Source organism: Zingiber officinale, chromosome 2B (assembly GCF_018446385.1).
Source record: "Zingiber officinale cultivar Zhangliang chromosome 2B, Zo_v1.1, whole genome shotgun sequence".
Lineage (NCBI taxonomy): Eukaryota > Viridiplantae > Streptophyta > Magnoliopsida > Zingiberales > Zingiberaceae > Zingiber > Zingiber officinale.
Window position 1 is genome coordinate 92235883 of NC_055989.1, and position 65492 is coordinate 92301374.

The 65492-nt window shown below is 37.4% G+C and overlaps 3 protein-coding genes and 7 non-coding genes across 10 annotated transcripts; 2 read left to right on the plus strand and 8 right to left on the minus strand.

Moving 5' to 3' along the window:
• The first annotated feature begins 15556 nt into the window (after positions 1–15556).
• Positions 15557–17291, plus strand: LOC122046366. Its single transcript, XM_042607023.1, has one exon. The coding sequence runs from the start codon at positions 15651–15653 to the stop codon at positions 17145–17147; it is 1497 nt and encodes a 498-aa protein (XP_042462957.1). The 5' UTR covers positions 15557–15650; the 3' UTR covers positions 17148–17291.
• Positions 17245–24679, minus strand: LOC122046365 (external alternative NAD(P)H-ubiquinone oxidoreductase B3, mitochondrial-like). Its single transcript, XM_042607022.1, has 10 exons — positions 24468–24679; positions 24023–24287; positions 23499–23705; positions 23002–23252; positions 22384–22600; positions 22174–22278; positions 21396–21668; positions 18363–18484; positions 17653–17772; positions 17245–17561 (listed from the first exon to the last, which is right to left on the minus strand). Exons 1-10 carry the CDS (start codon positions 24557–24559, stop codon positions 17474–17476), a joined length of 1740 nt encoding a protein of 579 aa, XP_042462956.1. The 5' UTR covers positions 24560–24679; the 3' UTR covers positions 17245–17473.
• Positions 24680–25492: 813 nt separating this feature from the next.
• Positions 25493–25634, minus strand: LOC122050025. Its single transcript, XR_006131245.1, has one exon. It is a non-coding gene; the product is annotated as a small nucleolar RNA snoR134 (small nucleolar RNA).
• A 306-nt stretch (positions 25635–25940) lies between these two features.
• Positions 25941–26042, minus strand: LOC122050009. The gene has a single exon (XR_006131234.1). It is a non-coding gene; the product is annotated as a small nucleolar RNA snoR97 (small nucleolar RNA).
• A 974-nt stretch (positions 26043–27016) lies between these two features.
• On the minus strand, positions 27017–27132 carry LOC122049998. The gene has a single exon (XR_006131223.1). It is a non-coding gene; the product is annotated as a small nucleolar RNA Z278 (small nucleolar RNA).
• Positions 27133–27288: 156 nt separating this feature from the next.
• Positions 27289–27426, minus strand: LOC122050024. Its single transcript, XR_006131244.1, has one exon. It is a non-coding gene; the product is annotated as a small nucleolar RNA snoR134 (small nucleolar RNA).
• A 257-nt stretch (positions 27427–27683) lies between these two features.
• On the minus strand, positions 27684–27786 carry LOC122050008. The gene has a single exon (XR_006131233.1). It is a non-coding gene; the product is annotated as a small nucleolar RNA snoR97 (small nucleolar RNA).
• A 934-nt stretch (positions 27787–28720) lies between these two features.
• LOC122049997 lies at positions 28721–28835 on the minus strand. Its single transcript, XR_006131222.1, has one exon. It is a non-coding gene; the product is annotated as a small nucleolar RNA Z278 (small nucleolar RNA).
• Positions 28836–28979: 144 nt separating this feature from the next.
• On the minus strand, positions 28980–29121 carry LOC122050023. The gene has a single exon (XR_006131243.1). It is a non-coding gene; the product is annotated as a small nucleolar RNA snoR134 (small nucleolar RNA).
• Positions 29122–50433: 21312 nt separating this feature from the next.
• Positions 50434–57755, plus strand: LOC122046367 (protein MAEA homolog). Its single transcript, XM_042607024.1, has 7 exons — positions 50434–50973; positions 51054–51251; positions 55054–55176; positions 55975–56160; positions 56870–57003; positions 57167–57353; positions 57456–57755. The coding sequence occupies exons 1-7, from the start codon at positions 50647–50649 to the stop codon at positions 57555–57557; spliced, it is 1257 nt and encodes a 418-aa protein (XP_042462958.1). The 5' UTR covers positions 50434–50646; the 3' UTR covers positions 57558–57755.
• Positions 57756–65492: the final 7737 nt, after the last annotated feature.

Below are 65492 nucleotides of genomic sequence, written 5' to 3' on the forward strand. Positions count from 1 at the left end.
AAATTAATGGAAAATGAATTTGAAATGAGTTTAGTAGGGGAACTCAATTTTTTCTTAAGCTTACAAATTAAACAAACCAAAGATGGAATCTATATTTATCAAACTAAATATGCTAAGGAACTAATTAAAAAATTTGGCATGAAAAATTCAAAAATTATAAATATACCAATGACAACTAATATCAACATTGATTCCGACCCTGAAGGAAAACCAGTAGATCCAAAACACTATAGAAGTGTTATAGGTAGTGATCATGTTCGAGCGCTGAGTCGACGGACGCTGGGGACGTGGCACGCTCCGCTGTCTCCGACTGGTGGCGTAGATCTCCGGCGAACCTGCAAATAAGCCGAGCCGGGAGGGGTTTCCAGGCGACGACCCTCCAACGCTCAAGTCAGGCAACGAGAGAGGCAGCGTAATGTGGCTACAGTAAAGATTTGTGCATACCTTCGTCGACGTCTAGGGGTCCTTATATAGGACCCCGGGGAAGTGCGGGCATGCTTCTCGATTATGCACGCCTCCCCAAACATATCTTAATGAACTTGTGTCAGAAAAGTACCCCTGACACCATTCCGCAATCGTCTGAGCATATCCCGGATGTGACGGTGGAAGCTTCCGCCGTATGATCCTGTGTACGGCTTGACCGCCAACTCTGCTGCTTGTCGGCGGCAAATGTCTCGAGGATGATGTTATCCCCTGTCTCCTTTGTCCTCTTGCATTCCCTGTCTGTTCTAGGGCCGAGCGGGTCGGCCGCTCGGCAGGCGTATTACTTCTGTCGCCGGTTGTAGATATTGGTCCGACCGGGAGGACTCCTGGCTGTATGCTCGGATGAAATTGCTCCTGCCTCTGTTGCCTGGTGCCCCGGCCGAACGGACATCCCGCTCGGCCTTGAAACCTTTTTACCTTTGAGCATCGGAAACCCGACCCCTAGTCGGGTTATCCTCATTCGGTTCGGGGGATTCACGGTCGGTCGGCCTGCATCGCCCAGACGGTCGGCCCTGTAACGACCACCCTTCTTACTACTACTACTCTCTAAGGATGACCGTTACTTATCTACTAACTCTACTTAACCGGTATAATTAAAATCCTCGAAGAAACCCTACCAAAAAATTTCGGCAGATTCTCCCCTGTACCGGTGACCATAATCATTAATACATGACATAATATACACAGCCACAAGCGGCTGGAACACATATCAATCAACCACGCAGTTTATATATCAAAAAGAAGCACAATACCAAGGAAAAATCAACTCTAACAAATACACGACAAAACAAACCAAATAATAACAAGCACAAGTTCTAAATACGTTAAACACTTAAACCAAAACATTCTAAATAAATTCTGGTTCAATCTCTTAGTCTACTCCATAGTCCAAACATCACACACCATCCGCGCCACTTTGTCGCCTTCCTTGCTATATCTTTTCCTTTCCTATATCTGCAGTAAGAGGAAGTGTAGTCTATAAGCAAAATTTGCTTAGTAAGCGCTATCTAACTCATAAAAACTCGATATGCATGTATGTAAATAAAAACATGCTAAAACTGAATGCTAACATGTAAAGCTACTCATGCTCATAAATAGCAAATAATAGTAAGCTAACTCATGCTCTTCTAATATACTGAAAGGCTAAACATGTAAGACAAGTCTATACTATCATGCTAGCATAAAGAATTTAACTTACTGAATTCTAAACACTTTCTGATTCTTATTAAACTTACTTAAAAACTTATTCTTTTATTTCACTTATTTAAAACTTATTCTTTAATACTTGTAAACTTTTGTAAACACATTGTTTTATTAGTTCAAAAGCTTATACTCATAATACTTTAAAATAATAATCAACTTCTTCTTGGGCCCAGGCGTAGTACCATCTTATGCGCGTTCCCTAATAGGTTGGGGTAGCGAGCCACCAATCCTAAAAGAGCAGACCTCGGTCTACCAGGGCCAAGACCTCGGAATTGGGCACCTGGATTTGTTTAACGACAACCTCGGAAGTCGGGTACTAGCCTCTTCTTAAAAGTAAAATACTTATAATCTTAATTACTTCTTCTTTAAATGCCTTGGCATTTTAACGAGACACCTTGTGTGCCAAAAATCCCTAAAGTCTTGACTTTGGGATCTACTTAAGGCCTTGGCCTTTTTCTTTCTTTTCTTTATCTTTTTTACTCTTATCTTTTGGTAATTTAGTAGGAAACCACAACTAAAGCCGAAATAAATCTGTCCATGCTAAATGAGGTAGTAATGAAACAACAAGATCTACTAACTGGAATTTAAACTTGCTGAAATTGAAGCATAACACAAAACTAGACTTGCTGAACTTAACATAAACTGTTCATGCTCATAATTTGAGTTCACATGCTTCAATTAAGGAATTAACAAGGAGAAACCAACCTTAAAACTAATCATGTGCATAGAATTAGCAAGGAAAAACTAAGCTACAATGAAAAATTCTGCATACATAACCAATACAAAAGAAACCAGAAACTGATTGCTTTAAAGGAATGCCACTCATGCACATTTAATTACATAAGGAACTAGAACTCTAAATCTACTCATGCTCAAACCTATAGCAACGAAATAGAAAATGAAATCTAATCATGCATATTCAATAGCAAATGGGAAAGTCCAAACAGCATGCTAGAATAAACCAAAAAAAAATCTGAAATGCTAATCTACAATGCTAACCATTCAAAATCTGCTATGCTAGACAATCAAAAATCTGCAATGCAAGCTCTAAAGCTAGGATAGGTTTAATGGGATGTTCTTCTTCAACTTATAGCACAAAAGGAATGGGCTGTTCTTCACAATTTCATAAAGATAGGACTGCAATTCAAGTAATGCGGGGTTAACTTAACAAAGCATACTATTCTGCCGTAAGCTACAAAACAAACCTACCTTCCTAGCAAACCCCAAACAATCCGAATTGAATTCACAATAGTTAGCCTCAAGAACATACTTCTTACAGTATGCTTCGGAAGGACATCAGGAAGGAAACAAAATCCAAAACCTCATAGGAACACGAAACGAATCAAGATCATCACAGAATCTCTCAATCGAAAACAAGAACCTCACGGCACATTCACAAAACAAGAAAACTCTAATCAAAAGGCTCGAAACTATCTTACCGCAGATGAGTGAGCAACTTACCTTCGTGTTCTTGGGCTTACAACCGAAGAAGAGAGATCTAGGGTTTGCGACGAAACTTGAGTTTCCCGGCCGCTTCCTCGTGCCTACGAGCCCTCCTGCCGAGGTGGTCTCGATTGGTGAAGATCCGCCGGAAGGGAACCTTCGCCGGCCACCGGAGTTGAGCCCTAGCTCCGTCGGCTTCGTCTTCCTCGAGCCGAAACACCGTCGCGCGCAAAAGGGGAAATCACGAGCGAGAGGGGGGAGAAGAAAGGATTCGGGAGAAATTAGGGCTCGGGCAATTCTCAAGCCCTAAGTTCCTTTTATAACTCTGGTATCTCTGTTAACTTAAGGTTATTTCGCTGCCAACTCTTTCGTGAAATATCCGCGGAACAGTTGGTTGGCTGGGTTTTGACCGAGCCAAAAGCCCCGGGTTTAATTCTCGGCTGCTACCCCTTTTCCTTCCTTTTATTTCTTTGTTATTAATTCCTATTACTTAAATAAATCTTTTCCTTTATTTGTTCAAATAACAGTTGGTTAGCCGAATTTTGCTCGGGTTCAAGGTCTCGGGTTCGAATCTCTCTATATTTTTTTTCCCAACTTCTTCCTTTTGGTAAAAATATCAAACGAACTCCAAAAATTACATAAAAATACTCTATAAATTCCTAAAAATCTCTAGAATTTTTCTAAAGTATTCTTAAATATTTTTAAGAACTTTTAGAACTCCTAATGAGGAAAATTGGGTCGTTACAGGCCCGCTTCGTCCGGTCGGCCTGTCTCAGGGTTGAATTTCTTGACCTTTGACTTCCACGTGACATTGACCTTCCGTCAACGAGGATCCCCCGTCCTTATCACCGGATCAGGTAGCTTACTCTACCTAACTGCAAGTCGATCTGATATACTATTTGCAGTAGGTATGTGCGCAAGATACCAATCATATGCAAAAGAGTCACATCTAACATATGCTAAAAGAATACTTAGGTACATTAAGGGCACCCTAAATGTAGGACTCTGATACCCTAGAACTTGCACCTTTGACCTTTTTGGCTATTCTGATTCAAACTATGCTGGGTGCAAACTAGATAGAAAAAGCACAAGTGGAAGCTGCCAAATTCTAGGTCAGTGCCTAGTAAGTTGGTCAAGCAGAATTCAACACTGTGTTGCCTTATCCACTACTGAAGCTGAATACATAGCCCTAGGAGAATGTACTTCTCAACTTTTGTGGATGATGCACACACTAAAAAACTATCAACTAGAATATAAAAATACAAACATTTTAATTGATAATATAAGTTCAAAAATCCAATTCACCACTCTAGGACTAAACACATAGAGGTAAAACGCCATTTTGTAAGGGATCATGTAGCTAGAGGTGAAATTGTACTTAACCATGTTGAGTCCAAATCAAACCTAGCTGACATTTTCACAAAACCCTTACCTGAACTCGAGTTCAGTACACTTAGAAGACAAATAGGAATGTGTTGGGTAGAATAGATCTTGATTTTCAAACAAATTTCCTACATCTAATTTTACAAATTTTTTCTTTGATCTTCAAAATAGCTTAACCTTAAAATTATCTTTTAAAATTCTAGAAAAAATAATGTTTTTAAAATCCCAATCTTATTAGTTTTTCAAAATTTGGACTTAGCCTAGGATTTTCCCCCTAGAAATCATGTTCCCCTAGTTTCAGCCAGAGCATCTCACAAACACACTAGGCATAGCTTGCTTGTATTTTGAAAGAAACTTAGAATGGCGTGAGATGCATAGGGTACAGCCTGAACTCCAGAATGCTTATTTCTGTGCATCATAGTGAGTCTGGGCGTTAAAACTAACTTTACATTAATCAAGTTAAATGATCCAGCCATAGTCAAATCTAACTGGATTACTAACTTAACTTGACTAACCAAGTGAAAATTGTTGCCCTCTAGTTATTCAGCCAGTAACTAAAGGTTAGACAATTGGTTAAGGATATTAAAATTTCAAGTTGACTCATGCTTGCACTTTAGGGCTCTGATACCTCACTAAAGGAAATTGGTTAATTTGAAATCCATTTAACTTGACTCATGCTTGGACATTAGGTTCTTAATTAATTGCTCCTCCTTGGTCGTTAATTTAAAATTCTTTATTACGACTTCCATAGTCATCTTTTAACTAAGTCAAATCAAAAGACTTTTTTCCTCCAACTTAACTAACAATTTTCAAAAATATTCTGTTCAAGCATTTTACAAAAAGTCTCAGTTTACTTTCTTAAAATTTTAAAAATTATTCGAAAAAGCTTTGTGAAAGTAATGTTTTTTAAAAAAACGGCTTTAAATTTTTTTTTATTTTTTAACGAAATATTTTTCAACAAAGCCTTACGAAACTAGCTAAGTCATTTTTTATTGCAAAACTTAAGCTTACTATTTCTCAAAACTTGCCTTTCGAAAATCATTTGTTTTAATTTTTCCTAAATTTGCACAAAATTTAGTTAAGTTAAAGGAGTTGTTCAAAACAGTAGTCTTAATTTAGCTATGTTTCAATTCAAAGAAAAATCTTTTTAGCTAAATTAGTTACTAAACTCAGTTTTCTTAAAACCAACTTTCTTAAGCTTTAATTTGTTTCAAAGACAAGTTTTCCCTTAGCAAATTTCACTTACAAGAAATATTGCTTTAAAGTGTTTTAAAATATAACTTCTTAAGCTGAAAATGTAAGTTGTCAAAAAACTTAATCCTTTCATGTTGTCTTTTTACTAACTTTTCCATACAAAAGTTTTTGATATATGACAAAGGGGGAGAGTAAGATAAATTCAAATTATTCAAAATTCAAAGAAAGGATAAGAGAAAGAGAGCTCTTATTAAGGGGGAGCCTTATACATTTAGCTTGCTTACGTTCTTACTTGAACTTTTTACTTAAAAAGCTTGCTTATGTGTATTGATATATTCGTTTACTTATGCTTATTTTACTTAACTTTGAATTTAAGTTGTCATAATCAAAAAGGGGGAGATTATTAGTGCGGAAAGCATCCGACGATCAAACCAGTGTTTTGATAATGACAAAGGATTCAAAGTTAAGGTTATGTTGTGATCTAACAAGTTTGAATGAGCTTGCAGGAGAAGTCCTAAGTGTACTTAAGCAAAAGTCCTAACTGAGGTTAGGCAAGTGGAAAACCCTAGGGGGTGGTAACCCTAGGTCATAGGGAGTGGTAACCCTATGCGGAAAGTCTTGGCGGGTCAAGGGCTTCAGGCAAAAGTCCTAGGGGGTGGTAACCCTAGTTGAAAAGTCCTGGTGTCGCAAACCAGGTGGAAGACTGGACGGGTTGGGGAGCGGGCGTCCAGCAGAAAGTCCGAAAGCATCGAGCACCGAGCAAAAGTCCAGTTGATCTGGAAGATCGCACTGGCAACAGGTAACTCTCCTGAGAGGAGTAGGTGAGGGCGCGTTCCCCGCAGAGGGAACAGTAGGCGTCGGGTCGACCTAGGATTTCCGATTGGAAATCCGAAGTCAGACCTAGGATAGTCCGGAGACTATCAATATTTTATTTATCATGTCTATTGTGTGCTAACTTTGGACTAACACATTTTGCAGGAACAAAGAAGCAACTTTCAACTCGGATGAACAGTGTCCGAGGCGCCTTCATGGAGCTTAGAGGCGCCTCGGGTGCAAGCCAAAGCCAACTGTCCAGAGGAGCTGGAGGCGCCTTCATGGGGACTGAAGGCGCCTTGGATCACTGCTCGAAGGCGCCTTGGATCACTGCTCGAAGGCGCCTTGGAGCGGCATTGAAGGCGCATTCAGGTGGATAATGAGCAGCGGTCAAAGCTTGATCGACAGCGATCGAAGCGGGATAAAACTTAGGTTCTAAGGCATCTTGGAGCTTGATGGAGGCGCCTTGAACACCCTTTATAAGGGAGTCTCGACCAGCAACCCAGAACAACACCTTCTGAGCAATCCTTACGCTACAAGCTGCTAACGAGACGATCCTGAAGTGCAGCAACATCATCCTGACAACCTGGATCTTCAGTTTTCAGTATTCTGTTGTCGGTATTAATTTAATTACTGTTTCTCTCTGTACTTAGATTGTAATAATTTTCGAGCTTATAGTTGTTGCACACCGGAAGCGATCAACGATCACGGTCCTTGGAGTAGGAGTCGTCATAGGCTCCGAACCAAGTAACTCCTCGTGTCTTTGTGTGTGATTGTTTTCTTTTAATTTCCGCTTCGTTTATTACTCGAGTTTTACGATTCTGAAACGAAATAGCCACGAGCGCTATTCACCCCCCCTACCCCCACTCTAGCACTTCTCGATCCAACAAAAACATGTGGTCCCAGCCAAGCACCAATTTAGAAATGTCAACCACAATTTTCAAATAGATAGCACTCTAATTAAAGCCAAAATTATTTGCAATTAATGAATCCAGGACTTTCCTTCAATTGTAAGTTGACCGGAGGATTCACCATATATTCAACTCATTGAAAAATCAAGGAAAATCTATCGGTAGGTGCAATGGAATTTTAGCTGATCAAAATCCTTCCTCTAGGAACTAAGATGGAGGAGGAAGGAAAAGCCAAAGAAAATAGAAGGGAAAATCACGAAAAAAGGGGGGAGAGGAAGAGGTTTATCGAAAAGATAAATGGTATCATCAGTGAAAAGACAACCCCTATGTCGGAGAAGAACATTCGAATATAACCAGTAGGATATCTTCTCTGCACCCTTCAATTTCACCCAAGAACCATCAGAGAGAGGTCGTCCACCATAGGGGGACGACCGCCACCAAGAATGCCCTCCTTGAGATGCTAATGGAGAAGAAAGGTTCACCCAAGTCCACCGGAGGAGTCCAACGCCCCTACCAACTTCCGACCACCCTCTCTCCATAAATTCTAGGGAGAAGGGAGAGCTTCTCTCTCTAGGCCGAAAGGAAGAGACATTACTACTAGTTTTTAAATTGGATAGGAATGTTGTAGGAATTAGATTATTCCTTGTTTTCAAATGGACCATGAATAGATGTTTCAGATTGGAGTTTTGTATTTGCAATATAAATGTATGGTATTGTACTGAATTGTAAGTCCTTGTTCATTTTGGGTCTAATATATGACTTCTATTTGGGCAAATGTTAAGAATGTAAAATTGTTTATTAGTTTTAGTAACTTTTGCTTGGGTGAGATAACTGAAAATTCTTTCAACAAATGCCAATGAAGAGTTGTAAAGCTCTTTAGTACCACATGCCAAAAAAGTAAAGCTCTCAAGGAAACCAAATCATTGATAGAAAAATAGAACATTGGAATTCAATAAGAATAAAGCAAACCATTCACTGAGTTTTCATAAAATCAGCAAAATGCTAAATGTATTACGTACAATCTCCAAAAATCTGTTTACATAATATATAAATCAAGCAGACAAAAGCATACAATATAAAGTGCATCACCACCTTAAAGATAAATTCACTGAGTTTCTTATAAACAAAAAAAAACATCCAACATATATATGTATTGCAACACCAAAAGTTTACACATCTATCCTAAAAAACATATTGGTGCAATGAGTCTTGTGTTATCTTCTATTTGTTCTTTCTTTATTTCGGAGTTGTGAATGAGCCTCTTGTAATTTTGACGCACTTGGATAGTTCATCATCAGACAATTTGTGCCCTTGAACTTCCAAATATTTGTGTAAGTTGTGATCCCACGTCCTTGTGTGATGCCTATGTTTGCTGTGCACTTTGAGATGCCTGTTTAATAAAAATTTTTGTTAGTAAAAATGTGCACTACATATATTGTAATTTTTTCCAATATAAGAAACATTTTTAACCTGCATTATTTGCTGTGAGGATGATTGTTGGACTCCGATAGGGTGACTTTGACCTCGGGCAACATTGCTAGATGTTGGTCCACCAGTTTCAACCTTGAAGTAAAAAATAAAGAAAATTGTTAGTCCTATGTAATTCAATAAATGACATCTTAATAATCTAAGTGACTACTAGAAGTTTATGACCTGAATTTTGGCTTTCTTTTTGCTTCGTCTCATGGTAGCTGATGCATCCATTTTAGATTGTGATGACTGTGTTATGGGTGTATTTTGAGTCGGGACAGTATTGAAAGGGGGTTGAGATATATAATTACAAAGCTTATGTTAGTGAAGAGATGCAGTAAAGCTATTATACATTTTTTTCTCCTAAGTAAAAAAAATATTTAAATATTGATCTCCTGAATTACTTTTTGTTGATGTTGTGATTGTTATCCTTTTTTAGGCTGACTCTGTGTTGGGATAGTATTGCTAGATTCAACAACGGCAGTCTCAGCCTTGAAGGAAAAGAATTAAATTTCATAAAGATGTTAGTACATATATAGAGCAACTCTATAATTAAAAAAAGTTTATAACCTGATTTCTGGACTTCTTTTTGCTCTATCTTTTGGCAGCTGGTGTTCAACCTACCCAAGTCATTTTATTATGGCCAAATTGCAAGCACTGAGTACGTCTCAAAGTTCTAGACTTCTTATCCCAAAACTGGTACCCCCCCCCCCCCCTCACTTTTATGCCTTGCTTTTTTAGGTGGTCCAATTCTTCTTCGAAGTTATAGGGGTGTACATCAGGCACTTAAGTAGAAACAAACTCTTGCCAAAAAGATGGATCTGGAATTAATTGTATCAGATAACCCTAAACCCTTAAATAAGTATCCTAGGATAAACTGGGATCACAGTAGTCAGCCAATATTTGGCGCCTATCAATGAGCACAACACATGCATACTTGCAAGGAATGCCTGTGAGATTTCACTCTTTGTAGTCACACGACCTATTGGTAGTATCAACTATAAATTTCTTACTTTTTTCTTGGACCTCGCACATTGTACCACTTGTATATGTAAATGTCAAAGTCCTACAACTTTGTGTATTCTCATTCAACTTCATCATGACACTAGGAACCATTAGGAAATTCCAAGAGCAAGTAGTCTCAAATCGTTTATGAAATTTATTTATTATTTTGGTTCGCAATAAATCAACTAGGGCAATAATTAGTTTTTCTCTTAGATCACCTATCCAACTGTTGAAAGACTCATAAGAGTTATTTGTGATATGGTCCATTTTGACACCTTGAGGAAATATGTATTGGCCCATAACACATCCCCTATACGATCCAACAACTCATATACATAGGGATGGATTTAGGCGAGGACTGGAGTGGATTGAAGCCCTCACCAAGATTCAGCGGAGGAGGAGCCATGGAGGTTGCGGTTAGGCTAACTCTCTCAGAAAACACAAATCAACAGAATAATATTCTATAACAACAAAACAAAGCAAACTTAACCAGCAAAGTCGACTATAGCCTAAACCTAAATCCAAAACCAGAATGATAAAATCAAGAACACAAGCGGAATACAACGAAAATGAAGCATAAATGCAATGAAATAACCTTCGACCGCTAGATCTTGTGCTAAATCTTGACCATCGAGAACACTAATCGCAGCCGGTGAGGAAAAATTAAGAGAAAGGCCTTATGGAAGGTGGATAATGGCACCGGAGGCAAGAGAAAGACCTTGGAGCTAGAGAGAATATGACCAGTGATGGAAGAAGGATGGAGAAGGGCACCCATCAAATACTATGTATGGCTGACAACCAGATAGCAAATATTTTTCCATTGCATCAAAACCCAAAAAAAACCTCTTAATTGAAGGGATTGTTGAACCAAGACTGATATGATAATCTATTCTTGTCACACTACTAGAATTGTTACTCATAACCATGCATGAGACAGTATTTAGACAACAATTTGCATGACTCTCCATAATTCCCATCAATCATCTCTAGTGCTTTTTTGCTTAACCCTATACAACTGCATATTTGTAGGCTGGATACCAAACTTAAATTGTTCATCCTGAAGCACTACCCTCTTAACATGCATATTTGCCCTAATAATAGCCACTATCTTTTCAACTATCTAATGTGTCGAGGCCTTAAGGTTCTCAGTAACCTTGAAATTGTGGTTTATATATAGTGCAAATCTTTATCATACATGTAATCCCATCTTGTATAACTGATGCATGACCCTCTGAAGACACTTAGTATCAGCACACTTGACCGTAACCCTTTATCATTTTTTTCTATTTAAAGTAATACTCCATAAAAGTGAGTATTCATACAATACTTTCCTAAATGCGTCCAGATTCTCAAACATCATACCTTGAAGTAACTTAAATTTCTCACCCTCAAGAATTGTAAACCCTTTATCATTTAGGCATGATCCCATGAGATCATCTTCAGACTCACTATCAGATTTATTTTCTATTGATGCAAAATCATCTGGTAATTAGAAATATCACTCACACTGTGACTCTAATCTTCTGGCCCCCTACCACATAGTTGCTAAACAACTCATCATCATATCATAACAATCAGAACTTGACTTCCCCTTTTTTTTTTTTATTTATTTATATTGACATGTCTGCTACACTTAGCCTTGCTCTTTATCTTTTGGGGTATCTTTTTATTTTTTTTTGTCAACCTTTTAAGATGATCAATTTCAGCTTCATCAATCACTGTATACTTCTCTTCACTATTTAAACAAACTGTAGTTGTATTTTCAACTTCAATTATGGATCAATTAATTTCTCCTATAGAATTGCCACCAACAGTGTTGTTGCCCCCCAATGGTGCCCTTCATCCCCACACCCATAGGCCATTGCTCCTATGTTGCTGCCCCCAATGGTGCCTAAATAAATCATTGACCCATTAATTCCACAACCAGCATTGCTCCTAAATATACTATTGTTGCCCTCGGTGTTGCTTAACTTAGTCATTGACATATAAGCCCCACCTCTATCATTACTTGCAAATCTACTAACTGGTACACTAACTTGCACCTTAATCAAATACTTACCACCCTGAAGTCTATAAGCATTTTCTAATTCCCCATCAGATCTAACAACAAACAAATTAGGTCTCTCCGGTATTTCAACAACAACGACAACAACAAAATTACTTTCTTTCCATTTATTAGGATTCTTTCATATTTTTTCAGATATATCCGATAGGAGAACTATATATGAGTACTCTTCTAGATCAACATTAGCAATATATTACACCATTTTTTCAAACGTTACCTCAATTGCAACTTTTCTAGAATGAACACTGCCAACTTGACCCTAAAATTCAATAAGCATATAATGACAGCATAACCAAATAACAACTTAATTACAGTTTTCTTTACATGTCAAAACAAAAAGTTATCTCATCATTACATGTATATCAAACTTCTTACACATTCAAACTGACTAATTACAGTCTGTACAAAATTTCTAAAATAAAAGCCTAACCCTCTCTATTTCTGAAATATTAATTCAGTAACAAACCACACTCATAGTCAATTCACCACATGTTAATATGTATGATATTTCATAAAATAAGGGGAAAACCCTTCAAATTCCCCAAAAGTATTACACTAAGAAGCATCGATACACAGACAATCAAAACAAATGATCAAATAAATGAAAAAATCTGGTTGGATACAAGCTTTTTCAAACTATTAAGATAGATGTGTGGATAGGTAGTGCATGAAGTTCCGTTATTACTTACTGATCCGGCGATGACATAGGGGGGCCGATCGCTAACATTAGAGGATGGCATCCGATCGGCCTCGGTACAAGAATGGAGGCCGGCCAGCATCTATCGGCCTCCGTTATTACTTACTCCCGTTATTACTTACTGATCTGATCGGCCAGCCAGCATGGAGGCAGCGAGCAAGTAAGCAGGAGTATTCTTGTACCGATGCAACGAGGGTTGAGGACCCAGTGAAAGTTGCCAAGTGGTTTGGAAGAAAGGTCGATCGGGGAAGTGTATATAAAAGAAGTATTCTCTCCAATGCTTATTGGAGGATGACATCCTATCATAAAAGACCAAGCTCGGTCGGGCTTGTAAGAGGAAAGTGTCTGGCTGATCGGATAGCTTGGGGTAATAGAAAAAGTGGAAGATCGAAGGGGTTAGGGGAATGCGATGTAGGCGGAATAAGATAATTACCCCGCATAGGAGGCGAAATGAGTTAGGGATTAGCTGAGAAAGGGATAGACCGAAGTATCTACAAACATCAAGGATGAAGGGATGAAGAGGAAGTCGCAGACCGGCAGTAAATTGGTCGCGGAAGAAGCAGACACAGCCGGTCGACGGAGCAGAAGGACGATCGGTGGCCAGTGGGACATGTATCTCGTAGCCAGGAGGGAGTTCAAAGGTATTGGCTAGGGTTCGGGCATCATCCTCATCAAACCGCAATTCCATAGTCTCATACCATGGACCCGAAGAAGAGGAAGGCTGCGATGTACTAGCCATGATAAAAGGGAGAGAACGAGAAGAGTCGGGGGAAAGGGCAAAAAGAAAAAGAAGGCAGAAGTAAGAACAAGAGCCCACCAGAAAATCACAAAAGACCGAGCAGTAAGAGGTTATAGAAGAAGACAATGGACTCACCCGGAATAGGAATGACAGGAAGCAGAAGGATTTACTGAAGAACACAAGAAGTTCGCCGGAGAGCACGGGAAAAATCACGGAAGAGCATGAACACAGTCGCCAGAAACAAAGGCAAGAAAGAAAGAAGACGGCGGCGATAAGCTTATTAAAATCAAGAGACTTCGCTCAGCTGTTCGATCAATAGCACAGACACCTAGAAGCAGATCCAGCCGTTTAAAATTCAAATAACCCCAGAGGTCGCATCCCAGCCTGTCGCCTCAAACGTGCGCCGGCAGGGAGGGACGCGTGGCATGCATCGATAGGGCAGTTGTCAGGATAATTAAAGAAGCATGCGGCACATTAATGCACCAGAATGATACGGTTTTCAAGAGAATTCACGGAGATTACCCAGGCAACGGCTCCATAAGCCGATCAAACAAGTTATGCAGCTCGGGCAGTCCTCCGTCCTTTCCGATCGGCTGGCCGAGAGCACCCCGTTGAAAGGAAAATCAAGGCCAGATAACCGTGCGCTAGCCAAGAGGCATAGTCGACCCGACAAAAGAGGTCTTTTCGCACCAATTGGTCCAGTCAGTCGGACTTTTAGCCTCCTTCGACTAGACTTAAAGGGGAGGCATGTGATCCGACGATGACATAGGGGGGCCCACTGCGAAGGAAGTTCAACGATCGGATGGTCGTCAAAGCCAAGGGACGGTCAGCTAAGAGACGAGCTGATCGGCAGGCCCCATGGGTCAAGCGGCGACGAAGCTCGTGATGGTAAGGTCGAGCCCATAACCTGACCAGGCTAAAAAGTTCAAAGAAGTTGGGCTGAACCTAAGATGAGCCAAGAGAAAGAGGCCCTAGCCGATCGCAATATATATATATCCGTAGAGTGCCAAAGAGTGGGTCGGCCGGATAGATCAAAGGAAGTATCATCAGATTAGCCGCTGACATTTAAGAAGGGAAGGGAAATATGTTTTAACATCCTTTTGAAAGTCAATGCCGCCGGCTGACGGCGCGAATGGACAGGAAATCATACGGAAGAAGATTGCGCCGCCTTGGCGTAAATGCGTCCGCCCCGTTAAGGTAAGGTGTCAGGGATCCTTTCTCGATGTTAGCTATTGAGGAAAACTTGGGAAGTCACGTCTGCCCGGGAAGTGTGCAGTCAACCTATCGAAGCTCTATATAAGAAGAGGAGTAGTCACCCGCGGAGGTACGCGCAGATACACCTCTGAGCACTACCATTCACTTCTTCATTTTCCTTCATCTCTCTCCCTACCGTTGTGTGACTTGAGCGTCGGAGGGCCGTCGTCGGGAACCCCTCCCCGGCTTGGCACTAACGACTTGTGATTGCAAGAGCAAGGCGTTTCCACCGCGCACGGAGATCCACATCAGCGATATTTTCCGACAACCGTTCGCTCAGCTTCGGGGCAGGATCACTTACCATTTTTTGTCTTCCTCTACAATAACAATGATTCCCGGCCTTTGATATTTACCGGTTAAGGACCTTCAATTGTTGTGAGGAGACGAACAATAGCTTTCTAAGTCTCCATATACCATATTTCAGCCAGGATCCATAGCTATCTCAATGAGCAACTTGGTTGTTGTGTATGAGGATTTTTATTTTCTCCTTAGCGTTAGTTGGAGCGATCAAGACAAAAAGTCAGCAATTTTCTTTCTAAAAGTATGAGAATTGGAATATATTTTCTCCAAACTATAGGCTACCGGGTAATTCCCTCAAATTTTAAAAAATGGATGTTTTTTAAAATATACCTTTTGATTTTTTTAATAATTTTTTAAAATTTTTCTAAAAGGTTAAGAAGCATTATTATGCACGCGCTTGATTACTACAACGGTGGGCTCCCCAGAAATGGCTCCAGGAGCACCCCATCGTTAATTGTTGAATAAAGTCATATCGGAGCGTCAGCAGTCGTTCCGCTCCTAATCCAACGGCCTCCGTTCCATCTCCGTCCTCCAACGTCTACTTTCCCTCTGGTCTTCCCTCCTCCAACGGTCGGAAAATCGCTCTCTCTTAAACTTCGCTGCTTTCTCCTCTTGACGTCTCACACAATTTCTACCCATCGAACACCTTTTGCATCGAAACGAACGAACGAACGAAGGAAGAAGAAGAAGATGAGCCTTCAGATATGGGACAACGCCGCCTTCGACGACGGAGGCTCCGCTTCCAAGGTCTCGTCGGTTCCTGCTCCTCCTCCACCGCTCCGGGAGGTTTCGACGAACGCTTCCGGTCCGCAGGATCTCGACCCTTGCAAGGAGAACCGCGGCCCCGAGGCCATCGACCTCCTCCTCGACGCCGCACTGCCCAAGAAGGCAGCCTCCCGCGTTGCTTTCGCCGAGGTCGAGGAGATCTCGCTCGATGACGAGATCGTGAGGATCGAGGAGATGATCGCACGGCTGAGTTCCAGGCTGGAGGCGCTCCGGGTCAAGAAGGCGGATCGGGACGCGCGGGGGCGGCCGCGCGGGAGGATCGTGCCGGCCAAGTTCATGGATCCGTGTACGCCCGCTTTGAAGAGGATGGATCGGGAGATGGAGGCAACGCCGGCGAGTGCCAGGAACCGGCGCAGAGCGGTGAGCTTGGGGCCCTTGGAGATCCTTGCTACACCAGCGAGGTCTATGAACCCGAGACCGAGCCCAGCGAAGAACATCTGGCCCTCGGCCTTGAAGAAGAAGACCGAGGAGCCGATTGCGAAGGCCGATCGAAGAGGCGACAGCTTCAAATTGATTCAATTAGGTAAGGCTACTGGAACCCTACTGGATCTAGGGAAGCTGGAGAACATCGAAGAAGATAAGGAAACGAAAAGGGCAATCAACACGAACCCTAAATCTCAGCAGCCGGCCACCGCCAGAAAGATGATACCTGATGCAAAGAAGACGGTGGCGACGCCCGGTAATCCTAGCAACAGGCGAAGGGCTGTCAGTCTCGGGCCTGCTGAGATAGTCGCCAGTGCCCGGTCTCGCCGGCAGAATAATCAACAAGAACACACGGCGGAGAAGGCTGTCAAATTGGATAACCAACCAAAACGCAGTTCAAGCATCGGTCCTGCATCTCCGAAGCCATCCGTGAGTGCCAAGAAGGCAGTAACAATGGGAGCTAGCAAAGCAGCAATTAGGCCTAAAGCTCCGTTCCAAGATAACAAGAACTCTACTTCTTGTAATAGGCCATCAAAGGCTGCTAAAGCGAGAGTTGTTCCCAGCCGCTACAATTCAGCCGGCACCAGGACGACCGGAGAGAAACAAGGAAACAAGCGTGGGAAATGGTCGTTACCTGAATTAAGCAGGGGGACAGGATCTTCTTCTAGGTTGACGCCGGCGAATAAGAGAAGCCAGGGATCTGAATTGGAGGACCAAATGAAGTTGGATTCGCAAATATCAGATGATTTGGAGGACCACACTTCTCCTGAATCAATCATGAAGCTTGCTGCAATTCTTCCAAAGATCAAAGCTTCGAGATGCAACACTGAGAGCCCTCGTGATTCTGGATGTGCAAAGAGAGCTTCAGAACTGGTAGGGAGGAAGCCATTTTTTTCTGCGTCGGAGGATGATGTACTAAATTCTCCTGGCCAAGCTCTTACAGTTCTTGAAGATTTGTTTGCAGAGCAGCAGCCATGACCACTTCTTCCTGCAATCTGAATGCAAATTGCAATTTAGTAGTTCATGATAATTCTTGTACATTGGAATAACAGTTCTCAGGAATTTGGTAACTGTGTGAGCATTGTAATATTTCAAGAGCAATTCTTTATTTGAATTGTGTAATAGTTTTCCGGAATGCAGTGATGCGAGCGATTCTCTTGCTCTATTACAAGATCAAAACAGAGAACTTTCCACACTCATTTCACCAATCAACGACACAGTGCACTAAATCATAACAGGAGAGAGATGTGAAAATAATCGATCGATAATACACAAACTCTGTTCGTGTCAAACAAATCGCTAGGCTATATGCGGCAGGAGTCCCTCCCAAATACAAATCGCCTTGCCCAGTCAGATATCACCAACGTCCTAGTGCGCCAACTTACTTGCTTGCTGTTCATAGACCCGAAGAACAAATTATTTAACAGTCCAACGGAGACGATCACTTGTGCTAGAAGATAGAAAGAAAAAGGAAGAATAATACCTTGCGTAAACAGAGTACCATAACCATTGTGTGCTGTGTCCAATGGAGATCCAGTCGCCCGGGAGTTCTGCAGCTGTTTGCTCTCCACCCAACGGTGCAAATTGCCCAAAATGCTTATACCTTCAATAAGCGATATATTAGAACAAAAGAGCTGCAAAGTAAATGAAGAAAACAATAGAGTTGCATACATGTTAAGCATTCTAATTAATATAAATAAATTCTAATATTTTTAATATTGAATGTGATGGTTCACTACACAGTTGATCGATCACATACGGCCTACATTCGCTTTTCAAAGCCTCCATAAGAATTTAAACCAGTGCCAAAATTAGAAAATTTATCCCCTTGATGAGTTTTTAACCTACCTTAGCAGAAGCATGACAATTAATCTAAATGCAGATTTTCAGATATTCATCTGGGCAATGGCTTCACATGTCATCATCCATAGGGAAGTTGTGATTCCTCAATAAGTTTGACACCTAAAGAGGGAAAACTTTCTACCACGATATAAAAGGCTAAGAAGTGTAACAGTCACCACAACCTATAACAAGCTGAAGGATTTTGTTACATGGTTAATGAGCCAAACAAAAATATTGAATTTAACTTCAAGAAATGTCAATGAATGTGAAAGACGTCGAAGTATATTGTGAGCATTAGCCTTTGCAAGAAAAGATGTAGGATATGACAACAACAGAAAATAAATCACTTACCTAAAGGGAAAAAAGTGATGTCTTCCCGCTTCCTTGATCCTCTGTGGACCTTCAGGATTTTCTTCACAGTCCTTCCTTTTGTTAAAGCATCTAGCAAGGTATATCCCTTGTTGTGCAGCTACCTAATATACAATTGAATAAGAATAAGAAAAGCTATCGTTAATCCATGACATGCCATGGTTGAGCCAATCAGGAGTCCATGACGCAAGCCTTAATTATTGATCCACTTCATTTCGTACCATGTCTGGCTTGCCAGAACTAAATGTTGGCCATGGTCTTTGAACCCAAGTTTAGCATGGCCTTTGTGTCGTGTTGAGCATGGGTTGTGATTGTGCTACCCTACTAGGCCATCTTATATAATAATAAAAAATTTACTTTCTATCAACTGTTATGAGTTTGAAACTATATAACGACACTAAGAAGAGAAATTTAATCTTGTCACTTCTACTTCGAATGAGGAATCATCTCATATCTAATATGGCACGGGGACTCTTCATAATCAAAATACCAAATTTTGCCTTTTTAATGCTAATTTAGAGATAAAGAGGCTATTTGCTTATTAACTATTCAATAAGGCTCGTCGAACATGCATATCCTATCCATGGGTCAAGCACAACTCTTGTCAGGTGAAGCATGACACAAACAAAAAAATTTAAGGAAAAAAATATTGTTTTCTAAAATTGTAAAGAAAAGGGTAATTTTTCCCTTTACAACTATACTATGCTTTGAGAAATTTCATGTTGAGCCAAGGAAAAGCCATAGCTAAGAAATCTTTTATGGACATAGACCTACATAACCATGTGTTATGGTCCCAAGTGCATGATCGAGTCACAAATCGAGATCCGGATCCATACTTGGTCATGCGACACGTAAGGGGGAAGGGAGGGGGAAAGACTCGTCCTAAATAGAGTCCAAATTACTTAGGGGGAAAGACTTGTCCTAGATCCAAATTACTCAATTTTTCTTCCTCTCTTTATTAATAATAACACTCTTTATATAAGGAGTCAAACATGACTCGATTCAGGAAAGACCAACCCATAAAGGAAACAAGGAATCAAAAATAGGAAAGTTAATTAGATCATTATTTGTTTCTACTATAGCAGTAGTTAAATTAGGCCGTTATTTATTTTCTACTAATTAAGCAATAGTTAATTTATTTCTACTATAGCAGTAGCTAATTAGGCAGTAACTAATTTGCTTCCAACTGTAGCAATGTCCAATAAAGACATCCACCTCGGTGTCTACATCATCACTCCCCTCCTCGATGCTAAACTTGTCCTCAAGCTTGAAAGCGAGGTATAACGCCACTGATAGCATGGAGGAAAATTTCCGAATCCACTTCCCCCTCTTCCTCACTTTCCCTGTCATCATCAGGCACTTCAATCCAAAACAAGCGTTTACACTTGTGACCCGTGGAGTAGCACTCATCACAGTTAAAACAGAGGCCCTTGGTTCTCCGTTTTGCATCTTGGCGAAGATCAGACGCTTAAAGAATGAAGCAGGTGGAGTCTCCTTACTGATGTCCCCCGTTGTCTTGGTTTTCGCCAAAGGAGGGCATCCACTGTTAGTGTTGAGCTTGGTTGTGGTCCCGCCCCAATTCGTGTGCAGCAACCCCTGCCTTGATGGAAGCACTGCTTCCGTTCTAATGCCCTAGTCATATTCATTGCAATGCCTAAGTTTTCAGGCTTCTACAGTTCAATGTTGATACGGAGATCATTGACTAGCCCTACAGTGAACAAGTCAACCAGTTGTTGTAGTCAAAGGTTCGAGGTGGGACTAGAACTACCACTGGTAGTCTTCTACCGAGCCTGTCTGCTTCAGATTTGCTAGCTCTCACAGAGGGTTGTTGCTCGTAGGCGGCCCAAAGCGAATATGACAATGGTTTTTGAATTGCTTCCAAGTCTATATGACTCTTCCTGTTCCATTCGATCAAACCAAAGTTGGGTTTCCCCTACCAAGTGGAAGGCAGCAAGGCCAACATTGTCGATTTCTATGGTCCTTTGGTTGGCAAAGAATTTTTCACACCTTTTAATCTAGCCCAGTGGATCCCCTTCTCCAGAATAGGTGGGAAACTCCATCTTCAAGTACCGCGGAACCAGGGTGCCACTAATTGGTGATTCAAGTCTAAACTTCGAGGCTTTGGAAGGGTCACACTCCACGCTAGTAGGGATGTTTGCAATGGGCACTGACTATCATCTTGTCTCTTGAACAGTACGAGATAACTCAACCATCTGCTCCTCTAGTCCTTGCTGGCGGAAGGTGATCTGCTCCATGAAAACTTGCTGTTGCGAGGTCAATCTTTCCATGAAGGCATCGAGTTTGGATGTGATAGGATCCATGTCACCCACGATCGGCTCTGATACCAAGTTATTATGGTCTCGAGTGCTGGATCGAGTCACAAGTCGAGATCCAGATCCATACTTGGTCATGCAACACGTAAGGGGGAAGGGAGGGGGAAAGACTCATCCTAGACAGAGTCCAAATTACTCAGAAGGGAAAGACTCGTCCTAGACAAAGTCCAAATTACTCAATTTTTCTTCCTCTCTTTATTAATAATAGCACTCCTTATATAAGAAGCCAAACATGACACGATTAAGGAAAAACCAATCAATAAAGGAAACAAGGAACCAAAAATAAAAAAGATAATTAGGTCATTATTTGTTTCTACTATAGCAGTAGTTAAATTAGGTCATTATTTATTTTCTACTAATTAAGTAATAGCTAATTTATTTCTACTATACAAGTAGCTAATTAGACAGTAACTAATTTGCTTCCAACTATAGCGGAGTCCAACAAAGGCATCCACCTCGGCGTCCACATCACCATGGCAGGCACAACTGACCTATTATGTCCAAACAGATCATGCATGGCCTAAATTGTGTCAGATCAAGTTGTAAGTAGTCCAACACAATTGACACCTACACGACAAGGGCCTAAGACCACTCCCATGCTAAGCATAACTTGGTGTTGTTGATGACTTGACTGTAGCAGGATTTTTTGACAAAGAACAATTTTTAACACATCAGAAATTACCTGAGCTGTAGCAGGAAGACTTTTGACCTGAGAATCCACATTAGCAAGAGCAATTTTGAACTCTTCTATGTTAATTCCTTCAGATTCCATTTTATCAGCATCTTTGGAAGCCTTTATTAAATCAACTATGTTGCTCATGTGGTTGCTCTTCAGATAGAGTTCTACCTGAGGGTACTTTGCGCAGATATCTTCTAAAACATCTTCAATTTCTTTCATGGTTAAACTTCCTGAATTATCTTTATCAGCAAATCTAAATATCTCCAAGATATCATCCTGTAATTAACCTTCACATTAGACTAGTAATAACAAATGTGTATACATAAATACTGGTGCACTGGTTTCCATTTTATGGAATATGCATGACTGTCAAGTCTTTTTGTTTCTTATTAACAAATGGATAATCAATTAATCGCATATCACTGAATCAATTTGATTTACAAAATGCCAGACTCCAGATTCTACATAGAACAAATGGTACTTCACTGCTGGAGTCAAAATTGCATGACAAACTACTATAAGAATCTGGTTCCATGTTTATAATAAGGATCAAGATGCTTTTTGAGAATTCATACTTCAGACATGACAGGGGACCAAAAACATGAATCTAGGTTCTCACATAACTTAGCAACAAATTTGAAATTCGTGACGTTTGTGGTTCTTCATGATTGTAGCATAATCGAAAATCTAATGTAATGTTGGTTAGAATAACAGAAAATCTAATGTTGGTGCAAGCCTCAAGCAAAATTGCCCATGGAATCAACAGTAGAAATGCATATACCATGATTTTACTTTGAGCAATTGTAGCACAATCGCCAATAGCATACACATCAGTACACTCTCTTACTCTCAGCCATTCATTTGTAGCTAAGGCACGCCTGTTACCCTGTGCGGACCAGGAACATATTTAGCAGGAATGGCAAGACTTAAAAATAATGTGAATCCACGCATAATTACTACAAATTTTAATGGAAAACTAGAAGCAACTAACCTGACCAATTTGTTTCATGAATTCCAATATGAAAGGATGGGCTCCAATACCAGTTGACCATACAGCCATTCCATATGGAACAGAAAACTGTTGGTGAATTCCATTTTGCATAGTGAGTGTTTTATCAGATACTTTCACAACCTTAAATCCTGTTTTTAGTTCAATTCCATCCCTTTGAAACTTCTGTTCCGCAAATGTACTTATCCTTTTGTCAAACCTTTTGTTGACACCACAACAAAAATGTTATTTAAGCAGCAGAACTGGATTGAGAATACACTAACTAAAAGATGTCTAATTGCTATGTTTGACAGCTCCAGAAAAATTACATTGCATGGTCTATTAAGTACTCAGAGGTTCTATTATCAAGTGTCTATAATCTATGAGGAATGGTTGGTATATATGGTTACCGAAAAGAAATCTGCTAATAACTAAGATTGGCCCTGCACTGCACTGCATAGTCATAGCATGGTTTTCTAAGCATACTGATATAAGTTGATGGATCTACCACTGGGCAGACTCTTGGTAAAAGTAGGTGGATATAGTTTACTTTAATGAAAAAACCACATCTATAATTACACAAATTAAATAACGGCTAATAAATTGTAAGATCTCCCTTACATTGTCAAAATGTGCTCTGCATGCCCAATTACTGTTATATTCACTAGGTCTTTTACAGTAGGGTATAACTTAGCTAAATCTTCAGCGAAAAAGTCATGCAACTCTGCTGCAAATTCGACACCAGTTGGACCAGCCCCAACAATCACAAAATGAAGAATTCTCTTCCTTTCTTCTTCATCAATGTCTGGAAGAGTAGCTCTTTCAAAACAATCTATCACACTTCCACGTATTTTCTGAGCATCCTCAACTTCCTGCAATATATATTAATCTAACATGACAAGGAAAATCACTTAATAATCAATCAAATTGTGGCAAAAGCAACTTCTCTAGGCACTTATCAAGTTCATTTTCTTTGTACTCCATATCTCCATGGAAACTAAACTACTCTTTAGTACTTACAATTTCTAATATAAAAGGCAAAAACTCAAAATTTGCACAGTAATAAACTCCAGAACAATCAGCATCTTCAACTGGAACAAATGATGGTGAAAAATTACCTTCAGGAAATGGCAATGCTCCACCACACCCGGGGTGTTGAATGTACTTGCTCTTGCTCCAACTGTTATCACCAAGTAATCATAATCGACAATAAACTCACCGTTCCCTTCCAAATTTGTCCCTATATTAGTACGGCAATGTAACTTTTTTGCGTCTGGATCAATTTTGAAGCACTCAGCTTCCCAAAATTTAATTTGTCCATCCTTCTGCAGAATCAATGAGAAAAGCAGCGCTGGTGATAACTGATTTGTTTATCAAATATTTCATAAAAACATGCCCTCATTATTTCACAACTGTTATAGATCATAAGAGGATTATGTTACTAGGAATTCAAAGTACAGTTGGGTTCCTTTAGATGTAATACTATAAAAGCTGGTGTGTGAAGTCTTACAAAAAGAACATCACACCACTTTCCAAAATATTCTTGATATGAAAACTAGGTTCCATTATCACCATTCCTCCTTAACAACTTTCAATTCCGTCAGAAAGATTGCAATAAATATTTCGACAGTGCTGTCCATACCTTTCTTATGATTCTACGCACGGGTTCGATAATGCTTCGCGGTTCCACAGTTCCACATGTGACACTGGGCAACAAAGGCGTGAATGCAAAGTAGTTGCGAGGTGATATCACTTGCACATCGTACAAGGAGCTATCGAGATTCTTCAAGAAGGTAGTGCCACCCCACCCAGTTCCAAGCACTACCACCTTCTTTTTGGAGGCAATTTGAGCAGACTCCGCAGCTGCATCTGTTCTCGCATCCGCGTATGCCACAATGCCTCCGCCACTACACGATGTCGAAATCAAGTGGTAGAAAATAAAAACTAAAGAGTACTGAATCTTCACAGAGCCGAACAATGACGCAAATCCTTTACTATCGAGTCAATAATGGAAACAAAGCACACTTTCCAAGTTATTGGATTAAGCAAGGAAAGGAGTACTGAATCGCAATCGAGCAAAAAGGAACCTTGCGGCGAGGACGACCAATAGCTTGGAAATGACGCCTTGGTGTCGGAAGGTGCGGGCGGCGCCGTCGAGGAGGAAGCCGGCGAACCGCATACTCCGGCGGTGGGAAGAGACGCTGCCGATCGAAGGAAACAAATGGTAGATCTTGATTCCTGTGGCCAGTAAAACGCCGCGACCATAGAGCTACCAGATAAGTCTTCGCCAGATCATAATTTTTATTTTAATTTAATCAACCACCAGATCGTTGGCAGAACGCCAGGACATCGACGAGACTATCAGTTAGTATAATCATGTGCAAAATCGTTTTCATATTTTTTTAAAACTTTTTTTCTTCATATTTTCTTAATTTTAACACAATATTTGATTTCATGTATAAATTGTTTTGATATTTAATAAATTAATAATAAAAGTTAAATATTAATATAATTTGAAATTTAATTAGATGTAAGAGTAGGCGATAAAGAAATTTGTTTCAGGAATTGGTGCAGGCGACACCATCCTTAAAATTTTCTAAGCAAATAATGATTTCCCTGGCTTGTAAGAGGATGGGTAATGAACAACTAGGCTGAAGTAGTAAATTGATCCAGACTAGTTAGCTGGCATCTATTTTAAAGATCCAAACATCATTTTTTCAAGAAAATATTATCCAAGATGTTTATTAAAGTTGGGGAAAAACAAACAAACAAAGGGGCCTATTAATAATTCTATTCATGTACTTTTGAGTCTCGGGTAACTTTACACCATCTCTCCAGAATGACGTTCAAAAAATATAATTAACAATGGGAGAGGGCAAAATGAGATTTTACACAATAATTAACTATATTTATTAGGCGCTCCAATGAGGTTACGCAGCGAAAAAGGCAATATTATAAGAAAACTTGATTGCTAGTGTTTAAAGTGAGAAAGTAATAAAAGGCCTCAGAAAATCCAGAAAAGTCATATGAAATGCAGCAACTCCAAGAGGTTCTCCCTGCAAAAACAAGGACTCGGCGCCACCTGCAACTCAAAAATGTGGATATATCATCAAAGGCTTTTTATTTAATTGACACAGTTCAGCATTAAGTAAAACAACAGAACTGCAACACTGAATGGCAGCTAAGTCTAGCATGAGCATTGGCGTTTCCATCTTCAATGGATCTCTCAGAGATGCCCGGGGTGCACCGTGCAGCATCTTTTGTACAAAGAACAAGAAGAACACAGGCCTTTTCTTTCATAGTCACTTTCATAAGTGATTATGAAAGTGTTCTTACTCAGAGAACCCTTGAGAAGCAAAGACAACGAAGAAAGAACAAGAAGCTTAGGTAAGCTATAGAACATATGAAAAGCTTTAAGCACTGTGGAAACTTAAACACTACGACAGGATGAATGCAAATAGAAAAAAAACACAGGCCTAATATTTGGTTTTTTATACATCAGGAAAGATTTATTAATTAAATTTGCAATCCAGCACCATATGAAAATACGTGTAGAAAGAAAATGTAGTGTTGTAATTTAACTCACAACTCATGATCACGAGTTCAAGCTGATGGCAACACGAAATTTGTGAGTTCTTCTGACTTCAGAGCTATTGTCAGGAGCATCAAAGGATAGTTGAACTCGAGTAGAACTAAAACAAATTTTAAATATAACATCATCTACAGTATTCAAAACAGGTCATATCTCAATAGAGACAAAAAACAACCGCAGACGAGTTTACGTAACAGCCCTTTCATTATACTGTTATGAAATACACATTATTCAGAAAAATTAGAGTTTACATAACTATTTAAAAGCTTAGTAAGAAAACAAAATATATAACGTTAACAAGTAGCAATTTAGGATTTAAAAGCTAAATCTTTTCCAAGTAGACTTGCTCTGTATAATAGAACTTGTAACAGCAGTCAGCATCAATTTGGAGATGGAATCACAGTTAATTCCACCTGTGCCCAAGGTTAAGCTTTCTGCCATCATTGAACAAAACATTATATCTAGCCATTAGTTAACATATTAAACATGTTCTACTGGAGATTCTTCATCTCATATTCTATTGGAGCAAAAGGTGATATCAGACAAGGATGGATATTTCTAAAACCATACAAGAGTCAGTTTAATTTTGCAATATTCAACCTTAAACCAAAGAGCAATTTGTTTAAAACTATAAATGCACCTAACTGTTCTAACTTTAGAAACACTCCTATCCATTACTTAACCTTTATAAAATTCTCCTACTAGACCACTTTAAAGTCATCCTATTATAAAATATAAAAAAATCAAAACAATGGTAAAGAAGAGACTGGATTAAAGAATATACCGAAAAAATTACTAATAACCAGAAGATAAATTGCAAGACTTAAATGAGAAAACAAAAACTAGGACTAAATAAGGGTAATTGCACCAAAAATCCACTGAGAATGGCGTTCAAAAAACATAAATAACAATGGAAGAGAACAAAATGAAACTTTACCCAATAATTAACTATATTTATTGGGCGCTTCAATGAGGTTATGCAAGGAAAAGCAATATTATAAGAAAACTTCATTGCTAGTGTTTAAAATGAGAAATTAATAAAAGGCCTCAGAAAATCCAGAAATGTCATCTGAAATGCAGCAGCTCCAAGAGGTTCTCCCTGCAAAAACAAGGACTTGGAGCCATCTGCACCTCAAAAATGTGGATATATCATCAAAGGTTTTTTATTTAATTCATTTGGACTTATCATAACTTTAAAGCAAAAAAGTTTATGAAGATAGAGACCATTGACAAAGCGAGAAATCTAATTGTTTTAGGACACCCAGGAATACAAAATATAAGTTCAATATAACGCCAACCATGGTAAAAAAAACTAACAATTTAGCCATCTCTTTGACACAGTTCAGTTGTTAAACAACAAAACTGCAACACTGAATGGCAGCTAAATCTAGCACGAGCATTGGGGCTTCCAACTTCAATGGATCTCTCAGAGATGCCCGGGGTGCACCGTGCATAATCTTTTGTACAAATGTCCTCATCAATAAATGAGGCCTTACAGAAAACAAAAGAAATAGTTTTGGTAGTTAATTTCTATCATATATTTTAGTTTTACCAATAGGATACCATTCGCACCATAACAATAACAATTTTAACATGTTCAATTGTATTGTAAAAAATAAACACATCGAATTATTTGACAGAAATGTATAAAGCAAAGACAATGACGAAAGAACAAGTCAAAAAGCTTAGGTAAACTATGGATGTAGAAATGAAATGTAGTGTTGTAATTTAACTCACAACTCATGATCACGAGTTGAAGCTGATGGCAACACAAAATTTGTGAGTTCTTCAGCCTTCAGAGCTATTGCCAGAAGCAGTAAAGGATAGTTGAACTCATCTAAAACAAATTTAAAAAAAAAGCAATCCATACTAGTCAAAGCTGACCAGAACTCAATAGAGAGACAAAATGCAACACACCAGTTTTCGTAAAAGCCCTTTCATTTGTGTTGCGAAATACACATTATTCAGAATAATTAGAGTTTACATAACAATTTTACAGCTAAACAAAATATATGACCTTAACAAGTAGCAGTTTAGGATCAAAAATATCTTTTCCAAGAAGACTTGCTCTGTATAATAGAACTAATCAACAGCAGCCAGCATCAATTTTGAGATAGAATCACTAGGAACGGCCAAATAAATATAAAATTTATAAAAAGGATCAAAACTACAAAGGAATCAAAGACAGACACGGTGCACAATTTTTTCATCAAAATATAACTGGTATCATGATATAGAAAGCATATATATTTTTAAAAACAAATAGCTTTCATGATAAATGAACAAAGCATCAACATTATCATAGCCATGTGTTGATAATATTTATTTAAAAAACTCAGAATTGTGCCTCAGAAATGTTGGCTGATGTCATATTAAATGCAGCTTTCCCAAGTAGGTTCTCTCCCTGTTAGCAGGGACTTGGTTCCACTACATATCCATTTTGCAGACAAATCCTACATGGAATCATGAGAATTGCTGGTGTTTAAAGACCATATTCCTATGCAATTGTTGACAAAACCAACTAATTCACATTAATCTAAATCAAGCAAATTCACAAATAAGTTTTTTGAGAGCATCAATTATAAAGTCATTAATGTTACTTTTAATGAATATGATACAACTGACAATTATTTCTTTGGTTTGGTTTTTAGAATAGAATGAGTATACAAATTTGCAAGAGAATTCTATGTGATAAATATCATGAAATACATAACCACTTTATTGCTCGGGGAAAAGAAACAACATAATGCCTCAGAAATTCCAGAAATGTCATTTGAATGCAACAGCTCCAAGTAGGTTCTCCCCACAAAACGGGAACTTGGAGCTCTCTGCGCCTCTATAATGTGGATATATCATCACAGGTTTTGTATTCCATATAAAATTTTAATCAGAGAACAATGAGGAAAAACTCATCAACAATAAGAATTTGCTGACCTTTTGATGATGTTCACCAAAATTGTAATTGTTTCTAATCAGAACACTCCAAGGGAAGTAAGAACAGAAAAATAAATTTACCCGTCACTTTGACACAGATCGTGCGTATAAAAACTTACAGAACTGCAACACTAAACGGGAGCTATATTTAGCACGAGCATTGGGGCTTCCACCTTCAAAGGATATCTCAGAAAAGCCCGGGGTGCATCGTGCTAGATCTTTATAGTCAATATTATAAAATCAAAGGATCAACCAACAATAAATTTCAAAACGAAAACTTTGTTTGGAAGGAACCTACACTTCGTTTATCGCTCCATCATGAGAACAAGAATCTTCGAACAAATATATCATAATTAATCGAGAATAGGGTATAAGTAATACAAACATAGAATTTGTATCTTCATCGCAGATGTAGATAATCCGCCGCCGTGAACAAAAGCCCTAAAGTCTTAATGAGAAGATTGATGGGCACCACCTTATTTATAGAGGGAAAGGAGAACCCCTAACCAAGGATCGAGGTACCAAAAGCCCTAAACTCTATCTGTCAACTCTTAAGCCGTTGACCGTGAAATAAATGTGTTTATTGATCCAACGGGTGGAATCAATTGTAGTCCTATCTGGCGGTTACGATTTGCTTCATCCGGGACCCATTATTAAAAACCATGGAAGCTATTTTGGAATTTAAATTTGGATATATATATATATTTATTTATTTATTTAAAAAATGTTGGATATTTTCTTAACTTTATTCTCATCGAAATTTCTTGCTCTTTTTTATTTTCTTAGATTCGATTACTATTCGAAATTGATTTGATGATTTTAGAAATATCGATTCTTAACCTTCATAGTGCTAGAACGGCTAATTATGGTTCCTTTACAATTAATTAAAGATTCTTATTATTTTTATTTTAAAAATTATAAATTTATATATATATATATATATATATATATATATATATATATATAATTCTTATGATGCAGTGTCGTCCACATCAGCAGCGCGTGAAATAAATGAAATAAAAGTGCGTGAGAAAAAAAATTTAAAAACGCAACGAAGTCATCTCCTCGTCTCGTTCCGCGAGCCACCTCCTAAATCCTAGCACTGCTCTCTCCCTTGCCGAGATCTACTCTCTCCCTCGCCGAGCGCTGCTCTCTCCCTCGCGAGTTCTCTCCCTCGCCGAGATCTGAGATATGCTGCTCTCTCCCTCGCCGAGCGCTGCTCTCTCCCTCGCCGAGCGCTGCTCTCTCCCTCGCGAGCTCTCTCCATCGCCGAGGTTTGCTCTCTCCCTCGCCTAAATTTGCTCTCTCCCTCGCCGAGCACTGCTCTCTCCCTCGCGAGCTCTCACCCTCTGCAAAACCGTAGACGAAGAGAGCTCTTAGACGCGCACTTTCTCTCGCAGCGAGACCGCTCTCTCGCCGAAGCTCGAGCGCGAGGGATTCTCTCGCATCTGATCTCCCTCGACACTAGGGCATTTCTCTCCGGCAACGTTCAATTTTCCTTCTCGTAAGTCTCCCAATTCCAGGTGATGGATCGATTTTTGCTCGACTACCGTACTTGATTTGTTCCTATGTTCCATCCGTGTTTCCTTGATTTGAGGTGGCTTCTGATTTAGACGTGTTTCAATGTCTTTTCTGTGTGACAACTATTATATGAAAACAATTCTCATTTTATCACAAAAAATTCTCATATTGACCAAAATTTTTCATGATTTTTTTTTCTCTTGCTTGCATGCGTTATTTAAATTGAGGATAAATGCATTGATTTTGGAAGCAAATGCGATTGAAATTGTGAAGTTCAGTACCTTTCGATTTTTTGGAATATGGAATTTCCATCATGTAATGGTTATCTGCCAAAAAGAAATACATCTATAACTGTAGAATTCAAATTCCAATTCGTGATTCCTTTTATTTTAGGCACGCTCTGAAAAAATTGAATAGGTTCTTGCTTCCATCAATTTTTTTGTATTGCTAATTTCTGTACTAGCTTAAAACACAGATTTTTTTTCTTCTCTTAATTGCAGGTTGTTGCATTTGTCACTTTCTTCAATCAACAATAGCAACATTTAGGGCCTTAGAGGTGAACTACTAGGTTTCTTCATCATTTATTTTCAACTACTAGGACCTTAATTTTTTTTCACTTTCTTCGTCATTTATTTTGATTGTATGTGCTATAAATACCTAACACCAATTACCTGTTGTATTTCTTTACATTTTTGACTCTTGGAGAGTCTCTAAATTTAAAAGGATGTGATATACAACAATTGCCTTCCATAGAGGTTAATGGTGGGATACAATCAATATAGTCAAAGCTAATAGTTGAGTCTTTGAAACTTCTGGTTCCATTATTGTTGATTTACCTGGTGTCAATTGCAATTATAATAATGGTGATTATAATAGTTGTTACAACTAGTGGTTCCATTATAATCTTTTTTCTGTTCCAATATACATATCTCCTTGTTTATATGAGAATGTGCTATGGAAATTGAAATAATAAGAAAATTCTACGTTGAAAGTTCTATGGAAACATTACAAGGTGTCAATTTCATGTTTAACTTAGATGATGTTCTGTTAGTATTTGATGCATCTATATTAGAATCACTTTTGTTTTATTCTGTTAATTGGAACAGTTTTTATTTATATCATGACTATGATTTGATGTTGTATCTATATTAGAATCACTTTTGTTTTATTCTGTTAATTGAAACAGCTTTTATTTATTTATCTATTGTCAAATAAAATACGAGGGCACCCAGAAATGGAAGAAAATAGAGTTGATGATCAGGAATTCATTCTCCAAGTTGTAGATGATCGAAAGCCAAAAATTGGAATGGAATTCTCATCTCTAGAGGATGCATATTCATTCTATAACCAATATGCACGAGAAGCCGGATTTAGTTCAAGGAATAGCACGATTAGGAAAAAAACAAAAAGACAAATGAAGTGACATGGAAACAAATTGTATGCTTTAAAGAAGGACATACAGATCTACTGCGACACAATAAACATCCAAACCCTGATCAACAAATAAGGGAAAGAGCACGTGGCACAGTTAGAACGTGTTGTAAGGCAAATATTGCATTTGTCAAGAAACAGATGGGACCGGATTATGTTATCTGTAACTTTATAGAAGCTCATAATCATCCGCTCTCGACTCCATCAAAGGTGCATTTGCTACGCTCACATCGTAGTGTTTCGGCAGCCAAAAAAGTATTGACAAAACAATTTTCAGAGACCAATATACCAACTTATCAACAAATGTGTTTATTAGAGATAGAGTATGGAGGTCCTGAACGGGTAGGTTGTGCAAAAACTGATATTAGAAACTTTGAGAGAAATCTAAGGGATGAACAAAAGGGTATTGATGCTGAAACACTTATTGAGTTTTTTACATCTGAGCAAGAGAAGAATTAAGCTTTTTTCTTTGCCTACGAGACTGATTCAGATAACAGATTTAGTATGTGCTTTTGGGCTGATCATGTATCAAGAAGGGCATATAGTGTATTTGGTGATGCTATTGTATTTGATACAACTTATAACACCAACAAATATAGTTTGATTTTGGCACCATTTGTAGGAGTTAATCATCATCATCAGACAATTCTTTTTGGTTGCAGGTTTTTTAGTGATGAGAAAATTGGGTCTTTTGTTTGGTTGCTTACAAAGTTCTTAGAAGCCATGCTTAAAGGTGCACCAAATATTATCATCACTTATTAGGATCCTGCAATGACAAAAGTTATTGCACAGATTTTACCTCAAACAGTGCATCGATATTGTTTGTGGCACATATTGAATAAATTTCCAAAAAAATTAGACCTTTAACTTTTCGAAACCATTATCACGGCATAAAGAACGTCATTACAAATTCTACAACACCTGATGATTTTGAAAAGTCATGGGAAGAGACTATCAAGGAAGCTAACTTAGAGAAAAATGATTGATTGTTCTTGATGTATGAATTGCGACACAGATGGGTGCCAGCATATTTTAGTCATGTATTTTCTACAGGAATGTCAAGTGGCCAAAGATCTGAAGGGTCACATGCATTTTTCAAGAAAATATGTCTCAAATAAGAACTCATTAATGGATTTTATCACACATTTTAATAGAGCACTGAGATACCAAAGACACAATGAGTTAGTTGCGGACCATATTGATATGATTGAGAATCCCAAAGTTAATACAACCTAGCTAATGGAAAGTCAAATGGTTAAGTTGTACACAAAAAAGAAATGGCTCGAGTTTCAAAGTGAAATGATCGAGAGTCATAGTTATTATGTGCAACAGATATGTACAAGAGTTGCCTCGGCAGTTTACCATGTGATGAAATTTCAAAGTTCCTCTTTCTCAAAATCAAGAGTGCTCACTCATAACAAACAAAGGGATTACATATCGTGTAGTTGCACAGAATTTGAGTTTGAGAGTATTCTATGTAGACATATGTTAGCTTTTTTTCGTATCAACCAAGTATTTCATTTGCCTGATATGTATATACTCAAACGATGAACGTGATATGCAAAAGTTGGAGCAATATATGCTTTAGGAGAGCAAAATGTCATTGATGATCCAGATTCAGAAAGATATTTGATGTCGAGGCACTCGAGGTTATCCTATAAAGCTTTAGTGTTAGTTGATGATGCATCTTTGAGTAATGAGAGGACAACCTTCTTGGAAGAACAATTTGACTATATCTACAACAAAATTCAAGAGATGTCCATTAATACAACATGCAGTGATAGAAGTCAAAGAAAAAAATCCATGGATGAGACACTTGGTATTATTGTTCCTTCTGTAGTACGAACTAAGGGATGTGGGAAGAGATTAAAATCATCAAAGGAGAAATCAACATCAAATTCTAGGCTTTGTCGTGGATGTGGACATCGAGGAGTGTCACATGACAAGCGTAACTGCCCCAATTTGCAACGAGGGTATGTGTCGATTCAATTTTTCATTTTTATTATATTTTTTCTTACAAACAAACTTATTTTATTATCTTTTGTATATGACAATATGTCAATTATCAGATTAATTGAAGATAATAATCATATCAGTCTTGACGACACATAAGAAGCGGATTTGGGATCTATAGATGGTACTATCAAAGTTTTAATTTGTTAAATTATAGTGGTTTATTGTTTATTGAGATAATGAAATTAATAAATTATCTTTATTTTGCAGGTTCAAACAACATGAGATAGGATGTTGTAATTATCTATGGTTGATATTCATCTATTTCCTTTCTAATAAATAGTCTTGTTCACTGAATTTCTAGTCTTTAACTAATTGTCTTTCTAACAAATTATCTATGCATACTATCATGCCATGCTTAGTACACCAATGGTCCACTTAGTTTACATACTATCTTTTTTTTACGTTGTTTCTTGATGTATATATTTTTACATACTGCTGCCAATTTCTGCTCGTGTACTATTTACTCTTCTTTTTCTTCTACCTTCATGAACTTCATTCGAACATTTGATGCAACATGGTCCAATAGAAGAACAAAAGTTAGTTGTTCTTTTCTTACATAAGTTAGTTGTTCTTCACATTTTAAGCGTCTTTGTGCAATCAAGAATAAGCAAAAATAAAATAAATACTTTCTTTTAAGAAAAAAAAATATTTTATTCAAAGTGGAAAGTGTTCTGCCAACTGCAGATCGATCACATTCTACATTCAAAGTGTAAAGTGTTATGCAATAAAAAAAAAGACTTTTTGTATTGATTATTTTGAACTTTTTCATTGAGTTTATTGTGGCATAGTTTTATCTAATGGCATATGCATATTGCTATATTCATGTCTAGTAATTGCTTAGTCTTATTTAGTCTTAAGGATTTTCTAATGGATGTAGGTTGACAATGGTTACTGCAAGGATGGAAAGGGTGCATCACTCATGCCCTCTCATTATGGATGCACTAATAATATTCTTCATATATTGCTTGCCTTGGATGTGGTTGAAAGCTATTTGATGCGGATGCAACTGACGGGAGCTAAATTTCATGCATGCCATTTACAAATCGAGTAAATTCATCAAGGTTGAAGGGGGTTGAAAATTTGACTGATAATATCTTATTCAGAGAAGAAATGGAAAGAGGACCAATACATTGAATTCCCTTAAAAAAAGCAGGAGTAATATAAGATTAAATGTTAAATTACCATGAAGAAGTCGGTCAAATACATTGATTCAACTCTGCCAAATACATTGATTCAACTAAATAAAAAAGTCTACTGTCAAATACATTCATCCAACTAAATAAAAAAGTCTACCATAAAATACATTCATCCAACTAAATAAAGAAGTCTACCGATTAATCACTAATATTAACAGAGTCAAATTTTTTTTAATCTCTTCACACATCTCGGCGATCTTAGCTGCATTACGACGATATTCATCAGCTAAATCTAGCTGACTTTTTATCAACTTCGCTAGTTCTTCACTCTGCTTCTTTTTTTCACCAGAACTTGAGGATGCAGTTGAAGTTGAACCCAAAGTTGAGCTTGAACATTTTTGGGCAGTAGGGGTAAAGAAACCATGTTGTCTCTCCTTGTATGAACTAAAAGCTCTAAATGCTTCTCTTTACTGAGATATGATCTATGCAATGCACCGCTATATTTGTTAACTTGAGTATGAGTTTCTTCCCAACTATCATAAATACCGAGATTCCGTCCAACAAAAACTACATATGTTTTTCCCTACATTACAATAAATAAATATTTCAAAAATAAATTCTAATCTTATAATACAAATTTTGAAATCCAAATAGGAAGCAAAAATCAAATCAAATGGCTGACCATTTGAGTATTAAAATCCAGCTACGGCACTAACCTATTTAATTCAATATAAAAGTTAAAATATCTTGAATCAAACATATTGCAAACAATAAAGAATTACATAATCCAAATATAATTTGCATCTGATTCTATTTATTCAATGTCTATGATATCATAATCCAAAAATGAAATAGAGAATTACATGATTTTGTCTCTTTCAGCTATCATAGTCCTTAGTGCGATAAACTTCAATATTTTTATCCCAAAATTGAATTCATTAATGGAACAAGGATATATGTATATTGGAGCAGTTAAAAAAGCTAGCTGTTCAAGGAAAAAAGTCTAGATGTTCAGGAAAAAAAATTTTTACCGGAGAAGGATTTTTCTCGCGAAGAGAGGAGGGAGAGCTCGCGCTTCTGCTAGGGCTCAGAGGAGAGGACCTGTCGCCGAAGAGAGGGAGAGCTTGGCGCTTCTGCTAGGGCTGGCGGCAGGAGCTCGGCGAGGGAGAGAGCAGAGCTCGACGAGGGTGAGAGCTCGCGAGGGAGAGAGCAGTGCTCGGCGTGGAAGAGAGCATATCTCGGCGAGGGAGAGAGCAGAGCTCGGCGAGGGTGAGAGCAGTGCTCGACGAGGGAGAGAGTAGAATTAGGCGAGGGAGAGAGCAGACCTTGGTGATGGAGAGAGCTCGCGAGGGAGAGAGCAGCAAATCTCAGATCTCGGCGAGGGAGAGAGCTCACGAGGGAGAGAGCAGCGCTCGACGAGGGAGAGAGCAAATCTCGGCGAGGGACAGAGCAGCGCTAGGGTTTAGGACGTGGCTCGCGGAACGCAACGAGGAGATGACTTCATTGCGTTTTTTTATTTTTTTTCTCACGCGCTTTTGTTTCATTTGTTTCACGCGCTGCTGACGTGGACGTCACCGCACCATAAGCACTGCAACACAAGAATTCTGATATATATCAGAATTCTTGTGTAATTGTCTATATCTCGCTTTAAGCCAAGGAATTAACAAACATAATTCTTTAAATATTTTGGTAATTAAAATCATCTAAGTCTTTTTAAAATTACATTTTTTTATAACTTTCACTCGATCTTAGAGTCGTTTAAAAAGAAAAAACTCTCCCTTCTCTCTAGAGAGGAGGCGACGGTAAACCTTCTCAAAATTCTTGATTGTGATATCAACTATGACGAGCATATCTAATTTGAAGTCTTAGAAGCTATGGCAATGTCAAACCGTAACAAAGTGTACCAATCTCCGGGAATGATGAATCAACCCTATCTAACCTCTGGAAAGAGATAGAAATACTGAGGTAGTGTCACCATGGGAGGAAAACAAATCCACGATGATTGGTTGATTTTTCTCGTCAAATAGATTATTGTATATTATTTTTTTATCCATGTTAAAAACGATAAAATATTACATTTTTATATTTTAACTAATTAAGGAATCTAGTGTTCTTCTGTTTTTTTTTGGACTACTTTAAATTTATTTAATCATTTAAACTACAATAAAATCCAAAAAGAATATATACAATTTAGGTCTTTTAATAATATTCTAAATTTTATATTTTTTATTTACTAATAAGAACTATTTATCATCATTTTCAATATCTCTCGTTAATTATATTTAAATGTAATATAATTCCCTAAAACAATGGATATAACAAATTATGGTGGAGCTAAAAGAATCAAACCTTAAAGGGGTGTTGGGATGATATGATTTTATATCAGACCCACTTTGAGTTTGATATAATTCCATATCAGGCCTGAGGTGGACCTTAAAATAAAACTTATTAATATATATATATATATATATATATATATATATATATATATATATATATATATATATATATATATATATTATCATACTAAAATATAATAATATTAATGTCGGATAAAATAATTATTAGTATAAAAAGCAAAAATGATTTAGAATTTAATATGATATCATTCTCAAATATATATATATACAAGAGTACATAATAATCATATGCCAGAAGTAATTAATGTCTAATAAAGTACCTGAATACATTTCTAATGCCCTATCTATATGAATCTATACATTTATATAAATTCTCTTACAATATAAATGGCTCTTACAAAAACAAAACTACTATTACGTGCCCTCTATACAAGATGAATCAAAGAAGACAAAGCAAAATGTCTCGCCTTTGTTAGTAGTCGTTCACCTCTATAATACGCCTATAAAACCTAAGCATTCGTTGATAGGTGAACATCTCCTGTCTCATATGTAGTCAATCTCTGATCCTCCTTTATAAATTCATGATAGGTGAACATCTAAAGAATAGATGCTTCTACATCTCCAACACTTGTTTACAAAAAAGTACATTATCGATCCTTTAGAAAGTCTTGTTCGTCTCTAGTTGGAAGATACCTCTATGCCAGGATCCAAAGCATAATTGTATGACTGGGATGTAGGTAGGGCTTCCATATCGTCCGTACCCAAGGTTTCTTAAGATCGACCTGTCTAAAAAAGTTATATGCCTTGACTACCATCCTACTCAAACTAACTTGTCATCCTCTGAGTAGCATCCTGATGTATGCCCAAGGGCTAAAGTTATGGGAGATTATTTGTCACTTCCGGAAAGCCCAATTACAAGACTCGGGCAAAATATTTCAAGGAAATACTAAATGGGCTACTCAAAAAATATTGGGTTGATTATGAGCAAGGAGAATCTAATTGTGGCAAAAAAGACGAATACGCTCGCCCCCCAGTACCCCTGTCAACCCATCCCAAGTCAGCACGGAGGTGGTAAATCACGGGCGGCTACTAGCCTTTGGAATAGTGACTAGCACATAAGGGAGGTATTTACCTCGGCTTTGCCGAGATTCGAACCCCAGACCTCATTATGGCAACACCTCATGCGCTAGCTACTAGACCCATCTGAGGGGACATGAGCAAGGAGAGACTAAGATAATGCCAAGTGTTGGTCATGACCTAGCTAATCGACATAATTGGGTGTATCCATCTATGACTCGACCGTGCATAACGGACTACGATAATAAGTACGGGAACTCATTCATGCATGCAGACTTAAGTATTTTGGATTCATAAGTTGTTAATTGTTTACATGCGATATTGGTACACTAAGTGTTGCATGCCTTTATTTTGTTTTGAGTTCTTAAATTGCTTGCATGAGGCATATGGCATTAGGACTTTACTTATTGCATGCATTTATTTTATTTTGAGTTCCTAGATTGCTTGCATGAGGTATGTGGCATTGTGACTTTACTTGTTGCATGCATTCATTTTTGTACTCGTCCATGTTCACTCCCATTATACAAGGGAGGTAAATCTAAATATAAAAAGGTAACTTGATTTTGGTGAGATTTGTGTACTCTCTTAGTTCTTGAAAGAACTTCTAAACTTATCGAGTTTACTCTCATGATGTTCAACCCATCAAAACTTATCACCCTTGGGTGTGGCGCTTCCTTTTCCTTTATAGATTTGGTTCATGCTGGTTTTTGGTTACGGGTCAAGACTCACACTCTTGTTTTATAGCTCTTGGGGTTCTATCCATCGTTATCTCGAGTTACATCATATTTGTTGGTAGGATTCGTATCATATTGTAATAGAGTTTTGATTTTAAAAGCAAGTGCAAATTTATCTTTACTTGCTGTTCTATAAAAAAAATCATGGTAAAAATAAAAGAAAAGCACATTAAAAAAATGCAGCATAAAAAAAAAGAAAAGGAGGAGTTGCTTGTGCAAATTAAAGTTTTATAAAGTAATTTCAACAATCCATTTTTTTCGTTTTCTCTCGCTCTCAATCTTTTACTTTTTTCTCTTACTTTCAATCTTCTACTTTTTCATTTTCTCTTCAAATTATGTCATCATAAGTTTCAGTGGTTTTTTTTAAAATTGTTACATGATATTCCGATTTTTTTCTAGAGTTTGATCAAGAACTAAGATATATCATCAATTAAGAGGCTACTGTTATGATCAGAGTGGCTAGGTACCAATAATGTGCACTCGCGACTTTTTCGCACTTTTAGAAAATATAGAATAAATGCAGCAGAAATAGTAAGTAAAATAGCGAAAATAAAGCAATCGCTAACACATGTTGGTTTTACTTGGTTCGGAGTTTTTGACGACTCTTACTCTAAGGTTCATGATTGTCGATCGCTTTCATTGGATAATCCACTATCAGTTTGAATATTACAATTATATTGAATTACAACTTTGCATCAAATAAAATATACCAATAACTAAGGATCCGGAAAGTGACGCTTTCAGTCGTCGGAGTCGTGTCGCAGTTGTAGAATCGTTCTTGAAGCAGTGCACAAGTGAAGGATTGCGAGAATGAGTTGTCTTCAGCCCTCTGCTTGATCCAGCCTTTTATGGGTTGTTGAAGGCACCTCCATTTGTGCAACTTATCCCCGTAGTGTCGGAGACGATAACTTCTGCAATATGCGAAAGTTATCCCTTCGAAGGCGCCTTCAAGCATATGGAAGACGGCTTCCATCCCTGTTCCAAGACGCCTTCAAGTGACTAACATTCTTAAACCTACTTCTTATATGAAAAATAAATATTCTATAAAATATCATAATTGAGATTTAAATTTTAAATACCTTAATTATTCATTAAAAAGTCTCATCGTTGTACCATTATCTCAAAAACTAACACTTCCTTGTTAACTTGATCTTGGTACCACAATTTTTTTCAAACCTTCAAACTTCCTCCTTATTAAGAAACTCTTTTCCGAACCTCCTCCTCATATTTAAAATTGGCTCCTTGTTGACCATCGAGACTGTACGCATCTATCTAATTTCGATATTTGTGACATACTGGGACTAAGAGGTCAGATCCTCTGGTCCAGAATTTTCTGGACCAGAAGAGGCTTTGTTCATTCATTGGTTGGGTGGGTTGGGCCCCACCTGTTAAATAGGTGGGATCGAGTCCACCCAATTAATAAATGAGTAGGGGCTCGAGACTGATCTAGGGATCTTGAACCAAAGGATCCTTGCCTCTGGGACTACTTGCAATCTTGTTGCCCTGGACTTAGTTAATTATTTAGCATCAAGTTGATCTCAATTTGTTAGGGTTTATTTTGTCTCAAATATCCACTTGGATTTTTGCTCATGGAGAACTTTCTCGAACTGCATTGTAACTTAGAGCATCCATAGTGGTTAGAGCCCATTGAGAGCTCCTTCATTACCACGTCTATGCCACATCAAAAGTTAAAAACCTCACACCTCTTTCCACTATCAAAAAACCTCTCAACAACTCCTTCACGGGTCCCACACTTTTCATTATATATAATTCTCATTTCTCTTTCATATTTTACATTATACACCATTAAATTTTTATAAATTTTAAATTTATAAATTACTAACATGAAATAACATTAATAATTAAAAAAAATATAAATATTACAGTGCATCAAATAAAAAGACATAAATTATAATAATATATAAAAATAAACGTAAACTCATCTACACCGGGCCATGTCTCTGTTTAATTTTTTCCACCATTTTCTCATGTAAATAAAGTTGTCCTAGTGTCATCTCACTGGTATCCTTTATAAAAATTTCATAATCCTTATGAAAGATCTCAACTTCCCGTAAAGTCATTTTTTATTTGATATTCTTTAATATCTTGTCAGTCTTTGTCGATGCTATGTTTCATTGTGTCGCCCTCTCTGGCTTTAGATTTGCCCTTTCTCTTCGCTGCCTTTTGCCCTATCGGACAAATACGGACTTCAGAGTCATCTAAATCAACACTTGTATTTGGATTTGATGTTGAAGTGTTTCCCCCTGATTCAGATGTCCTTGCTTTCTTGTTAGAGTAATGAGCAACTGATTGTGGAGTATATTTCTCATATTCTTTGAGAACCCTCCACACATGCATATACTTAAAATCCTTGTTATTGTTGAAGGCTTTCCACATATTCAGTACATTCTACAACACATTCTCATCACTCCAACCGCTTTGCCGATGAGTATAAAAATTATTATAAGTTGCAGAAAATTCATTTGCATCGGTGTAAACCTATAATAATATGATTTCAACCGCTGATAACTTCTCGTCATAGATCCGATGGGGCAATGTTTGTTGTAGTAATCAGCTATACGTTTCTAAAAAGCTTGATCCTTCTGGTCATTACCAATGATTACATCAGTACTTAACTAAGTTGCTCATGACTTCGCAAGGATCACATCTTCTTCGAGAGACCAAAATCTTCGTTTCAATTCATTTTCCTCAAGCTCAACTTCACACTCTTCTTGTGATGAGTGTGGTGGTAATTGAGTTGCTGGAACAAATTCTTTATCGCTGATAGATGAATCAATAGTTGCGCTTCTTGATTTATTCGGAAGTATGACAGGTGGTTGAGTAGGAGAAAATACGTAAGGATAAGGCATCCCAAGTTGGCTACCCATTGCTGACCAATCTTGGGATGGATACATACGAAACGAAGCTGCGGCGACATTACTTGGATTCCACGTCTGCAAAAAATTTTGAGAACTTGGGAATTTGAGAAATTTGGAGAATATTGTGGAACATATGAAATATTTTGAAAATTTGGAGGATATTGTGTGTGAGAGAAAATATGAGGATATTGGATATTTTGAGGAATGCGAGTATTTTGAGAAGATCACTATGTGAAAATTGACAATAGACTTCGGATATTATCCGAAGTAATAGGTAGATAATTACCGAAGTAGACGCACGTGAAGTAAAAGGGTCAATTTTTTACTTCACCACATGTTTACTGAAGTCTATCACTGGTTCAAAATCGGACCGTTTTCGAAGTAAAAAAACTCTATTACTTCATCGAGACCAGTAAAATGACCGAAGTAGTTGATGATGTATTACTTCATAGGTTTCGTTTTTGACGAAGTAAAATAGGTATACAACTTCACAATTTTTGAATTCTGGTACAGTAAATGTTTAATTTTACTTCTGCATAATTTGTCTTGGTTGAAGTATTTATTATTGTATTACTTCATCGTAATATAGAAGTAATAGAGTAAATTTACTACAACAGAAAATTTAATGTAGCGAAGTAATTTATATGAACTACTTCATAAATTTAATCAGTAGTGAAGTAAATAGTTTTTTTTAACTACACCACTATTTAAATTTAGCGAAGTCTTTTCTATTGTATTACTTCATCATTTATTTATAGTATCAAAGTAATTGACCATATTTTACTGCAATACAATTTTAATCGACAAAAATTTATATTATAATATTTTACTACAACACAATATTTTTTACCACCAAAATTAAACAAATATATCACAAATCTGTATTAAATACAATCCAAAAGTGTATTCATAAAAGACATGTTTAACTATAACTCAAAAACTTTTGTATCCATAAATCTCTAAATACATGTCTAAAATTTATATCATAGCCTACACTTAGACACCCACATAGAAGTAGACGAATTCGCTCCATTCACTTCTGACTTCATCATACTGAGATTGATTGTAATACTGTTTATTTTTTAATGCTGCAAACTGAAACATTAATAGAAGTTTGAGGATCAATAAAAAATGACTCAATATTTTATAAAGAAAATATTTCATAAAGAAGAAATTCACCTTTCTCGCCAATTGGGGATCTTCATCCAAAACTATCTCTTTCATGTACCGCATCACACAATATCCACATTCAACACCACCATTTTGTTTAAGATTACCTTAATAAAATTGAAAATGTCATGCAAGAAGTCACAATCTAAATAATAAAAATTATTAATTGTACTATCAATTGTTTAAAACTTGGTCCTTTTGAAATACCCCTTGATGCATTGTATATCTTGACCCCACTACATTGTAAACAATAGAACATTATTTTTACAACCTATAATGAATTGAATGCATTCAAAATTAGTATAATCTACTACTTACTTTGTCACAATAGTTTGCCAAGCATAGTCTCGCTTCCTGTTACTCAAAAAGTCCAATAAATATATCATATTCTTATCTTCATTAATTATAGTCAAGATCCAATGGTCACCGTTGTTCAAGATCCCCACTCAACATCAATCATAAATTTAAGATGTGATTAATGCAAACAAAACAATGTGAATACTAGCTTATTTCTTCCATTAAAAAATTAATAGGAATACAAAGCCGAGAAAGGCCAATAAGCAATAATAGCTAAATATAGATGGTTTTATTATCAAACAAAGACATATTCCTAAAGGGTTAATTAACGGCTGGATTGTGCCTACCCCATTAGGTAAAAATGCACTAGATTGATTCCATTCACAACAAAAAATGCAAAACTAACTAAAAAAATGCTACACTGATACACATACAAGGTAAAACTAGAACATAACCAAAGGACTAAGACATCAACATTAATGACCTAAACATACAAGATAACCATAATCATCATCATAAAACTTGAACAGTTTGTAACAACATCTATTAGTAAAAGTATCTAACATCAAGCATTATCCAACTTCCAATGTATAAACTAGTTATGCAAATTTAAAAAGCAATAATACAATAATGAGATATTCATCAAATAGAAGCTCATCATCCATGAACTATACATTATCCAAATTGTCTTCAAATCTATAAATCAATTATAAGGATTTAGAAGGAAATAATATACAAATGAGATATTCATTAAATAGGAGCTCATTACTCGCCAAAAAAAATAGACTTCAAGTTCATATAGGTAAAAAACAATCAAGTCAAAAGAAAAATATCAAAAAGATGAATTTGCACGTATTCATACTCAAGCATGTTTAACTAATTGTCCTCCAGTATGGAAGTCAAGCTCCTGATGGATTCACACTGAAACAAGCACACTTCTCAAATAGAGGATTCTTGTTATGCCCTTCTATGCCACATCAGCGACCAGTTAAGGGACAAGTAAGTCACTTGAATTAGCTTCAACTCCAAGTCAACAATGAATAAAAGCAATGAGTTCATCCGTAGTAATCCGTTCGATATAATTCCATCTTAATGTTTATATGAAGAAGTCACTAAACACAAAGAAAAAACTGAGCATAGAATAATAATATTTGATTCCTACCAGTTCCCAATCCAAGAGCCATTTGTGCAACCCAATTTAAATATGCATGACCAACAATGCCAAATGCCTTACTTTCAGGCCCATATTCGTTTTCAATCTACATTCAAGACCCATGAAATAAAACTTAGAAACATAATTTAACATTAAGTTACCACATTGAGAACACATGAGAAAAAACATGTCTGAGAAAGGATGATCAGGCTGCCTTGAGAAGCAAAAAGTGATTCAATTTTCATCATATCAACAATTTTCTTAGTGAAACCTTACATAGCCATCTGTATAGAGCATTTAAGCATATACTTGCAAGGCATGCAACAAATCCAACAAATAACCCCCTTTTAAAACTTAAAATAAATAGGGAAGACTACATTGTTCTTACATCAACAATCCAACACAAGAAGAATATAACATAAAAGAGTGGTTTAAGGAATTTACCTTGAAAGGTTCATTGTCTGTTCTGAAGATGATTCTAGGGACATATTTCAACCAAACTGGAAATCCTCTAAACAAACGAAGAAAACAAAAATGAGAAATATAATAGTTAAGATGAGTTATCCACACGAAGAATCTGTGATAGAAGTACCCAAAATTCCATTCAGCACAGAGATGTACAGTCCTACCTTCTGGACTGTCTTGATAAACCTCACCCAATCATACCTTCCTTTGAAATTATACTGCCTAAAAAGTAAGAAAAATAAATTGCACCAACTCAAGGTAATCCATCTAAGAAATATAGTTCTCCATCAAATCAAAGCACAAGAAGAAAAAAACAAGAAATTATCAAGAAAAGACAAGAAAATACACTGCCAAGTGAAGGCTGATGACCATTTCAAAAGACGTGGGTTTGTATAACATCCAAGATTCCATCCTTAGCTTTTTTTAAAAGTCCATCCCACATCTAACACACAAAAAAAACAACAATCAATGATGTGCATATAAAATTAGGGCAAAAACCCTCAAAAAGAGTCACCTACAGAACCAAAAGAAGATTACTAAAAGATAAGGAGATAAAAGAAGGATTTTTTATGAGAAAGTACTTCTAGGGTGCTCCTAGGGTAGTGAATGGAGCCTAAGATGAGGATCTTTCTCTGGCCATGGATGACGATGGCCTTCTTTTCATAGGTCACGCCACATTGTGCCGTGAGAAGGAGAAAAAGCAGTAGGAGGAAGAAACGAAGTGGGGATCGAAAATCTGGAGAGCTCCAAACTACCATTCTCAATCCCACTCCACTCTAAGATCTCACACTCCCTCCCTCACTTCACTTTCCTCCTTGAAGAAAGCGAGCCCAAGCCAAGCCAAGCCACTGAGGATTAAAAATTATATAAAGAAGTCACCTGATGATATCCTTGATGGCGTAGTGACTTTTCTCCCTCACTTCACTTCAATTCCCTAGCGGCACTGCAGAGGGGAAGAACACTAATGGTGCGGTAGAGAGGAAAGGAAGAAGGGGGTAGAGAGGGAAAAAACTTAGCGTGCAAAGAGGAGAGGAAGTGAAGGTGTCTCAACACGAAGGGTTTGCGTCGGGGAAAAAGGAGAAGGTTGTCGTCGGGGAAAACACGAATGGCCGACGGCTTGCGTCGGGGAAAAATCTGAAGGAGAAAAAGGCGATTGGGAATTGCTTCTTGCGGAACTTAGGTTTTAGCACATATTATTGATGGTAAAATTAATAAACCGATTTAAGTTATAGCAAAACTTTTAACCCAATCAAACTTATTACTTCAGCACTTAGATATATGAATTTTATTTTATAACTTATTACTTCATCAAATATATATTACAAAATAAAATATCAGATAAAATTAGAAGTGAGATCCACATTTTTAAACATATGAAGTCTAAAATCATATTTACTTTATCAAATTTATTACCGAAGTTAATTAGCATATATTACTTCGTAATTACTAATTGACGAAGTAAACCGTGGCGAAGTCTATTGTCCATTTTCACATAGTGGATGTATTTCCTTCCGTATTTGAAGAATTCAAAAGATTCGTAAAGGAAGTATTGAGATTTTTATCCATCTCGAATGCAAATAGGGCATGAAAGGAAGAAATGAGTTGAGAGCAAAGATAGCAATGGAATAAATGAAATAGATCTCATATTTATAGATTTTTTTATATATTAAAAAATTAAATTATAACCGTTGAACAATGGCAAAAAATTAGCCATTGTTTAACGAAATACAATGGCTAAAACATTAGCCATTGTTCTATTTTTATTTTTTTTTATGATTATTAAAAAAAATAATATAAAAAATAAAAATAAAAAGTTGAAGAAGCGACTCCGTAACCATAGAGCCGCTTCTTCGATTAAAGGGCAAAACCTCCCTCCACTATGGGAGGGAGGTTTTTCCCTGCTGCCAGCTCATAGTGGGAGCTCTTTCATTCTCTTAATAATTGCAATCCACGTTAGCAAAGGTAGACGATGGGTGCCGCATTGTCTACGATTGTCGATCTGAAATCCTTTTTGTTCGTAAGAGTATTCACAATGGTTATGTTGAAACAATCGACCTAGGATTAAATGGGCGATCATTGTTTTTGATGTGTGTGTCAAAGAATTTAAGTTAGGTTTTATATTGGTTCTAATATGCACTTAAGTGGTGCAGGTATACACAAGCTTGGAAAGTCTCATCCTATGGCTAAGGTCCTTGAAGATTGGTGAAGGATGGTGCATCCGAGGGACCACGGATAAGGAGCAACGGAGTGAAGGGAAGTAAACCTCAAGGCAATGTGAAGGATGACACGAAGAAGAGCTGTAGGCTTGAGTGCATCTGAGGGACAAGGGCTGAGGAGGAAGGCTTCAAGGAAAACTCCAGAGAGGATGTGTAGGAGTGTGAAACATTCTGTTCGCTTACGGATACCAGTCGACTGCATGTTTTACCAGTCGACTGGTATAATACCGTTAGAATGATGACGCACAGAATCCTCGCAGATTTGGACGAGAACAGTAGTCGTTGTGTGCTACCAGTCGGCTGCATGTTTCAGCAGTCGACTGGTATCACGTTTTTCAGCAACTTGTATATAAGGTTAGAAGCTTGGAGAGACAAAGGTAACTCTCATTCTCTTCTTCCTAAGCTCATTCTAAATCTTGTGAGAGAAAGAGATCATCTTGTAAAGGTTTCTCCACCTTCGTTCTTAGATCGAAAAGGAGAAGTTGTTAGTGAAGTTTGATTGGGTGTGTGTGTGCCTTGGATTAGTCACCTCAAGGAGGTGGAGACCAAGTAAATCGAGGAGTTAGCCTTGTCTTCTTATTGTCTTTCAATTTCATTTCTTTTTGTGCTTTCGCTAACAAATTGTAGGTCACAAATTGGAAGAAAGGTTATTCACCCCCCTCTAGCCTAACGCAAAGATCCTATCAGGTTAGAGCTCATTGAGAGCTCCTTGGTTGCCACATCTGGCCATATCAAAAGTTAAAAACCTCACACCTCTTTCCACTATCAAAAAACCTCTCAACAACTCCTTCATGGGTCTCACACTTTTCATTATATATAATTCTCATTTCTCCTTCATATTTTACATTATACACCATTAAATTTTTATAAAATTTAAATTTATAAATTACTAACATGAAATAATATTAATAATTAAAAAAAATACATAAATATTATAGTGCATCAAATAAAAAGACATAAATTATAATAATATATAAAAATAAACGTAAACTCATCTACATCACACCAGACTATATCTCTGTTTAATTTTTTCCACCATTTTCTCATGTAAATAAAGTTGTCTTGGTGTCATCTCACTGGTATCCTTCGTAAGAATTTCATAATCCTTATGAAAGATTTCGGCTTCCCGTAAAGCCATTTTTTATTTGATATTTTTTAATATCATGTCATTCTTTGTCGATGCTATGTTTCATTATGTCACCCTCTCTGGCTTTAGATTTGCCCTTCCTCTTTGCTGCCTTTTGCCTTATCGGACGAATGCGGACTTCAGAGTCATCTAAATCAACACTTGTATTTGGATTTGATGTTGAAGTGTTTCCCCTGATTCGGATGTCCTTGCCTTCTTGTTAGAGTAATGAGCAACTGATTGTGGAGTATATTTATTATATTCTTTGAGAACCCTCCACACATGCATATACTTAAAATCCTTGTTATTGTTGTAGGCTTTCCACATATTTAGTACATTCTACAACACATTCTCATCACTCCAACCGCTTTGCCGATAAGTATAAAAATTATTATAAGTTGCAGAAAATTCATTTGCATCGGTGTAAACCTATAATAATATGATTTCAACCGCTGATAACTTCTCGTCATAGATCCAATGGGGGCAATGTTTGTTGTAGTAATCAACTATACGTTTCTAAAAAGCTTGATCCTTCTGGTCATTACCAATGATTGCATCAGTGCTTAACTAAGTTGCTCATGACTTCGCAAGGACCACATCTTCATCGAGAGACCAAAATCTTCGTTTCAATTCATTTTCCTCAAGCTCAACTTCACACTCTTCTTGTGATGAGTGTGGTGACAACTGTGTTGCTGGAACAGATGATGGTGTTAGAGATTCTTTGTCGCTGATAGATGGATCAATAGTTGCCCTTCTTGATTCATTCGAAAGTATGATAGGTGATTGAGTAGGAGAAAATACGTAAGGATAAGACATCCCAAGTTGACTACCCATTGTTGACTAATCTTGGGATGAATACATACCAAATGGAGCTGCGACGGCGTTACTTGGATTCCACGTCTGCAAACAATTTTGAGAACTTTGGGAATTTGGGAAATTTGGAGAATATTGTGGAATATATGAAATATTTTGGAAATTTGGAGGATATTGTGTGTCAGAGAAAATATGAGGATATTGGATATTTGGAGGAATGCCAGTATTTTGAGAAGATGTATTTCCTTCCGTATTTGAAGAATTCAAAAGATTCGTAAAGGAAGTATTGAGATTTTCATCCATCTCAAATACAAATAGGGAATGAAAGGAAGAAATGAGTTGAGAGCAAAAATAACAATGGAATGAATGAAATAGATATCATATTTATAGATTTTTTATATATTAAAAAAATTAAATTATCACTGTTGAACAACGGCTAAAAGTTAGTCGTTGTTCAACGACATACAACGGCTAAAACATTAGCCGTTGTTTTGTTTTTATTTTTTTACTATTATTAAAAAATATATATAAAAAAATAAAAAATCGAAGAAACGGCTCTATAACCACGGAGTCATTTCTTCGATTAAAGGGAAAACCCTCCCTCCACTACGAGAGAGAGGTTTTTCACCATTGCCAGCTCACAGTGGATGCTCTTATATCAAATTTACTTCCCACGTCTACTTACATTCATATAACATAAATAATATTGTCTATATATCAAAACCACATGCAAACATGTGATTGCATTAAAAAAACAATGTAAACGATATATATATATATATAATTTTGAAAGATTATTCAATTATTTTATTTATTAAAATTAAATGACTTATTTTTTAAATAATAAATAATAATAATAATTCTAAAATTTGAAGGAGTGGTTTTAATAATCTAATTGGGAATTTAGATTCCTTTTAGAGACTTTTCTTTTCTGTTTTTTTTTCTTATCTCAAACAAAAAAAATAAAGTTTTAATAATTTAATTGGGAATTCTTTTCTTTTCTTCTTTCCTTTCTTTTTTCTTATCTGAAACAAAACAAAAAAAAATTAAAGTTTTGCAGATTAACCCAAAAACTTACGCAAACTTGGTAACTTACTCAAATATCATTCTTTATGATCGCTAGCTAGTCAAACAAACAACATCAACAATCAAACTTTTTCGGAACAAACAATCATCCGAAAAAAAAAACCAAGAAAGAGAAAAATGATACCGAGAAAGATCGACGCCATTCTCACATCAAGGCAATGACGAATTCCTATCTCCGCCGCCAATAAACTGTCATTGCTTCTTCCCCTTCTGTTGTCTCTCCACTCCCATCAGTTTCCCCCTTCCTGTAGTCGCCGGCGATGGACATGGCAGTGGACATGGCGATCGATGCCGCCCCAAACGGCGACGCCTCAGCCGCTGCTCCTGCGGTTGCAGCGGCACATACCTCCACTGCCCGTCTTGCCCAGATCGCCGAGTCCCTCAAATTGGAGCACCAGCTCGTTAGGGTTCCCTTGGAGCATCTCAAGAAGACGATTCGCAGCAACTACCGCCTCGCCGAGAGGGAGTTCACTGCCGTCCTCAACAGTGTTGCTGAGGCATCCGGATCATCGGATTCTAGGTCGATGGACGAAACCCTTACCCGCCTCAGCTCCCTCGTCACCCGCCTCCAGGGCCTAAAGCGCAAGGTACCGTTTACTGGTAGAAGCTTTGTTGGATGTTCAGAGATCTTTGACTGATCATGTGTTTTTTTTATCATTTACTGCAGCTGGAAGAGGGGGGCAAGGTGGAGAATGTGCAGGTACAAAGGTGCCGTGCTCGGTTGGAGCATTTAGGTTCGGTTGCAGATGCAGATAAATTGGATGATTGGAAGGATGCCAGATTAAACCGAATACTAGTTGATTATTTGCTAAGGATGTCTTACTATGATTCTGCAAAGAACCTTGCAGAGACCGCCGACATTCAGGTACTAAGCGCTAACCCATTTAGCTCAAGCAAAACTGTCATTTATAAATATTTTGTCGCTTCCATGATTAGATCATTTTATCTCTATGATAAACATAAAAAAGTTGAAGCACACATATGTTATTGCTTCTAAGCTGCTAATAGTTGCAATACATATGTTTCTGACTATTGTAATGCAATTCAGCAGTGTTTTATTCTTTGTATTTTTTTCATCATCAAGCGCTTTCCTGTCCTACCATATGTGCAATATTCATTGCTGGCCAAGGCTTGGTTCTTCCTCATCAGGGAGAGATTGTTGAAATTTAGAAGAACACTATCAGAAAATTTGCTAGGTGGGAGAAGAATATTTATGGGCCCTAAACTTAGTAGTTAGGTATTCTACTTCTAATTGAATTATTTCTAGGCATAACTAATTTGTAAAATTAGATATCCTAGATTTATCATTTTAATTAGGATGTCTCTTGGGGTCTCAGTATCTTTGAAGATTCTGTTGAAGTAAGACTGCTATTTTCAGTAAGATTAATGTGCAAGGTTAGAACAAGCACATACTAGCAAATCATAATTTTAATCTTTTCATTAAAGGATCTACCTTCAATCATCCTCTTTTCTGATTTAGTTTATAGGGACGCTAAGTAATTAGTGTCATGGTTCAAAGTGTGCATGTGGTATATTTATAAAATGGCACTGTCAATCTCAAGGAGCTTAGTTTGAGAAATAGTCAGTTCCATTTCTTCACAAGTGTCTTCTCCATTGTCATCTTTATTTTATTGTGCTTGTCATTCTTCAACTCCTTTCTGTTTAACCCTTTCCAATTCCTTTTAGTGTATGAAACTGGACTTGTTCTCTGATCTTCTTGGCCTTATTGCATCACTAATCCAAGTTAATTATGATTTTGACATTCTGTGTATAAACTATTAGAAAAGATGGCGTGTTATTGAAAATGCATCCTTCTTGCTTGGAACCGGGGAATTTAAAATTCAAAATATATTGTGATCGATCTTCCTCAAATTCACGCTTATGAGACGAGGCTTTATTATTTACTTGGGTTCCAAAGCATTGAGTAAAATCAGTTGGAAATTTTGAACCATTTGTTATACGCGTAATTTCCATCATGTGGATTAATTCGGCCATGTCTTTTTAATCAACCTGACTTGAATCAACCTTTGTTTGCACATAAAATAGAAACTTATACACCAGGGTGCATGGTAGTGTCATAATTTTCTTCTTCTTGGGTAATGTTGCATTGCGTTTAATTGGTGATGCAAGACAAGAGAGCTCTTGAGCCGGTATTTAGAGGTGACCTCCCTTTGCAATTTTGGTCTCAGTAAATTTCTCCATATGTAGAGGTGGTCTTGGAGTTGATCAGTTCAAAAGAGAGGTTCGTTTTGGTTTAATATGTGGTATGGACCACGTTTATATCAATTTCTGTCTTGTACAACTTTTGCCCTTTTTTTTCTTCCTTTGCATGGAGAACAGGGAAATGTGGCTTGAGCGATATTAGATTTTGGCTGAGTCAATCAAAGAGGCTTGGATGGCCAATTAAAGAGCCTCATTAATTCCTTGTTTCTTAAATTTTAGCTGAACAAAAGGGTAGGGCAAGACCATGCCTTCCTATGCCTCCATGAACTGTGCATGCAACCAAAGATGGTGACAGCTTGGATGGCCGATTGATCAAGCTTTGATAATTAGAGTCTTCTTATCTTCTCCGTGGATGATATAGCCCGTTTGGGTTGTTTGATTTGCTTCTCTCCACTGCGATGAGCGATGTCAACCAATGATGTGGATTGACTGACTTCAAGGGGGGCACTGATGGTGAGACCTGGTGGGTTTCAAGGAACACTCGAGAGCTGCCTGGGCTTTGGAAGGCAAAGGGCCTTAGTGGCGGATGGGCAAACTTGACAATAGGACAAGTACCACCCCTTCTCCCATTGCCTCTTCGTCTTCTCTATTATTGGCATCTAAGAAGGCATATAAAGGGGCTGGCAAAGAAGCTGAGGCTTGTGGAGAAGTAGGGGGAAGCTTTTCCGGCTTGCTTCTCCTTTGTAGGTGGCGTCAACGAAGAGCAATGGGTGGATAATTTTGTCGCACTTTTCTTTGGCTGTGTTCTGCAAAATGAGAGAGAAGGGAGATGATATTATTTTAATTTAATTACCTTATCCATACTTTCTTCTTCATCTTCCCTATTGTTGGCGTTAAAGAGGGCATATAAAGGGGCTGCAAAGAAGCTGAGGCTTGTGGAAAAGTAAGGGGAAGCTTATCTGGCTTGCATCTTCAGCTTGCTTCTCCACTAAAGATGGCATCAACAATGTCCTGCCAAATGAGAGAGAAGGGAGAGGAGATTTTTTTTATTTACCTTGTCCATGTTGCTCATGGTGTAAAGGTGTTGGCCTAGTCTTTTTTGTTGTTTTCTCTTTCTGTTTCGTCCTCCCCTTCTCATGTGATCCTCCTTTTATTAACTCAACCCATGTGACATTCTTGGTAGATTGTAGAAGTTGTCTTATCAATTGAAATTTGTTGTTGTATTTAATTCTCAAAATTTGAAGGGGAACCTTGGTGCAATGTAAAGTTGCTGCTATGTGACTAAAAGGACACATGTTTGAGTTCGAAAACAACCTCTCATTGGCGGGAGCTTCGTGCATTTGACTGTCCTTTATTTAATTCTCAAAATTTGGCAGCTATTTATATGCTTTTATTGAAATTGTCCCCAATATATAATCAGTCTTTGGTTTAGCATCTTTGATTTATCTAATTGGTGGGCATTGGTGCTCAGTGCTTGGAGATGAGTAAAAAAAAAAAAAGGGGGCAGCCCGGTGCACGAAGCTCCCGTTATGCGGGGTCTCGGGCCCATTGTACGCAGCCTTACCTTGCTTTTTGCAAGAGGCTGTTTTCAGGATTCGAACCCGTGACCTTTTGGTCACAAAGCAACAACTTTACCGTTGCACTAAGGCTCCCCTTCTGCTTGGAGATGAGTATCATATCAAATTTGAGGATGGTTAGACAGATGCGATTGGAGCTAATATATATCAATTTTGGATTTTAATTGGTGATTTGATCCATACACCTTAATGTGACTCAATTTGAGTCCCATTAGGATCATGAGTTTTATTTCTTATTTTTATTTCTGACATTTACATAGTTTGTTGAAATTCATGTGTACAAAATAAATATTTTAAAACGTCAGCAGTAGGTTTATGTGGTCTGAAGAAATGACAATTGAAACTTGTTTTGTCTGTCATTGGTTGAGCAAGTTATATGAAAGGATCATGGTCCTTGGGTTCATCTAAGTATGGGAACATAAACACTCATAGAACTACTACATTGCATCACAGGGAACCTCGAGCAAGGGATTTCCCTTTGTGTTAACATAGAGAAGAATTCCTTTGATTCACACCATGAGGTATTGATAGTAAATACTGTTGAAGGTGCCCAACTATTTAAACATTTGTAACTACGTTGATGATTGAGATTATCATTGTATATCATTCAAATTTTTGTCCGTAATTTTGGACATATAACCTGACAGCAAGGTATAAGGAAATTAAAATCACTGAAGATTTAGTTTCTACTTTCTAGAGACTGGCAAGAACAAATATGGCGCTTATTTACTTGGATGTCCTTGAGCTTTTTTACATGATATGGCCTCGCGCTTTCCATAATTCATGTAGTTGACAAAGATTGCCATCAAGCCGATATTAGACTTCCATAGGAAATTTTGTTCAATTGCTGTTTAATTTAGTCATGGCACCCACTTGAAAAAATGCTTCATCTTTGTCCTGGCTGATCCAATAAGTTGCTTGTGATAGGAACTTGCTGATATTGATGTCTTTTTCGAGGCAAAGAGAGTTATTGAATCTCTCCGGAACAAGGACCTGGCTCCTGCTTTAGTATGGTGTGCAGAGAACAAACCCAGGTTGAAGAAGTCAAAGGTATTTTTTTTATGCAATAAACTGAAAGATTTATTCTTAATTTTCCCCAATTGATTTCTGACTATTTTAAATTGTCTCAGGCAATTGCACAACCCTACTTGTATCAGTAATTTTATTTATCTTTTTGTAAGAAGATATATTTGTAACACCTTTTCAATACAATTTTAGAACTTAACAAGATTGTGTTGCTCTTCTAGGGGTGAGATTTAGATTTTATCATATGCTTTGTTTTCTTGACACGAATGAAGTATGACTCTTCTGAGCATTGCCTTCAATATGATTGAAATGCATCTATAATTTGATGTTGTGATAAGAAGAAACTCTTCTGAGGATCTAGTTGAATCTTCATAATGCTCTTAAAAGTTTGTCAGAACTGTCACCAACTAAATTGTGTCATTAGGCTGGTATACCTATACTTGCTGGCTTTATGTTTGTTCAAATATATCCTTTTCTGCATCACCTAATGAGAAATTGATTGATCTGAAAAGGAAAGGAAACATGCTGTTTATTATCTGACATTTCTGGTCTTGTATAGTGTTTTATTGTTTATCTAATTAAATAATTTGATGTTTTATCCAAATATAGAATAAACATGGTGAATCCAGTGAAGATATCATGCTTTCCTTTAGACCTTAAGTTGCTTTATTATACTATATGCTTATGACAAAGCAAGTTTGATTTCCTTTAAGTAGATGAGAATCTGTTGGGTTCGGATTTATCTATGCAGAATATTATTTATGGATAAATGATAATGTGAATTTTTTTAAACCATTTATCTCTTGTCAATCTAAATTGCAGAGTAAGCTTGAGTTTCAACTGAGGCTTCAGGAGTTTATAGAACTAGTGCGGGCTAATGAGCATATGAAAGCTATTTTCTATGCCCGAAGGTATCTTGCACCCTGGGCAGCTACTAATATGAAGGAAATGCAGCGTGTTGTGACAACATTGGCTTTTAGGCACAATACTGAATGTTCAATTTATAAGGTATGCCAAAAGTTCTCTAGTCCTCATAAAGACCATTCTTTAGATAAAGGTAAAACCTTAGCTTATGATTCTTTCATTTTGCTAATGGTTGTTTATTTTGCAGAAGTATGTCTCCCTCAGTTTGTTCGAGTTAGTCTATTTCCTTTTATTTTTCCTATGGAAGACTATTTTTTCTCATGGAGTTCATCTTATCATCACGTTTTGCTCTAATAAATAATAACTTTATTCAAAATTCTCAATCCATTGCTTTATTCATGAAAGAGCAATATTGAGTTCTCGCTCAAGATTTTTCTTTTCTTCTTTCCGCAAGAGCTTCTTGGGGTTTGATCCATACTCTATCCAGGAAAGTGTAGACTCATAGCTCGATATAACAGTTACTTGCTTTATAGAACTTGAAGGTGTATATCACCACATTTTGAAGTTCTTTAGTTTCAAGATCTAGTTATAAAGTTGATGTCAGGGTTCTTTAGTTACAGCATCTGGTATTGAAGTTGATTTTGTTGAATTCCTATTAGGAGACAGTAGTGTTCAAACTAGAAACCAATGGTCAGATCTAGATAGTTATTGTTGGGAATTGATGGCTATATTATGGCTTCTATGATCACACAAGTCGTGAAGAGGAAATTTTGCTCTAATACCGCATTACATTTTACAATTTGATTAATTTCCCACTTATCCTTTATTTGCTTTTATATTCTTAATTTTCTAGGTCTTATTTGAGCCCACACAATGGGACTATCTGGTGGAGCAGTTCAAGCAGGAATTCTGTAGATTATTTGGCATGACTAATGAACCTCTACTGAATATCTATCTCCAAGCTGGCTTGACAGCCCTCAAGACTCCGTATCCTTGGTTTATTAGATGATGAATTCAAAAACCTTTAAAACGCAGTCAATCTCTTGTTTCCATGTCCATCATCTTTTGAGATGGCTTTTATCAACTATTGTTTTTATTCCTTGCTGTTTATATCTCATGGAGTCTTGGTTTCTCTCTTGACCTTACTAAGACTTTGTTACAAGGAGGCTTGCAGCAAAGAAGATCCATTATCCCAAGAAGGCTTCCGCAGATTGGCTGAACCATTACCATTCTCGAAACTGCACCACTCTAAGTTAGTTTGCTACATTTCCAAGAAGCCGATGGACCATGAGAATCCACCACTTGTTTTACCAAATGGCCATGTGTACAGTACTAAGGTATGGCTATCTCTGACCAACCTTGATCACCTGAGCCTTCAAACCAGAAGTTAATAATACGCTAAGCTAATCTTATGTTATGTCCACTTCATCATGGCGAAGGCTCTTGAAGAAATGTCCAGACAAAATGACGGCAGAATCACCTGTCCGAGGACCGGCGAGGTTTGCAACTTCACCGAACTTGTGAAGGCCTTCATTTCATGAATTTACGGAGCTTTACCTCCCAACTGGAGCAAATTGTGCCGGTTATGTTGCCCTCTTGCAAGAATAATCTAAAGCTGGTTTGATTGTGATGGCGAACTGGCAACCCAGTTTCAGACTAGGTTTCAGGAAAACTGTGATTTCACATACCCACATAACATGTAATACTTACTTTTATATGCATATCGTTCTCTAGGTTCAGTCCGGCTTTGCCAGTTTGTGTTTCCAACAACACGCCATCAAAGCCATCGATGATGAAAATGTCGTGGAAGGTGATTTTATGATTCAACATGTAAAATGCCTAGTATATGTAATAACTAAGAAACTATAATATTCAACTGCAATTGACAAAAGGGCAAGGCGGAGCCACTTGTTAATCTACTATAATATTTACTTTATCCTGCGGGGCCGGTGATGTTGAGGGGGAAGAATGCACGTGGGAGAGGGGAGGTAGATGGAAAATATAAAAATTAAGTCTGATCAGAAGATAGGTGTTAACCGGGGGCTGGCTCTGTCACCGTCGAAGGCGCATTTAAAGTTAGGAAATTTTAAAAGGTGTATTTTAACTTTTAAAATTTTCATTTGACGTATTTTTTTTTTTTTTTTTTTATTTCTTCGTTAATCATTGGTGTTGCATTCAAGTTGGCAAGAGATGTCTGTGTCCGTTCCTAATGCCTCTATCAATTTTTTTCAAGACTAACATAAAAGAGTTAAATAGTATTATTAAATGGTTAGAATTTGATTATCCAGAATATATATATATATATATATATATATATATATATATATATATATATATATATATATAGATATTTTAGTAATATCATATATAGATATTAATTATATGTATATACATGTATATATTATAATTGAGAGATAAAATTTTTTAATTGGTCAGATTTTGATCAATAAGATTTACTCAAATTATATATGACTATTAATTTTTAAAATAATGATTGAGACAGGAGGAAGATTTGTTCGTTACATTTAAAAAATAATACTATTGTAGTGTTGCATTTCAAATATCAACAGTTAGATGGTATTAATTTTAGGATTTATATAATATTAAAGTGGTGTTGATATTTAAAATATGGTATCGTAGTGGTATTATTTTTTAAAAATATATAAGTGTTGTTCATATTATTTATTAAATGCAACATCATAGTAGTGTTAATTTTAGTGTTTATATAAGTATAAAGTGATATTAATTTTTAAAATATAATATAGTAATGTTGTTCTTTAAAATTTAACATCATAATAATTATTATTGTTCTTTCACACTATGTTTATTGACGAGAGACATAAAATAGGAAGTAAATGCGTTATCTGAGAAATTTAAATGTTAGATGCGGTTTTTACGAATTTCACTTTTTGACAAATTTCACTATTTTAAGTGCGCCTTGGCTGAATATTGAATGATTTTTTTTTTTCATTTACAGTATGCTCAAACTATGAAAATCAAAATAAAAGTTTTTTTAGTTAATCTAGACTAATATTATTAATATTATTTTTAAATTAATATATATTTACATTAAAAAAAATAATAATCCTAATTAACCTCATTGATTATTATCGGAAGATGACTGGTTTGATCCTATGAAAATTTTCTATTGACCACCAGGATAAATCGGAAAGCACACGTGGCAATCAACTCAGACGCCCAACATCCTTTGATTTACAAATACATTATAACTGGGATCGAAGTATGAATGTCTAAATGATAACCTAAATGTTCTATCGCGACATCATGATATCATACATTCATACCCGAGGGATAGTATTTATTTACATCCAAAATAACACGTGATGGGGACAGATAAAATGGTAAATAAATGCGTCCCGATAAATTTGAAAGTTACGTGTTTTTTTTTTTGAATTTCATAATTTTAAATCATCAATCGTTGAATATTTAATGGAATCTTCTGTATTTAATGCATGTTCAAATTTTGAAAAAAAAAATAATAAATTTTGTTGATTAGAATATTAAAAAATTTTATTTTTTAATTATAATATATGTATATAGATATATGTAATTAATATATATATATATATTTTATTAAAATGTCAATGTATTAACATTACCCGTAAAAATATATATATATTTGTTAATCTCGTGGACTAATATTATTAGCAATATTCTTAAATTAGTATAAACTTACATCCAAAATTATATTTTGAACATGTTACTTTTTTTTTTTTCATTCTTTTCAAAAAAAATTTCAAGATATTTTTATAAAATTAGATCATTTTTTAGGTGCAAAAATGAAACTATTCTTCGACGGGAAAAGGAAAAGTGGAACCCAAAACCTCGGCTCCTTCCTCGCCCATCAGTGCGTGGCGTTTGGTGAGAAGAAAGCAAGCAGCCAAGGAGGCCAGGCCAGGGAGAGGAGGACCGTCGACTCCTTGAATTCGGCGCGGACAAATCGCGGAGAATACTCGAAGATAAATTATTCACGGCTGTCGCTTTGAGTGGGGGCGCCTCCTGTTAGGTTCACCCTACGAGGCAGATGGAGGCCCGAGGCAAACTGGTGTACGGACTCTACAGAGCGGCGACCCGAATGGCATCGCCGCTTATGTACGCGCTCGTCCAATGGAGGAGGCTGCGCGGCCTGGAGCACCCTACCCGTTGGCCCGAGCGCTTCGGCCACCCTTCCTCGCCTCGGCCTCCCGGTCCCCTCCTATGGTTTCACGCTGTCTCTTTAGGTAGAAGCTCTCTATCTCCGTTCCTGCAAGCTTCGACTGTCTTTCTATGATCGTACCCTAATCATTTTGATTCCTTTCAGGCGAGGGATTGATGGCTATCCCTGTGATCAAGCACTGCGTTCGTCAGCATCCCGATTTCCATGTCTTGATGACGACCACCACTATCTCAGCATTGTATATACTACCATCTTTTTTTATAGTTATGGTTAGCTTGGTGATAATTTTGTTGATTTTTAAAGTGTTTAGATTTTGAATTTGATTTAGATTTGTATTTTGGATTTTGGTTTGGTTTATTAATATAATGTATTTTTTCTTTAGGTATATAATATTGATTAAATACTACTTGCGTGGTCAGACACACTTTTGGAACCCAAGCTTGATTAGTTGATTTGTATTGAGTTATTAATGACTTAAAAGTTTTATTTGAGTTTGACTTGTATCCGAGTCCGGTTTTATTATAACATGCTTTTTGATTGTTCAGGATTAAGTCAAGATTTTTTTATCTTGTTGTAAATTTTTCTAGCATTTCTTTTAAATTTTTAATATCATTTTTTAATGATAGATTCTCCTCCTCAAGTGTTGAATCTTGAGTTGGATTTAAATTCTTGATTTGTTCCTTGAGATTTTGATTTTCCTCAAGAAGTGATTTGTTTTCATTTTCTATTTTAATTAATTTATTGTTTAAACAGGAAATAATTCTAAAAATTTTTTTGTTTAAATTAAAGTATACCTCATTCGGGCCTTCGGAAACGAGTACGGACTCGTGGCTTGTTTCGGGTTCAGACCCGTCTTCATCTTCCGACTCGTCTTCTGTTTCAGCTTCGTGGGCCATCAGTGCGAGGTGGCTCTGATGTTTCTGTTCTTCTTCCTCCGATTCGTCAGAGGAGTCGTCCCACGTTGCTTTGAGTGCCTTCTTTTTGGTTGGCTTTGGTTTGTCGAACTTCAGTTTTGGGCATTCGTTCTTGTAGTGTCCCTTTTTATTGCAGCCGTAGCAAGTCACGTTCTTTTGTTCTGAGGGTGAACTGATCTTTTGAAGATCCTTTTTGCTGAAGCTCCTCTTTCTCCTGGTGAACATTTTTCTTACCAAGTTCACCAGGTGTTCTTCATCTTCGGAGTCTTGGTCGGAGTCTTCTTCAAATTCAGCCTTGCTTTTCTTTTCTTTGGAGGAACCTGCAAATAAAGCTACACCTTTCTCGGCTCCAGCATTAGTTTGTTCGTGTAATTCTAATTCACAGAAAAGCTCATCTAATTTTAATTTAGAAAGATTCTTAAAAATTTTGTAGGCATCCACTATTGATGCTCACAAACTATTACGTGGAAAGGCGTTTAATGCGTACCTTATTAAGTCTCTATTATCCATCTGGTGGACTATCGCATGAAGCCCGTTGAGGATATCCTTGATCCTCGCGTGGAGCTGATTCGCCGTTTCACCTTCCTGCATTTTTATATTAAAAATTTTATTCAAGAGCAAGTCTCGTTTGGTTACCTTGGCGTCGCTCGTTCCCTCGTGCAGCTCGATCAATTTGTCCCACAACTCTTTAGCGTTTTTGTGTGGACCGACTCTGTTTAGTTCTTCTCTTGTTAATCCGCACTGTAGAGTGTTGATTGCTTTATTTTTTGTTGATGCTTTCTTCTTCAAATCAGCTGTCCAGTTTTCAGGATCCAGTATATTCCCGGAAGTGTCTGCTGGAATTTTGTAGGGCCTCGTAACGCTCATCCACTGGTCGAAGTCTGTTTTGAGGTAGACCTCCATGCGCTTCTTCCAGTACGGAAAATCGTCCCCGTTGAAAAGTGAAGGTCGTACTGTGCTGAAGCCTTCTTGTTGGGACATCCTGTACACAGATAAATAACCAAAAAAAATCCCAAGACTTGGTCTTGGATTAGTAGTGAGGGAAGAGAGAATAAAAAAAATCTAGATTGGTGTTACACCAATTTAGTTTTAATTGCAACAAAAAAATTGATAAACCAGTTTTGAGTTTAAGTGTAAAACTGAAGACCGAGAGAAAAAAAAGAAACAAAAAATTTCACCCCCAGTCTGATTGGTGGTTGCACCAAATCAGAGCGGTACCTGCTCTGATACCACTTGTAAGACCGTTAGATTCGATAGAGGGGGGGGGTGAATATCGATTCGAAAAGTAGAGTAAAACTACGCAGCGGAAAAGTAAAATAGACAAAAATGTTTTTTACTTCATTCGGAGCCTGTGACGACTCCTACTCGAAGGCCCGTGGTCCTTGACCACTTTCGTTGGGCAATCACTAACAAGTCGAAATATGATTACAGAATGAATACAGGAAATGCTAGTGAAAATAAAGCAATACCGACAAGGAAAATAAAAACCGAAGGAGCACTTTGTCGGAGCGTTGTTGGCGTCGCACTGAACGTCGAGCAGCAAGACCAGCAGTAGAGGAGTTCTCAGATTAATTATTGATTTTGAAGCTCCTGCCTGGGGCTTCTTTTATATGCTGCTCCGGGCGCCTGGATTCCTTCCGGGTGCCTGGAATGTGATGTAGCTGCTCAAACCGAGATGCTCCACGTGGCGACGACTTGGCTGGATATAATTTGCCTTCCGGACGCCCGGACCTCCGGGCGCCCGGACCACCTTGTTCCAGAAATTTCCTTTTTCCTGCAAAACAAAGTTAGTCCGAGGCAATATATATCCTGCAAAACAGATTGTTAGCACATTTTATCATAGTAGGAATTAGCACAAGTAGTATGACTTAGATTCCGTCTTTTCCGAGACCGGAATCTAGTCACGATCTCGACTTAGACATCCGAAATGGTTCTAAGCCGGATCGACGCCTAATGTTCCCTTCCCGGGAACGCGTCCTCGCAGTCACTCCCCTCTAGTGACTTACCTCACTTACCTGCCAGACGTCCGGTCAGCCCTTCGACCCGTCTGGACTTCTTGCCAGCTATCCGGTCAGCCCGTCGACCTAGCTGGACTTCTTGCCAAGCGTCCGGTCATCCCGTCGACCCGCTTGGACTTCTCGCCAGCTATCTGGTCAGCCCGTCAACCTAGCTGGACTTCGTGCCAGACATCCGGTCAGGCCGTCGACCTGTCTGGACTTATCCTGCACACTCGATCAGAGTGTTAGATAACGACGAACCTAACTTAACCTGATTTGTCATTTATTAAAACCTGAGTTAGACCGTTAGTGCTAACCGCACCAACACATTGTTTTTGATGTGTGTGTCAAAGAATTTAAGTTAGGTTTTATATTGGTTCTAATATGTACTTAAGTGGTGCAGGAATTGGTAAAATTACACAAGCTTGGAAAGTCTCATCTTATGACTCAGGTCCTTGAAGATTGGTGAAGGATGGTGCATCCGAGGGACCACGGACAAGGAGCAACGAAGTGAAGGGAAGTAAACCTCAAGGCAATGTGAAGGATGACACTAAGAAGAGTTGTAGGCTTGAGTGCATCTGAGGGACAAGGCCTGAGGAGGAAGGCTTCAAGGAAAACTCCGGAGAGGATGTGTAGGAGTGTGAAACATTTTTTCGCTTACGGATACCAGTCGACTGCATGTTTTACCAGTCGACTGGAATAATACCGTTAGGATGATGAGGCACAAAATCCTCGCAGATTGGACGAGAGCAGTAGCCGTTGCGTGCTACCAGTCGGCTGCATGTTTCAGCAGTCGACTGGTATCGCGTTTTTCAGCAACCTGTATATAAGGTTAGAAGCTTGGAGAGACAAAGGTAACTCATGCAAAAAAACTGTTAAGCTCTCCAAGCGACCCCAAGTTTGAAAAACTCTCATTCTCTTCTTCCTAAGTTCATTCTAAATCTTGTGAGAGGAAGAGATCATCTTGTAAAGGTTTCTCCACCTTCGTTCTTAGATCGAAAAGGAGAAGTTGTTAGTGAAGCTTGATTGGGTGTGTGCGTGCCTTGGATTAGTCACCTCAAGGAGGTGGAGACCAAGTAAATTGAGGAGTTAGCCTTGTCTTCTTATTGTCTTTCAATTTCATTCTTTTTTGTGCTTCCGCTAACAAATTGTAAGTCACAAATTCGAAGAAAGGCTATTCCCCCCCCCCCCCCCCCCCCTCTAGCCTAACGCAAAGATCCTATCAGGTTAGAGCCCATTGAGAGCTCCTTCGTTGCCACATCTGGCCATATCAAAAGTTAAAAACCTCACACCTCTTTCCACTATCAAAAAACCTTTCAACAACTCCTTCATGGGTCCCACACTTTTCATTATATATAATTATCATTTCTCCTTCATATTTTACATTATATACTATTAAATTTTTATAAAATTTAAATTTATAAATTACTAACATGAAATAACATTAATAATTAAAAAATACATAAATATTATAGTGCATCAAATAAAAAGACATAAATTATAATAATATATAAAAATAAACATAAACTCATCTACACCAGACTATATCTCTGTTTAATTTTTTTCACCATTTTCTCATGTAAATAAAGTTGTCTTGGTATCATCTCACTAGTATCATTCGTAAGAATTTTATAATCCTTATGAAAGATCTCAGCTTCCCGTAAAGCCATTTTTTTATTTGATATTCATTAATATCATGTCATTCTTTGTCGATGCTATGTTTCATTGTGTCACCTTCTCTGCATTTAGATTTGCCCTTCCTCTTCGCTGCCTTTTGCCATATCGGACGAATGCAGACTTCAGAGTCATCTAAATCAACACTTGTATTTGGATTTGATGTTGAAGTGTTTCCCCCTGATTCGGATGTCCTTGCCTTCTTGTTAGAGTAATGAGGAACTGATTGTTGAGTATATTTCTCATATTTTTTGAGAACCCTCCACATATGCATATACTTAAAATCCTTGTTATTGTTGTAGACTTTCCACATATTCAGTACATTCTACAACATATTATCGTCACTCCAACTGCTTTGCTGATGAGTATAAAAATTATTATAAATTGCAGAAAATTCATTTGCATCGGTGTAAACCTATAATAATATGATTTCAACCGCTGATAACTTCTCAGCGGGGTGATGTTTGTTGTAGTAATCAGCTATACGTTTCTAAAAAGCTTAATCCTTCTGGTCATTACCAATGATTGCATCGGTGCTTAACTAAGTTGCTCATGACTTCACAAGGACCGCATCTTCATCGAGAGACCAAAATCTTCGTTTCAATTTGTTTTCCTCTAGCTCAACTTCACACTCTTCTTATGATGAGTGTGGTGGCAACTGAGTTGCTGGAACAGATGATGGTGTTAGAGATTCTTTGTTGTTGATAGATGGAT

Coding starts and splice junctions, on each gene's coding strand:
- LOC122046366 (XM_042607023.1), top strand. CDS start 15,651: ATGAGCCTTCAGATATGGGACAACGCCGCCTTCGACGACGGAGGCTCC.
- LOC122046365 (XM_042607022.1), bottom strand. CDS start 24,559: ATGCGGTTCGCCGGCTTCCTCCTCGACGGCGCCGCCCGCACCTTCCGA. Junction 24,288..24,467: donor TTGGTCGTCCTCGCCGCAAG/GTTCCTTTTTGC, acceptor GACATCGTGTAG/TGGCGGAGGCATTGTGGCAT. Junction 23,253..23,498: donor AGCATTGCCATTTCCTGAAG/GTAATTTTTCAC, acceptor TATATATTGCAG/GAAGTTGAGGATGCTCAGAA.
- LOC122046367 (XM_042607024.1), top strand. CDS start 50,647: ATGGACATGGCAGTGGACATGGCGATCGATGCCGCCCCAAACGGCGAC. Junction 50,974..51,053: donor TCCAGGGCCTAAAGCGCAAG/GTACCGTTTACT, acceptor CATTTACTGCAG/CTGGAAGAGGGGGGCAAGGT. Junction 55,177..55,974: donor CCAGGTTGAAGAAGTCAAAG/GTATTTTTTTTA, acceptor TCTAAATTGCAG/AGTAAGCTTGAGTTTCAACT.